The sequence below is a fragment of the Spermophilus citellus genome, assembly GCF_964194105.1.
Source record: "Spermophilus citellus genome assembly, chromosome: 1".
NCBI lineage: Eukaryota > Metazoa > Chordata > Mammalia > Rodentia > Sciuridae > Spermophilus > Spermophilus citellus.
Window position 1 is genome coordinate 93,020,612 of NC_138182.1, and position 72,089 is coordinate 93,092,700.

The 72,089-nt window shown below is 38.2% G+C and overlaps 1 protein-coding gene and 1 pseudogene across 2 annotated transcripts; one reads left to right on the plus strand and one right to left on the minus strand.

Moving 5' to 3' along the window:
* The first annotated feature begins 27,506 nt into the window (after positions 1-27,506).
* On the plus strand, positions 27,507-28,414 carry LOC308652784 (olfactory receptor 14C36-like; annotated as a pseudogene). Its single transcript has one exon. The product of its transcript is annotated as an olfactory receptor 14C36-like (transcript).
* A 26,764-nt stretch (positions 28,415-55,178) lies between these two features.
* Positions 55,179-56,165, minus strand: LOC308644640 (olfactory receptor 2H1-like; the record flags this gene model as incomplete). The annotated part of the gene is made up of 1 exon (XM_081286048.1): positions 55,179-56,165. Exon 1 carries the CDS (start codon positions 56,136-56,138, stop codon positions 55,179-55,181), a length of 960 nt encoding a protein of 319 aa, XP_081142174.1. The 5' UTR covers positions 56,139-56,165.
* Between the last annotated feature and the right edge of the window lie 15,924 nt (positions 56,166-72,089).

The window sequence follows — 72,089 nt, forward strand, 5'->3', positions numbered from 1 at the left end:
ACACAAAAATTTATTCATCCATAAAGAAGCATGAAATTATGTCATTAGGAAAATGAATGGAGCTTAAGAAGATTAGATTAAGTAAACTAAGACAAACTCAAAAAATCAAGGGCGATATATTTTCTCTCAGATGTGAAAGCTGGAAAGGACAAAAAGGTGTGTGGGGGTGGATCTCATGAAAATCAAAGGGAGATCAGTAGAGTAGAGGAAAAGGTGCAGTGGAGGAAGGAGGAGAGGGAAAGGGGAAAATTGGGGTATGCTATCGACCAAATTATATTGTTGTAGATACATATGAATCTGTGACCATTTATCCCATCATATACCACTGTAATGCAACCATGAAAAATAGGAAACAAAACAGTCCTTAGGTAGTGAAGACTTGGATGATTCCATCATCTGAGCAGCGCCGTCTGATGAGACTGAGGCAGTCCTATAGGACGAGATTACTTCATGTGAGATCAGGTTTTTATAAAACAGCCAGCTCAGTTCCATCCTGCCCTCATGCCTCCTGGCTCACACAGTGCCCCTTCCTGACCAATTCTCTTTGTGGTTCTTCATTGTTTTGGCATATCCAGTGTGGTACCATGATGTTTGGACCATGATATCTGGACTTCCCAGCCACCAAAATGGTGAGTCAGTTAATTTTTTTTTCCTTTAGACATTACTCAAAGCTATGTGTTCTCTTACAGCAATACAAGCACCAAGAAAACTCTCCTTTAAACAAAATTATGAGAAGTCGACAAGATCATGGGCTATGAAGTCAGAAACAATCAATCCACATGGAAATATTGAAAATCTATAGATTGACCAAAATAGCCTTTTGAAAACTATGGACACTCTTCAATGACCCATATTAACCCAGTGGATGTACAATAACCAAAAACACACATTAAGTAAGTTGGGAATTTTGTGGAGACTTTTCTTTTTCTTTTTTTTTTAAACTTTATCACACATATATACATCATGACATAGACAAGAAGAGGTAGTCCAATTCTCAGTTTCCCCCCTTGGAAGGAAAGGGACAGAATTTGATGCATTCTGTCACGTTTGTGGAATATCACAGGAGTTACTTCTATATCACTTGGCTCACAGGTCAAATAGTAATAGTGGCAAAGTTGGCTGCCAAAATGAGAAACCTCCAATTGCTGAGGCAGGTACCATGGGAATAAAAGATAAAAGACCAGCAGATATATCAGGGCAAGAGATTTTAGGCCAAGGAACATAAAAGAACAATCAGTTAATGAGAAGAAGAAGAGATAAGAATCTCAGGAAAATGAAGACATTTAAAGCATCCATGAACTTGGGAGGATTGTGGGGAGACACTTGAACAGGGAAGGGAAGACACATGCTGAGAAAAGATGCCCTCAGGGAGCCTTCAATCAAGCAGGTTTCTAGCACACACAGAGCCAGGCTTCAATGACAGGTGATGTCTTATAGCTGATGTCTTATATAAAGCCCATTTGTCAACAAAAGATCACAAGACACACAAAGAAACAGGGAAATGTGTCCCATTAAAAAAACAAAATTAATCTACAAATACTAATATAAAGACACTAACTTCAAATTTAATAGACAAAGACTAAATATCCATTGCTTTAAATAATTCAAAAAGATAAGGGAAAATACTAAGACAGCATGAAAGCAAAAAAGAAAAATATACATGAAAAAAATGAGAGTACAAATAAAATTGAGGAAGTTATAAAGTAAAGGAAATGAAAAAAATTCTGAACTAAGAAATGAATTGAAATGTAAAAAATATGAACTAAGAAATAAATTGAAAAGTGTAGTTAAAGTTTCAATGTGAAATTCAAACACATAGGAAGAAGAATCAAGAAATTGGAAGACAGTTAAATTGAAATTATCAAGTCTAACAAATAAAAAGAAAAGAAAAAGAAAACAGAAAACATTCTTAGAAACTTACAGGATAGTTCAAGATATAGAGAAAGAAGTTAAGACTTTCTTTTAAAAAATACAAAATTTACCTCTTTAAAGATATGAAATGCACATCCAAGACATTCATGTACTCCAATAAATCCAGAGATTAAGACCAAGAGTCATAAGTATCAAAGTGTCTACAGACAAAGGCAAAAAGAATATTGAAAGGCATAAGAGAAAAGCAGCTCATCACACAAAACTAATCCTCTATAATATTACTGATCAGTCTCTCAGTAGAAACTTTGCACACCGAAGACCACTGGTTTGATGTATTTAACACAGGAAAATAAAACCCATCAGTTGAGAATTCCCTATATGACAAAACTATTGTGTATCTCCTTAAAATAAGAGAGAAATATTGATACTCTAGGAAAAAAGAAAAGCAATCAACTTAATTAGTACTATACACATCCCACAAGATATGGTTAAAATAAAAATAAAATGACACTAGATAGTAATCTGTAGCCATATAAAAATAAAATTCTCTGGTAAAGGAAAATATAAAAACTATTAATATTGTTATTTCAGTTCATTACTCCATATTTAATTTATCTTAGTGATTAGAACACAAAAGCATCAAAATGATTTTAGGTCTGTTAATTGGTATATAATTTGTGACATCAATAATGTAGTGTATAAGGTCAAAACTAAGAGAGTAGAATTTTGTACATGATCAAAGTTAAGTTGGTATCTGTTTAAAACAGATAGTTACAAACCAAGATAAACTAAGATTGATAGATGTAATTCCCAAAATAACCCTCCTACACACACACAATGTCTATATATATTGTCTCAATACAAATGATAAGTAAATAAAAATATCAGTACAAAAAATAATCAAACAAAAGGACATAAATAAAGAAATGAATAAGAATGAAAAGAGCTCCAAGACATATAGAAAACAATAAATGGCAAAAAGTAGTCCTTCTCATCATTACTGTCATTAATTTTAACTGGATTCAATTCTCTAATCAAATCGCACACATCAGAAAATAGGATTTTAAATATCATACAACCTTGTTCTGTCTCCTAGAGTATTGACTCAGACCATAGTATCCACATAGGCTAAGAACAAAAGGATGAAGAAGGCATAAACAGCAACCCAAAGATTCTAGGGTGCTACAATATAAGAATAAAATTAATTCAAAGTCAAAAACTTTTAAAAATATAGTGACCATAACATAATGAAAAAAGTGTTAACTCACAGGTGGGATTAACAATCAAGACAACATACATACCATATATCAGAGCTTCACAATAAATTGAGAAAGATTAGGCAGGAAGAAAAGAGAGAGACAGCTCTGAAATAATATTCATATACTTCAATATCCAACTGTATTTAACTAGTACCTACAACAGACAGAGAAGCAATAGGAACACAGCAGACTATAACAGCCCCCCAGTCCTACATACCCCACTTAACCCAGTGATGGGGAAGGCATGCACTTGGGTTCAGAATGGATTGCAACTACATAGCAAAGACAGAATGGTAAAATATGGTAAATATGCATATATGTGTAAATTAACATTGTCTCCTAAAAAAATAAGAGGTCAGAGAAGAAGTTGCCATCACTATCAGAAAATCTCCTTATAAAAATGAAAGTAAAAGCACAATACACCAAAATTGAAAGGATGAGAGAAATCACACACAGTGGGAAAGGGAGATTTGTATTTGAAAATACTCTGTTTCAAAAAAGACTTCCCTTCAATCACTTTACTTTACACATTGAAGACATAGAACAAGAGAAACAAATTAGACACGAAGTTAGTAGTAAGTGGAGTAATAGAGATAAAATAAAAGGAAAACAAAATAAAAAATCCACAAGAAAAATCAACAAAACTTAGATTGATTCTTCAAAACAAGAATTTAAAGGAATGACACCAATCTTAGCAAATCAGCAAGACGTTTTCGCAAAAATGATAAAAAATAAAAACATTTAAAAGACCTGGTTTTGGAGCTCAGTGTTAGGGTGACTTGGGTTCAATTCCTAGTACCATTAAAAAGAACATTTATAAAACTCATACAAAAACAAAAGGCAGAATATATATCCTAACTCATTTTTTGAGACTAGTATTACTTCATAGAAAGCCAAAGTCAAATTGAGAAAATGAAACCCAAAACAGAGCCCTGATGAGTATTTTTTAAATCATACACCTTGGTATTTATCCAAAATAACTAAAAGCAGGATACTACAGTGAAACAGGCTCATCAATGTTTACAGCAGAGCAATTCACTCTGGCCAGTCAAGGACTCACCCAGAAGCTGACAAACAGATGAATGGATTAAGAAAATGCAGTACAAACACACAATTGCATTTGACTGGGCATAAAGAGGAAGGAAATCATGGCCCTTTCAGGTGAATGGATGGAACTGGTGAACATCATACTAAATGAAGAAGAAAGACTGAGAAGTCAAGGTTTGAGTTCTTTCCCTCATGTTGGAAGAACAGAATTAGTGAAGAAGTGAGGAATCCAATGACTGTACAAGGAAATCCATGGAGAAAAGGACAGGAGTTGAGGGGAGGGAGGAAGGATGGGAAGAAAGATCCAACTATTGTATGTTCATATGTGAATACATCCTGGTGGATTCCACCTTCAAAACATCAAATGAAAAACAATGAATGGAAGGAATATCAGAAGAGCAGATGAAAGGGAACGTGGGGAGGGAGGAGAGGAGAGGAAAAGAAGACACTAGGTACTGGATTAGAAGAAATTATTTCCCATGCTTGTACGACTGTGCCATTATAAACCCCAATATTATGAATAACTGGACTGTATTAATAAAATATTGAAATATTATATCAAACAGAGTTTAAAAGCACAATGAAAGTTACACAGCATAAATAATTGGTGTTTATCCCTAAATGCAAGAAAGTTTCAATACACACACACACACACACACACACACACATACACACACACATCTATCAATGTCACAAACACGCTAGGAGTCATAAGGGAGAAAAAGCACTCATGGTCCTCTCCACTGGTGGAGAAGCAGCACTCTGTAAAACTCAGTTCATTTTCATGATCAGACAATAAACTGGGAATTGAAGGAAATAGGAATCCACAAACAGAAACAATAGGAATAGAAAAAGAATGTGAATAGTAATAAGAAAACAGTAAGAAGAAAACTACCTCCAAATAGTGAGAGTCTCATAGTAAATACCACAGCAAAGACATGACCAAGTACTGAGTATACTGAGTATCTGAGAGTTTCTTTTAAGAAAAGAATAAGACAAATTTCCTGCTTTCATTATTTTCACTTAATGAAGTACTGTATGTCACAGGCAGAATAATGAATTAAATAAAAACAAATGACATCTGACAATGTAACTGACAGAGTAAAATTATCTTAATTTGCCACCATAACGTGATCTTAAGTGTTTAAAAAAAACAGTTTCCACAACAAACTATAAGAATTACTAAATCAGTGCAGCTAAGATGCAGAATACAAAACCAATAGAAAAAGACATTTATCTCTATAACATAACCATGAGCAATCAGAAGAGATAAACAATTCCATTGGTACTAGCACCCAAAAGAATAAACATAATGTTCTTTTGCTCTGATTTCTTTCCAGTGTGGACATGAGGTTTCTCCTTTGACAGTGACCAGAGGACAAGGTGGGCACTCCCTGGAGGAGCTCTGACTGGGGAACATCAGGTTCAGGTGTGTCAGACGGAGGGCAGAGGAAGAAGTGAACGTCCAGCACATGACACAGAAGAAACGTACTCCTACTCTCATGTCCCAGAGGTGTTAGAGGTGCCAACTGAGAATTGGAAGTGACAGGGACCTGGAGTCAAGTTTTGGGAGAGACACCATGGGATTCTGTCTTTACCAATGTCAATGGGTAATATCCATAAGCTTCCCTGGGGAACAAGCTAATTAAAAAAAAAAAAAAAAAACATGTGAAAGGGGGCATTTGTTCACCTAACTGTGGTGCTGGCCAGTAGGTCAGCAGTTGTAGGGGTGTTGGGTTTGGGCTCAATGTGATGGGAAACCAGCTGCCTCTTCTCCACAGCAACATGAAGAAAGCTTGTTTCACTAAGGACAAAGGCAGGGTGCACCTAGGCTTCAAAGAGTTTTAAAAATTAAAAAATTGCACACCAAGGCAGCAACTGTACTAAGCAAGGGCACAACAATAAAACATTCAGGAATTAACTTGGACAAGGAGGTTACAGGCTCATGTGCAGAAATCTCCATAATGCTACAGAAAGTAGTCACAGTAGACATGGATGAATGGAAATGTATTATTCCACACTCATGTAGTTGAACACTTGAACATTCAGACAACTTTGATAGAAATGTTCAAATCTAGATATTTCTCTAGATGAGATACACAAATTGATCATGACAAGTTCAAATTATAATAAATGCTGAAGAGGATATGGGTAAAGGGAACACTTCACACTGTTGGTGGAACTGTAAATTAGGACAACTACTATGGAAATCTGTATGGAGGTTCCACAAAAGACTGGGCATGGAATCACCATTTGACCCAGGAATACCACTCAGTATTTGCCCTAAAGAATTAAATTAATCAAACTACAGGGATGACTTCAGACCCGTATTTATAGCAGCACAATCCACAACACCCAAACTATGAAACCAAGCTTAGGTGTCCATCCATGGATGAATGGATAAAGAAAATGTGGTGTATGTAAATGATGGAGTTTTAGTCAACCATAAAGAAAAATGAAATTATGTCATGTGCAGGAAAATGGAAAGAACTTGAGATCATTGTGTTGAGGGAAATAAGCCAAATTCAGAGGGTCAAGGGTATGTTTCTCTCTTATTTGGAAGTAGACAAAAAAAGAAAGAAAGAAAATATGAGGGAATCTCCTGAAAATAGAATGAAGATCAGTAGAGTAGAGCCACGATCCATGAGAGGAAGGAGGAGGAAAAGGGAAATACTGAGGAATGAAATTTGCCAACTTATATTGTTATATTGAGTGCATGTGTGAATATGAAACAATGAATTCAAATAGAATGTAAAATTATAATGCACTAATAAAAACATGTAAAAATAAGATTAAATAATATATTATACAGTCAAACTCAATCCCAATTTACAAAATTATATTTAAAATGTTTTATCATGACAAAGATTGATTTATTATTTCAAAACATCAAGTGTTGTTTAAGAAAAGACATATATCATAAGTAAATATATAAGAGGACATTAGGGCTTCACGAGTCTAAAGTTGAAGAAGCATCAAAAACAATAACAGAAGTATGTTTCCCATTTAGAAATATGTGAAAAGACATATGATTTTGTATTAATAGAGTGTGAAATACAGAAGAGTGTTTAAAACATAATTTTGAAAATTTAATTTAAAAAAATTTGATTATACTATACAAGTTCTGAAGTATTCGTATGAGCATTAACAGTGCTTTATGGACAACCAGATTTCCACATGCAGAACAGCATGAATACCTCCCATCACACCCTATATGCATCAGTTCAACTGTATGAAAGACTTAAATGATGGATAGTCTAACACTACCACCACGAATCTCACTCTCACCACTTCTACCACCCAGAGTACGGAAAGTACCAGGAGGAGGTAGCAGGCAAGTAAAAGGGATAAATGTCACCCCAATCAAAAAGGAAGATGTAAAATGATCTCTATTTGCAGATAAAATGAAGTTATATTTAGGACATTTCAAAGTAACACACACAAAAAAACACACACAAAACTGTTAAGACATAAGGTAAAATATCTTAATGCTGATCTTGACAGTGATTATTTTGGATTCCAGTCATGGAATCTTACAGACAGCCAGAACTCAGAAAAAGCACTACCAACACCCTCTGGGCACAGTTAGAGGGCACACAGGACAGAGGCACAATAATGAGCAAAACAAAGCAATAATCATTGGCTGGAATCATGAGGGGAAGTTTGGAATCTGGCAAATGAAATTTTGAAGAATAATCATGGGACTCATTAAGCTAACAATATAGAAGATAACTTCTGGGAGCTCATCAGAGTCCTGTCTTCTGAGCATCCCTCCACACATGAACCCTGATGAGTGTAGCAGACAATGGCCAGGGGCATCTCATGTGAGCCTTGGGTGTCTGATACAAGCAGGGATCTTAGGGAAAACTAAGGAGTCAAAAGGACTGAGAAAATTAGTGCCCAAAAGCATGTTGCAAAAGTAAACTGCCAAGAAAGAAGAGAGAGGACTGAGATGTTTGGCTAATTATGCTGCTAGAGTAGCACTCGGGTCCTAGCATGAACAGGCAGGACTTGCCATGTTTCTGTGAGAGAATAGTGTTTACCTTTCTATCATATTTTCTTCAAATAATGTGAAAATAAAACTTTGATAGTTTATTTTCTTAGAAGGATAACTTTGATTGGCAATTCTTTCCTTTGAAAAATGAGATAGAGAGGTGACTTACTAGATAATTCTAACAAATATTTGAAGAGTTTACAGCAATCTTTCTCAAACTCTTTTGAAGAACTGAAGAGAAGGTAACACTCTCATTTCATTCTGAGAAGCAAATCATCTCCCTGAAACCACAACCAAGGAAATTACAAGAAAAGAAAACAAAAGAGCAATATCCCCAAGTGACTAGTAACTCAAAATCCTGAAGAAGAAAAAAAAACTAGCAGACTGAATTGGGCAGCACATTAAAAAAAGCCATACTCCTGAGCAGATGGGATTTATACACAGCATGCAAGGATGGTTTAACCCATGTCAATCAATGTAATACATCAAATTAACAAAATTAATACAAAAACTATGATCATTAAAATTAATATGTAAACATTTTAAAAAACTGAACAAGATAAAAATGTACATTAAAGTAGGAATATAATACATCAACATAGTAAAAGGCAGGTATAAAAAGCCCACAGATAATACCAAATTCAATGAAGAGACTGAAATCTGTGCATCTAAGATCAGGAATAAGGCAAGGTCCCTTCTCTCAGCACTACTGCTCAACAGAACACTAAGATGTTACATTCTACCCAGAGGACACAGATATGAAAAACAGCAGGAGGCATTCAGATGCCTTAGCACACACTTATCACTTCACATATTTATCATTATTTTGTCTGTGGTGAGAACATTTAGGATCTGCCCTCTTCAACTGTCAAGTACACAGTGACCTGGAGTGCAGTCTTCATGCTGGGCAGTTGCTGACCAGAAGTTACTCACCCCAGCCAACCTCACTCTATTTCTGCCCCCCATACTTATGTGGGCTCAAAATTTTCAGGTATCACATACAAAAAGTTTGATTATGAGTATCATTTTGTACATAGTGAGGCCAGATTTAAAGTTAGGTAGTCAGTGTAGTTAGGTAAATCGGGTCTAATATCGAGTGAAATCTAAAATGGAGGCCATGCTGGGAATGACTCAGGGAAAACACAGGACAACTCATGGAATGTTGAGGAAGTCCCAAAAAGGCCCTAGGCCAAAGTCCACCTCAAAGAAGTGTTAATGAACAGCCCCCAGCAAACTTAAAGATAGCCCATTACAAAGAAGTGTCCCACCCCTCAGGCCTTCCAACCTACATTCCATCCCCAAAACTATAAGAAGGAGAAACAACTGCACTGCCACGGATTCCACCTCTTGGGTCCCCTTCTTCCTCCGGGAGAAGTCTTTTCTGCTGTCCTTTAATAAACTTCTACTTTCTACTCTGACCTTGCCTCGGCGTGCTTCTTTGGTGTTATTCTTCAACTTCGGGGAAGCAAGGACTCGTCACCGGTCAACAGCGGTATCAATAGTACACATATGTATATATATATATGACTTACACATGTAATATGTGTATGTAATAAAAAATAGAAAAAAATCTGAAAATTTGTATGAAACCACAAAAACTTTAAATGTTCACAGCCATGCTGAGAAAGAAAAACAAAGTTGGAGGCATTCCACTTTCTCATTTAACATATTTTTACAAAGCCATTGCAATCTACAGTGTGCACTGGCATAAAACCAGTAACTCAAGCAAATGGAACAGAGTAGACAGGTCAGAAATATTCTAAATGTATGTAATTATGTTGACAAGTTTTCAACAAGGGCATATATATAGGAGATCTAAGCAAATTTTGTAGTTTCATTATACATCTATTAGATAGAAAAAATACCACTCTGAATATTCTTTTTAGAAGTACTCTTTTTGTTTCCTTTTTCCTACACCTCAACCCAGGTGTGTTTCACCACTGAACTACATTCACTGACATCTTAATTTTTTACCTTGAGGCAGGGTCTTGCTCCATTGCCAGGCTGGCCTAGAACTTTTGATCATCCTGCCTTAGGCTCTCAAGTCACTGGGATCACAGGCGTGCACCACCGCACCAGGCCTCAACTATACCCTCAAATAGAGTCAATCAATTCTAACTCCTGACAGTACTACAAAGTCACTGCAAATGCTGGATTAGTAAACACCGCCCCGTTGCTATCATGAGAAATTCAGTTTAGGCCCTGACAGCTTTGATTGCAACTGATCACAGCCTTTTAACCATCCAACTACACACACCCTGTTCTCTGCATGTTTCTGGGAGAGGACCTGCTGTTCAATGCACCTTATCACTGTCAGCACTGTTATGCAGGCCCTCAAAGCTCATCTCATTGTAAGGCACATCAGAACCTAATAGTGCTCAGGGACACTGAACAGCAGCTCAGCACACACGTGCATGGCCTTCTGAACAGCAAAGCACCAAGAGCATAGTAACTAGAGCAGTGAGGCAGGACCTTGACAGAGAGTACACTGGTGTATGAACTGAGAGCCCAAAGAAGAAGAAGAAGACAGAGTCCTGCTCCATCCTTCCTAAACCAGGAGTATGCATTAGTGTAACTCAAACAGTGCACTGTTCTTGTATTTTAGGAGTGGTCCTTAAGGGCTCCAAGTACAGAGTCTGGGGTCACATTTGTGGGAAAATCACAACAAGCAAGCTCACAAACACAGAATCAGAGAAGAAAGTTCAACTGTATGTGGTTTGATATAAAAAAATCTGATAAATAAAATTATGAACCTTTGACAAGAAATTGTCTCAAATGAACAAACAACAAAAATTAGGGAAATTGCTGCATATATCACAAATTTGCCACTAAAAAATTACATTTAATTTTAAAAAATCAGGCATAAGGATTGAAATTTAAAAAGAACTTAAAATATGTTTAGAGGTGACATCATTTTACATGTAGAAAACCCTAAAAATTTACCAAAAAATCAACTAATTCAAAGAAGTTTAAAGATACAAACTCAACACTCAAAATTTTATCATTTGCATTAACAATAACAAATCACAAAAGGAAATTAAAAAGTTATCTCATTAAATTATGTATCAAGAAGGAAAAAGTATATTTAATCAAAATCTTAATGATTCTTATATGAAAGTATAAGAAAAGCATTGTCAAAATAAATTAAAGTTATAAATAAGTAGAATGATGTTTTATCTTGTGGATAAGAAGTATTAATGTTATTAAAATACCTCCAGTTTCTAAAATACTCTATAGATTCAATGAAATCATTATCAATTTTTTTATTCCTATTTTCCTTTCAGATACAAAAAAAGTGTTACAAAATTAATGTAGAATGAAACTGTTCTCCAAAGCTAAAATAGTCTTGAAAAGAAATGAGCAAAATTAAAGTCCTCACACTGAGGTTTCCAAACATACAACAAGGAGATTATTTAAATCAGCACCTGCATCCCTCACACAGTGCAGAGAGCAAAAGGTTGAGTCCTCACCGCAGCCCTTGCACTCTGGGCTGGGAGATTTTCAATGAGGGTGCTGAGATTACTGAACAGGGTGTCAGGCTTCTCCACTGTATGGTACTGGGACCTCCGCAAAAGGGTGACTTGGGCCTCTATAACATCCTGGATCTTAGCTCAAAATGCACACAGGCTTAACTGTGAGGCTTAAATCCATTGAACTCCTACAAGAAGACCTTTGATAAAGCTCCAGGACTCAGGACAGGATCACAGTTTCATGGAATAGAACCTAAATGCAGAGAAAGCAAATGAAAAATATAAATATGAAAAAAAAATATTGTTAAGATTGGAAAGGCAACTTGCCTGTGGGATGGGAAAGAGAAATCTGCATCTGATGGAATTTTTATTCTAGATGTAAGTGACTTTTACACTTCAATCACAATGAGCCTGATTAAAAATGGGCAAGTGATAGATATTTTCTCCAGAGATAAAGCAAAGCACATCCCTGTGTGGGTGAACATGCACATGTGTCAGTGTGAGCGTGCATGGGGATGTCCATCACTGGGACATTTCCCAGCACCACTGCTCCCTCCACATGGTTGCTTATGAAATAGAAACAACCCACCCTACTCTGCAAAGTGTAGAACACATAGCACATGGCAGTTTTATTCACAAAAATACAAAATGAACAGGAAGTTCCTCTCCTCTCAATGACCTCTGCCTTGGTAAATAAAAAGTGTTCGAGTGAGTCAATAACTCTAATTTATTTTCTCAGAAACTTTTTTCTAAAATTATTTAGTGTGAACGTCTAGAGCATTCGGGTCCCTGGGTAAGGGTCGCGAAATAACCGGGACACAGGGGATGCAGAGCCAAGGCAGCAATTGCAACTGCATGCTGAGATTTATTTGCAAGTTCCTTTTATATTCTTCTTCTAACAAAGCAAGCAATTAACATTTTACCCACATTGCCCAAATATCATGCCTCAGCGGGTACACAGAGCTAAATTCAGATTGTTCCTGTTCATTTGATAAGTACCCTCCCAAAGTTCTTTGTAGACATTATCTAATCCCTGAATGTACTGTTCCCAGGTCCAGTATGCAGGAAGCTTCTTCCTCTTGGCCAAACCTTGCAGAACTTGTGACTTGCGATAAGGGGAAGAGAACTTTTCCTCCTCCTAACTGAGGTTTGCCTCAGCTGACCTAAATCACAGCCACAGCTCTTGCAAAAAGTCAGGCCTGAGGGAGCTAAACTCTGCACACTTAAACCCCAACAATTTAGCAATTTACAATTTCCCAGTTTTATGGGATTTTATAAAATTACAATAATAGAATATTTCTATCCCAGCTACTAATGCTATCTTTTGTGAGTTCCAGGCTCCAGGAGGAAAGATTGTGCTATTTACTTCACTGTTCTAACTGGAGCAACTAGAATTGCATATGGCTGAAATACAAACATATCAAATAAAGTAATGAGTGCTTCCTCCCTGCACCCCAGAGCGTGGATTGGGTGCCACCCATTTTTATCATGGTGGACAGAATTCAGGATAGCTACTCACATGTGGGAAGTGAAGCTTCCACAACCTCAGCCCCTCAACTCTTGGGTAGAATGAAACCAGTTGCAGAGGCCCTCCAAATGGAGAGGGAGGAGAGCCAGCCACCTCCATGTGGCATAGTAGTTACAGCTGTGACACTGACATGCATCATGTTTCTTCATTATTTTCCGTTAGATGAAGTAACCATTAGGTAGACAACACCACTTGATTTCAGGTGGTGAGGCATGAACCAGCTAACTCCAGAGTGCCAGGAGCCGTCTGTCTCTTCAGGGGCCTCTCTTCTTCCTGGACATTAGTGCTGCAGAACCTCACAGAAGGAAGGAAATCTGAACAACAATAAGGTAAAATTATGAACCTGATTTTTTTTATGTATTTGAGGATTTAGCATGCGTGGCACCAATTATAATTTTTTTCCAGTACAGTTTTGAAATATCTTCCCAAATTAGCAAACCATTTTTTTAGTTTGTCCTCAAACACAATGAATTTAATTAATTTTTTACTGAGAAACCTGTTTCATATTGACCAAAATGATAAACAGAAGATAGGAGATAGAGAAAATATAAAGCAGCCTGTGTACATTTCTACGTACACCTCCATGTAACTAAATAGGTGTCTCCATCTCCTTCCACATAGCTAGTATACAGGTAACATGCAGATATAGCTCTTTTATCTACATGTGTGCAAACCGCTATGGGCTACCCCACTTAGAAACATGCAAAGTCCATTTTGTTCAAATTGGAGAGTCTTTATTTACCTGGCCAGCCGACAACTGCTCCCTACAGCACCCATAACTGTTTCTCCAAGGAATAGCCCCAAGCCTGAGCATTTCAAGTTCTTTAAAAGCAAAAACTGCCAAAACTACATTTGGATTGATGAATCTGCAAGCAAGCATGTTACAGAAGCTACACTGAGCAGTTAGTGGAACAATGCAATGGGTACATTGGTATTTCCCATGGGACTTTCCAGGTTGGCATAGCAGCAAGCAAGCAGAAGGGAAATGGGTCAAAAATGACCCTAGTTGAGTACAATTTAGAGAATGGTTACTAATGTTTGGACAAACAATCTCTGAGAGGGTACACTGCCCAAGAAAAATGGGAACCAAAGAGAGAACAATTTTAAATTGTGTAAGAATTGCCAATTTATGTTACCAAGCATGCTATGCTAAGCAACTCTTGATAGGTACGAAGGCAGAGTGTTCCCATGGGAGGCACATTTCTTACATGACATGGAGTCTCAGGGTAAAATGGAGTCTGTTTGGTCATTGTCCATATAGCCTGCCCCATGACACAAACAAAAATGTACTGAGCTGTATATTTCCTTTAGCTTATTTATAAGTAAATAGAGAAACTTCTTTGTCATTTGTATTCATTTTAAATAGTTATTACATTACAGTTTCTACATATCCATCAACTTCATTGGAACAATTATATATCTTACTGGATCCTAACATCAAATTCCTCCACTGTAGATTGTTATAAAAATTACTTTCAGATTTCACTACAATAACTGCGATTCAAAGGCCCACTCTAAATACTTGGTGGTTATTATCTAAGTTTCTAAAAGTAGAATTTAAATCAATATTGTGATAACCTACTTACACATGTTGCTTGACTTCTTAAAAATTGTGCCAACTTGTGTTCTAGCTAATATGACATGGATTGTTAATTTCATGATGTCTTAAATCCTCAATAATCTTCGTATTAACTGATTTTCAATTGAAAAGCACATGGTTTTGTTCATTATGAAACAAAAATGTAGAGCAAAATAATGACAAAAATAATAATGTCCCTGTTTTAGTACATCCTAATTCCTGGGCATTCTATATATATGAATCAACTGATTATTTACTAGGACAGACAAGTAAGAATGCTGCTTACTATTAATTTAGTAATAAGATATATAGAATATGCATATTGAGAGTGTGATTCATCCGATTCTCCTACTCTGAAGGCACAGGCATGAACTAAGCAAGCTGAAGAAACAATGTCACCAACAAGCAGAAGCTTATTCCAAGGGCTCCCCCAGACTACCCTATATACTTTCACTCTCATATAACTATTTAATTAGACCAATATATTACATGGTATTTGTACACAGACTTCCCAAACATGGAAATGGAAGTACTGAAAACTCTAGTAACATTCTAATGCAAACTTCTAAGATAATCAAATGGTTCCTTGGGTAGTGCAATGTTCACCTGAACTTTGTGTTATCTTTTTAGCTGTTGTGAGAGATCTCTGGACCCAATGGACTCTGGAGGTTCCTGGTGTTGTCATCTAGGGCTCCTGCATTCACTGGAAGCTCTATGTCAAGTCCTGTTGACCCCATCAAAATTGATAAAGATAAACTGAGACCAGTATAATGTAACAAAGTTTATTGCAGAGAGAAAAAGGTCCTAGCACTGGCCAGTATTCCACACAGAAGGACATTGCTAATGTGCCCCAGGCCTCACAACCAGGAAGACAGAAAATGGCATGCAGGGAATACCCAGTGGATGAAGCCTGACCTTGGCCTCATTTCCTCATCACTGGACAGGCTTCGGCCTAGGATTGGCTGAGGCTCAGTTGCTTAGATATAAGGACACACTGATGGGTCATGTTATACCCTGCTTGGAACCCAGCTAGGTGGTAGTTCACTATGTATGGAGGCTGGTACATGCTTACTCATCATGAACACAGAGGCTTCCCTGATCTCCAGTTCTGCAAGATGGGAGGTATTCCCCTGTGTTACGGCAGGAAGCTGTGAAATTATTGGATCAGGAGAGCTGAGACCTAATCAGACCATCCTAGTTTGAATGGAAAGATATATCTTCCCTGCAGACCCTTCCCCCTCACTCCCTCTGCTATCTGGCTGCCATGAGCTGAGCAGCTTTTATCCACCACACCCTGTGACCATGGCCTAAAGCATAGAACTGGTCCACCATGTACTGAAACTCTAAAACCAGAGACCAAACTGAACATTACCCTCTCTAACTTATTCTTGTTGGGTATTTTGGTCACAGCAATGAAAAACTGACTAACACACCACTTTTTGGTCATCCCCTCAAATAATGACAGATTTAACAAAACTACAGATGCGGACAGTGACAGCACCTACTGCCACCATCACAGGCAAGCTGCCTGATGCCTGTGCAGCTTATGTCACAAAGGCATTCCAATTAGGTGACTGTTATACTCTCTTTTATTATGCTAATCACAATACACCATGACACATGAGAGATAACTGCCTCCAGGTGTTCAACACCTCTGGGTGACTACAACACAACCCAATATCCAGAGAAAAAAGACTGAAAAATACACACTTCCTCATTAAGGGGAGTCTCCACGATGCAAGCCAGTCAATTTTCAAATACCTTTTCATTACAGCCTTTTCCGGTTTCAATGTTAAATTTCTCTAAAAAGGAAGAAAACTGGCATCAAAAATATCATTCCAAAAAGAGAAGAAAAGCAAATCTGCTTCCGCAGCTGGACAGTTGCTTGATGTCAACTGCACTGGCCAACCAGGCCCCTGGAGAACCTCTCAGGTTTAAGGCTCAGAATCTCTCTTCATGCCAATCCACACTCAGTCTTCAGAAATTCATCAGCATTGTCCTGTAAGTGTGCCACAGTTTATGGGCCCAGCAGCTTTGCACCAGGCAGCTGCTCTTGGCTGCCCATCTACCCTCCCCTATTGTAACCTCCATAGCCCAGGGAGGGGCAGCAGCTCTGCAGCCTTTAAACAAAAAACTCAGGAAACTCCATCAGAAGCAAGTGACAGATGTGCACACAGTTTCAGTGATTTATCATTTGACAAAACTCTGAATAAAGACAAGGCAAGCTTCCGGTGGACACTCTCCTCACCTGCAGAAGGCTGCCTGGGTCTGTGGTGTCTCTCATGAGCACTTTTGGTTTTTCTCCTTGTCTTCTCATTGTTGATGTGTTTCTACAGGTAACTCAGAATTTGTTGGTTACAAACACCATCATTGGTCAGTGATCGGGTGGTACTGGCTCTCCATAGTCACGAAGCCATCCTTACCCTGATGTAACTTCATTTACAGTTATAATCAAAATTTGGGAGGACTTTGGGGCTCTGAAAAGAGTGGCGTTTATGATTTGCTCTGCACAATTTCCAGATCTACTGGAGCATTTGTTAGACCAAGTTCAGGAGTCCCATCACCAGGTGGAATAGGGAGGAAGACGCCGCCAGAGCTTTTGGAAAACCTAGATGGGGAGACTTGGTTTCCTTCCCTCCAGGCCATGGCAGTCTAATATGGCCAGGCTGGGGCCACACCCTCACTCCCCCCACCCCAGCACCGCCCATGCCCTTCAGGCCATGCCCACGCCCTTAGTAGGCTGGCCTCTCTGCTGTAGATACAGGGCTAGGATTCAGACCCATCTGAGCCACCTAAAGTTGTGGTTCAGTAGCTACCAAACAGTACTCTACCCAGGTGCAGCCCAATAAGGATTCTTGTGTTGTGAAAGGGAATTTTACAGTTTTTGTCAATGCCTGATCCACAACAGACTTCTGATTATGTAAGTGAGGGATTGACCGATACTGTGAACTCATGCCGAAATGGGATTGCTAGGAAGATAGGGACTGATAGGAACTCACATTATGGGTCAATAGGAGATAAATCTAATACAGAGGAGTTAGGATTAGTAAACCTGAAGGGAGGAATTTGCAAGGGAGGAGTAGCCTGGCTCATTCTGTAAAGCTAGGAGGAGGAGAAGTAGGGAGCTGGATTTTGATTGACACCGAGCTGTGTATCCATTTGTATCTCGTCAGGAAGAGAGAAATGGACTTTAAGCATTTTATCCAAGATAATTTAATATTGAGACTTGTTTCCAGGTCAATAAGGATTGCAAACAATTGAAAGAGTCCCTGGTCATTCTTCAGGTATACTTCCAGGCTCCTGTACTGTTCTCAGGAAGCCCAGGTTTCTCTGCTGTGCTGGAAGATCCATGTGGAGAATGCTGGGTCCTGACAGGGAGGAAATTAGGGGCTGAAAGTGGTTGGGACACTTTAAGTTCACAATGAAGAGATCTTGCTGCCCAGCAATACTCAAAACCCAGTCAAGTATCAGCAAATCTCACTCCACACATGAACTAGGCTCACCACAGCCTCAGAAATGCTTCCTAACATTGAATACAGCGGAAAACAACAACAATGGTCTGGGCACAAAGAAACAGAGAAGAAGCGTAGGTCCAAATCCTGGACATTGACTCCTTCAGCAAAGACAGAGAGAGGTCCCTAGAACCAAAATGATAACTACTCACAAAGGACACACATTTAACAAAGGAAGGAGTCCAAGTCAACTGAAGTGCACATTCCAGACCTTCAAAATCTTGAGGAAACATGCAAGAGAACCTCCTCCCAAACTCACAACACACCAACAAAGGATCCCACAGATAAATGGAATTCCAGAGAAAGATTATAAAAATCTGATTATTAAAATATTCAATAACTTAAAAGAAGATCAAAGTAATTGGGAGGGCACCTATGAGATATAAAAGACCATTTAGGCCTTTAAAGAAGAAGTAGGATTAGTCTTTATCAAATTATTTCATGAAATTGAAGAGTGGGAAAACTCTGATTCCAAAACCAGACAAAGATATTTCAAGGAAGGAAATTTACAGACCAATGTCCCTGATGAACACAGATGCAAAAATTCCTAATCTTTTTCAGAAAACACATTTAAAAATACATGAAGAAGATAATAAACCATGATGAAGTTATTTTATCCCAGGGATACATGGGATAAATAAATAAATAAATAATAAATAATAAATACAAATTAGTAAATGCAATACATCACATAAATAGAATAAATGGATTTAGAGCTATGGTAACAAAAAGGGCATGGTTATGGCACTAAAATAGACATGAAGTCCAATGGAATTGAAAGTAGATACAGAGACAAACCCATGCACAGTCATCTGACTCTTGACAAAGGGACCAAAAATATATGTTGGAGAAATAATCGCTTTGAAAACATGGTGCTGAGAAAACTGAATATCCACATATACAAGAATAAAATTAGGTCCTTATATCCCACCCTGCACAACAGTAAGATCAAAATGGATTGAAGATGTAGAAATCCAGCCAGAAAGGGCAACTTCTAGAAGAAAGCATAGGGTCAGCATGTAGCGGTGCATCCACTGACTTCCTTAGCAAGACCCCTGAAGCTCAAGGAATAAAAACAATGATCAATGAGGTATCATTAAATTAAAAAGCTTCTGCATAGCCAAGGAAATGATAGAGAGGGTGAAGAGAGAACAAATTCAGAATGAGAGAAAATCCGTGTCAGTTATTCTTCTGACAAGAAATTTATATCAAGAATATATAAAGAAGTAAACAATCTGAACACCAAAAAAATCAAATAACCCAATAAAAATTAAAAGAACTAAACAGATATTTATTTTAAAAAGAAATACAAATGGCCACCAAATATATGAAAAAATGTTCAACATCTCTAGCAATCAAGGAAATGCAAGTCAAAATTACATAGAGATTTCATCTCATACTAGTCAGAATGGCAACTGTCAAGAATACAAATAATGAATGTGGGCAGGTATATGGGGAGGAAAGGACCCTAGTAAATTGTTGGTGGGACTGCAAATTAATACAAACATTCTAGGAAGCAGTATGGAAATTCTAGGAATGGGATCATCATATAACTCACCTTTACCATTTCTTGGTATTTATCCAAAAGAACTAAAATCAATGTACTATGGAGATACAGCCATATCAATGTTTATGGAAGCACAGTTCACAATAGGCAGTTATGGGACTAGCTCAGATGGTTGTCAACACATTCATGAATAAAGAAAATGTGATATACGTACACAGTAAATTTTATTCATTCAAAAGGAATAATTAAATTTGGCATTTTCTGGTTAATGGATGAAAGAATATAACACCATGCTAAGTAAAATAACACAGACTCAGAAAGTCAAGGATCAAAAGTTTTCTCTCAAATGCAGAATCTAGAGTAAAGTAAAGGGGAAAATGGAGTTGGATATCATAAAGATATATGGAAGACCAGTGGAATTGAGGAAGGAGATCCAGAGAAAGGGAGAGGGATCAGAAATGGTCATGTGCATGTATAAATATACAACAGTGGATTCCAACTGTATGTGGATCTATAAAGCACTAATTATTAATTTAATATAAACATTGATTAAAAATAAATAAGTATAAGGCAGACCAGTCGAACAGAAGAAGGGGAATCGGGGAGGAAGAAGAGGAGAGAAAGGACAGGAAGCAAGAACTATAATGCACTAAATTAAGTTCAATGTATGTATGATTATGTTACAATGAGTCTTTATGGACAACTATAAACACTAATAAAAGAAAATAAGTAAATAAAATAAAAAGTGTTCCCATAAAGTAATTCTGAGATAAGCAGTTACTACCTTTGGAAATGTAGCGCATCAGATAAATGCTGGGGAAGAGGGGAGAGATGACCCCCTCAAATCTGCAGAAGAGACCTCTGAAAGAAGGGTCTGCCTAGTGAACTTGGCATTGGGGGTTCTGAGCTGGATCTAGCAGTACCAGGATGTGAACTTCTGGTAGGGAACGGTGCCTGTCCAATGTAGGTATCACAGAAGAGTTCAATGAGGCTGGTTCTCAATATGACTTGAGTTAAAGCAGTAGAACCCATGACTCATATTAACCACTGTCCATCACACACAAGGGAAACTATAGGAAGAGAATCTCAAATATACTCACTTCTCAGAAATTAATGGGGAAACATATAGAGGATTGATATTCATTGAATTACAGAAGAGGTTGAGATAGAGGAGAAATTTTTATGCTGGTGAATTTGCCTACATTGGCATTTCTGTTCATTATAATGTACTATCAAAATTCAATTAAGAAAAATCATATTTACATTAGCATCAAAATGATGTATACACTTCACAATACTGTGATCCTGATTAGAATAAGATATATTCCATGTTTGTAGAAATATGTTCTAAATATACTCTACTGAAATGTAAAATGAAAGAAAAATAAACACTTAAAATAAGCAGCAACATTTAACCTAAGAGTGAACTATCTTGGTCCTAAAACTATACAATATTGATGAGTGAAATTGAGAAAGAAAAAATAAATGGACTCAGGCCTCTGGACCAGGTGGTATGAGCTGCTGTGAGCATAGCTTGGCCAGGCACTGAGGGCAAAGGGCCACCCAGGCTTGAGTGGCAGCACCCTTGTCTATTTAGGGACACTGAGCAAGGCAGAGAAAAGTTGTAGACAGAGCAAAAGAGACAGTGGAGGAGATCAGATCCCAGAAGACATGAAACATAGTAGATTGGCTATTCCTGCCTTCATACCCATTGTGAGGACTCCCAGTGTAAGGGGAGTCTCTGAGCAACTATGAAGAGAGAGGTACATCCCCTCAAGGTTTGTGACTGAAGGTGTGGGATACATCAAATAAAAAATAAAAGACAGTAAAATGATATTGACTAGCCATATACTTAGGTCAGTTGGTGAAACTCTTGTAGCTATAGTTGAGAGAAATCAGTGTACTCACATATTGCTGACAAGAACAAAATTAACATAACATGCACAAATCTGTCCACCAAATATTGGCATAAGTGCATCCTGAAAACAACCCACATAAATGCTGCCTGAACTGGGTACTTTGTATGTATTTGGTTTGTGGAAAATATGTGTCATTTTATATATGGTCATAGTCTATTGATTGATCATTCTTCGATACTTGTGAAGTTGTGAAAATTTTTGTTTATGGACTTTTTTCCTAATGTTCAAATTCCTTTTCAAAACTAAAAAGTAAACTAACTTTAAATGAGAGATATTTGAAGACACCAGAAAACATTCCTTTTACTAAGACTATTAATGAAAATGGAACCATAACATAGCAAATCCTATGACATTCATGAAGCACTACTAAGGAAAAGGGTGTAACACTAAATGCCTACATCGAAAAAGCAGAAAGACTAAGAACAGATCCTACAATGACAGTAGAAAAGCAAACACAAACCACACTTAAAATAAGCAGTTGAAAAAGCAATGATAGATATTGGAGAAGAAATAAATTAACACTAAATAACAATACAAAAATATCAATGAAAGCAAAAGTTGTTTATGAAAATACAAACAAAATCAACAGACCTTTAGCTACCCTAACAATAAAAAAGCCAAAGGTAAATAAAATATCAGAGAATAAAAGAAACTTTATAACTGATGTCACAGAAATGCCAAAACCATTAGCAAGTCTTATGAAAAACCACATCTCAACATATTGGAAAATATACAAGAAAGGGATAAATTTGGGACAAATATAACATGCTACATCTGAATTATGAGAAAATATATGACCTGGACATATATAATGACCAAGAAATTTGAATCATTAATAAAATACTTCTAAGTAAAACAAACAAACAAAAACAAAAACATAAAATCCTCCAGCAGCTCATGGCTTCACTACTGTTCTACCAAACATTCAAAGAAAGGTGAGACCACGTCTCCTGAACCCACTCCAGGGAACTGAAGTGAACTTCAACTCCTCAAGTCACATTCCACAAAAAACATCATTTCCCTAGTATAAGATCCAGAAAATTACACACAAAATAAGAGGATTACAGACCCATATCCTTCATCAAGACACATGCAAGCATTCTCAGCAAAACCTAGAAAATGAAATCCAACAGCACATCAAAAAGACAGCACCCTGTGTAAATACGGAATCTATCTCAAAAGACGAGAAGCCCAAAGACAATGACTGGCAATTCCACACTATGATAACAGAACAAAGGACCAACTGCTTATAGAAAGATATATAGGCTTTTTAAGTTGCTGGTATACATATATAAAGGAATAGTATTCATTCTCTAAAAGAATAAACTTGTGACAAATACTACAATGTGGATTAATTTGAAAAACATGTGACTGACCCAAGTCATAAAAAAGAACCCATACTGAATGATTCTACTCAACCAAACATGCAAGACATAAATTTAAACATGGAGATTATACTTAGAGTCTTCAAGTGACTTAAGTAAAGATACATAGGGACAATGGGTAGTGTTTCACTGAAAGTGATAAAAATATCTGGGAAGAAGATATATTTGGAAGTTGCACAATTTTGTAATGTGGTAGATAACACTGAATTGATAACCATGAACTGTTATAAAGGTTAACATAATGTCATGTGAATTTTATCTCAATGATAAGAAATTTTTGCAGCAAAACTGCAGATAGTGTTAGAAGTTTCCCATTTACAGGTTGGTGAGTGAATGAGAGTTGCCCAGCACCCTTAATATTATCTGACACCAAAATACCCCTAATTCACACTGAGATGAAGGAGGGCAAGATGGAAACACACAGTGAGAACCATCAGTCTCTCCTTAGTGTTACTCATTTCTCTACAGATGTCCAGCAAAGGAATTCCACTGCTTCATCCACTGTCCATGCTGGCATGTGGCCAGGTCCTCTCTCCTGGTCTCTCTGCCTGGTGGTGTGCTCAGGCCTCTGGCTGTCTCTGCAGGCTGAGCTCTGGGCTCCCTGGGGTCCTGCTCCCACTGGCCAGGCACCAGGTTCATATAAAGCAGAGGTGACTGAGCCTCCCACATCCCACATAGCACTGTGCTGACTGCACAGATGCACCCTGGTTGCAGACAGATTTGATGGGAAAAACCAAGGAGAGACGCAGTTCTGCTCCCCCCCCCCCCCGAGAACAGGAAACACTCAGGAGGGAGTACTTGGCAGTTAGAGTCCAGGCACTTCTGAGCCTCATTTTTATTCTGCTCAACAAACTGGAGCTTCATCCAGATTGTCAGCCACCCCAGGAAAAAATGGTTAACTGTTCAAAGAATTATAGTAACAATGAAGACTTGTAAACACGATACTATTTTCTGATTTCCAGTGCTTCAGTAGTATTATACCTGGAGCGTGGTGGATATCTGCACAGTGTTTGCAAGTAACATGTGATAATTCTTCATGTTACCTCTTATTGGTTTAAAATTCTTCTATTCAAATAGTTTTTACTTACCACACACGTAGAAAATGCACAAAATTATCTGCACAGTTTTGATGGCTGACAAAGAAATATATTCATATTAAGGCAACAGAAACAAAATGCCAAATACATTGCAGGTGGCAGGGAGGTAGATATGAATTCATTTATATAAATTACATTCATTCATATTTTTCAGTAGCTGTTGAAAATAAAAACATCCAATATGGTATACAATTTTCATAGAAGCATTTTGAATTCATCAACGTCACCTTTTTGTCCTAATCACAAATATGTTTGCATTTTCAATAATTGTTCACATTTTAGACTAAAAGCATATCATGTGTAATGAAGATGTGTGTCTAGTGGTAAAAATATAATAATAGGGTCATGCAGTCTTTAGAAGCACATTAGGGTCAGATGTGCTAAAGTATTCCTCAGCATCCCTCAATGACTGATCAATAACACTAAACCATAATTGCTAATATGTAAAAATGTAATTTAGAAAATAATTAAAACCTGTATTTTACAACATAAACAATCCACTGCATTTTTTAATGCAATCTACTTACTTGATAGTAAAGAACTGTCAGAGAAATACCAAAAGAGAAAACTCCCAGCTTTCTCCACTAACACACGAAAGTATTTGCAGAAGCCCTTCTTCAAATTACTGGCATTAAAAATATGCTAATTTCTCTTTATGATTCTATTCTTGACCTTCTTGTTACCTGAACTTTGTTTTATTTATAACACCAACTTTTGGTGTTTATGGGAATTTTCAATAAGCATTTTCATTAGAGGACAATGTAGTTGTCTACATTGCTAAAATTGTGAGGTCAAATTAGAAAATTTGAAGACTTATTTCTTATTTTTTAAAAAAATCTAGGTGAAGAAACTAATCACATTTTTGAGATCTACAAGAATACTTGGAGGACCCCAGGAAATCAGGTAGTGGTCCTATATTTATTTTGTCATATCCATAATCTGAAGTTTCCTGTGAGACTGATCCATGAAAAAAGTAAGTCAAATATAGATGAGAATTTTTCAAGAAGTAGTTAAACACATAAGCAATGAAGGACAACAATTAAATTCATATGATTCAAACTGCTTACTGGACAATTTACTAAGTTTAATTGGAAAACTAAAAATAGTACATGGTTTAGTATAAAAAGTGGAAACAAAAAAATGTCTCTGTAGTTCTGTGCCAACTTCCAGATCCTGTGTACATATATGTTTATCTTATATTTGACACAAATGTCTAGGGGTGGTAAGCAAGGACTCCTGTAGTGCCTGGAAGTCAGTATAAAAAGTTGAAAACCTGCAAAGTTTTTAAAATGCATTTGTCTCATCACCCATCACCTTCTGAATTTGTCATGTGCATTTATATTTTTACATAATGTATTATTGTATTATTTCTCTCATGGTAATCAATTTACTTGAAAATATCAATATTTTTCTTCTTTCCAAAACGTAACCATCAGTAATCGTTGTAGCCATACTTGTTTCATCGTTATGCTTGTTGAGCAATTACTGCTATAAAGTGGAAATGTACACATTTGCAAGTGCACAGGGCACCTGCGCTTGCATGACCTCCCACCATCCTGCACTGTGTGTGCTATAGCAGTGTAGAAGGGGCAGAGCATGCGTGAGAGCTCTTCATCTGTAAGTCAGCAGCATAAAGAAATCCAGTTGAGGGGAGTGATCAGTCAACAAAGCCACCAGGCATTAGTTCCATACCACTGTGAAGGAAGTCATGCAGTTGATACTAAAAAGATGAACAATACAAGGTCCCAAATCAAGGAATTTGCACCAGTGATCTGAGTGTTGAATACATGCTGATTTAATCAAAGGCAATATAATATGTCTATTTCTAACACTACACAGAAGGGGGAAAAGTTTAAGATTGTAAAGCAGTTTCCAGAGGAAAAGTTTCATTTGAGCCTTCTTTAAAGCCCAATACACATTAATGGAGAAAATTATATCACTAGGTCACAGTTAGGAAAGGCTTGTGTCAGCAAGTTCCAGAGTATTCTATAAACAAGGGGGTCATTCGGGAGTGAGCCTCAGGTTTGTATCAGGGAAGAATTGGGGATGGGGCAAGACAGTGTTCAGGTAGACAGAGTAGGACCCCTTGAACTTCACCCTCACTGTGAAATTAACACCAACCTACCTGTGTCTGGCTACCCACCCCTGACCCAGGGGAACACACATTTCCAGAGGAACCCAGGGAGGCTCACCAGGAAGATCACTTTTCTAAGGGTAAGTGTGGTTAACCTAGAAGGTGCTGAGAAGGACCAGGTTTGCAGAGGGCAGAGGAAATGACAATATGGGTGATTCTGGATTGAGTCACCTATGGGTGGTCTAACCTGCTGTAGAAGTATTGTAACCATGGGAAAAATATTCTTTTAGCACATACATTCAGTATCTTTTTGTATAATTATGATGCCATTAAAAAGAAAGAAAAATAATGGAAGGTTCCACAAGGAAAATATAAATTATTGTCTAGACAAAGGGAACTTCAACTTCATGGTGGTGAACACAGAGAGAGAACATTTAAAGGTACAAAGTAGAAGTTGAGGAGAGTGTCAGCTGCTCGGGGCCTGAGGCTCTGAAGACCTTACCCTGATAACCTGGAGAGGAATAGAGAGCCCAGCAGGAGCAGGGACAGGCTGGTTGAGGGTGTGTGTCCAGGAGACAGCACCACCCCCATCCTGGGGAGCACCAGGGAGAGTGAGAGACTTCAGCAGAGTTAAGGGGCACTCAGGTCACCTCAGTTTTCCACAACACTGGGCCTGTGATGCTGGAATGGAAAAATTTGAACTATTGAGATGGTTTTCTCATGAGTCAAATGTTTTCATGTTCATAGTGATCAGTACTCCAACATGATATATATAGATCTTTACATAAAAATGTAAAAAATATTACAATTTGCTTTATAATTTGAGTTATTAGGTGTGGAGGTAATGGCAAAATAATATTGAATTGTATTTATGGAGGAGGATGAAGGTAAGTAAACTACAGAGCATTAAACAATGAACTGTCACACAGGTGGGTATGCAGGTGAGGAGTTGGGCAACCCTGGAAGTGCTCTGCATGGAGTCTCAGGAGGTCAGGGGAGGTCTGATGGGGAGCTGAGGACAAGCCCTGAAGGTCAAACTCAGATGTTGGGCTGCAGACCTCCAAACCAGCACTGGGGGGTGTACTCTGATCAGAAATGATTAAACATATCAGAAAACCAAGAATACCTTCCTCTGCAGGCAAAGTGTCTACAAAATATAAGAAAACTATTTGGACATGAATGTGTGAACTAATTGTATTAATGATGTTTTTTACTTCCTCTTTTTAACTCTTCATCTTCTCAAATAACCAGAATTTCAAGTAAATGGCCAATGTCACCATGGTAACTGAATTTCTCCTCCTGGGCTCTCCTGATGGCTGGAATCTGAGTTTCCTCTATTCCACAGCATTCCCAATGACCTACCTGGGTACCTTGTTAGGGAACCTTCTCATTGTTACAGTCACGACTGCTAACCAGCACCTGTACAAACCCATGTACTTCTTCCTCAGGAACCTGTCCATCTTAGACATGTGCTTCATTTCTGTCACTGTCCTCAATACCTGTGTCAAATCTCTTACTGGCAACAGGGTCATTTCAGTAGCTGATTGTGCAATACATATCTTCTTGGTCATTTTTTGTGCATATGTGGAGATGCTATTTCTCACAATCATGGCCTGGGACCGCTATGTGGCCATCTGCCAGCCCCTCCAGTACCTCTTCATTATGAACCCCAGATTTGTGTCTGCATGACCCTGGCTTCCCTGCTCAGTGGTCTGCTGTATGCAGGTGTGCACACTGGGAACACATTACAGCTGTCCTTCAGCCAGTAAAACGTGGTCCATCAGTTCTTCTGTGATGTCCCCTCTCTGCTGAGGCTCTCCTGCTCTGACACCACCAGCAACATGGTCCTTCTTCTTGTCTCTATTATAATCATTGGTGGTGGCTGCTTGGCTATAATAATAATGTCATATATTCACATATTTGCTGCTGTGCTGAAATTTCCCACCAGAGCCCCAGGGAAGGCCTTCTCCACCTGCACCCCTCACATCCTTGTTGTGTCAGTCTTCCTCAGTTCCATCACAAGTTTGTACCTGAGACCATCAGCAACCTCTGACACCCTCCAGGATATGGTTCTCTCTGCCTTTTACACCATGGTTCCTCCCTTCCTGAATCCTCTCATCTACAGTCTCAGGAACAAGCAGGTAAAGGAAGCTGTGAGGAGAGTAATGTAAAGACAGTTGTTTTCAGAGAAATGATAAAATTGCATTTCAGGATTGTCCTCATTTCCCTGTTTGTGGTTCTTAGATAAAGCTCTTCACATCTGAGATTTCCATCTAACCCTGCCTACACTGGGATCACATCATTAGGAGATGATTTATTTTATTTTATAAGATATCTTTTTTGTGATTTACCATATTTTTCCATGGACACATCATAAAATTTGTAATTTTATCATTGTATACATTTTTATTTTTAATTATTTGTTCTAATTAGTTACACATGACAGCAGAACGCATTTTAACTCATTATTCTAAATGGAGTATAATTTCTTATTTCTCTGGTGGTACATGATACAGAGTTTTACGGTTTGTGCAACCATAAGTGTATGTACACAGGTTAATAATGACTGCCTCATTTTGACAGCCTTCTCCCCCACATCCTTCCTTCCCCTCACTCCCTTTTGCACAATCTAAAGTTCCTCCATGCTTCCCTATGTTCCCCCAGTTAATGGATCAAAACTGCATATCAAATGAAACAGTTTGCCTTTGGTGTTTGGGGATTGGCTAATTTCACTTAGCAGGATATTCTCCAACACCATCTGTTACCCAAAAATGCCATAATTTTATATTTTTAAGGCTGAGTAATACTCCATTGTGTACATATACTACATTTTCTTTATCCATTCATTTGTTGAAGGGCACCTAATTTGGGTCTAGGGTTTAGGATTGTGACTTGAGCTGCTATAAACATTGATGTGGCTGTGTCATATAGTATGCTGTATTTAAGTTCTTTGGGTATAAAACAAGAAGTGAGATAGCTGGGTTATATATGGTGGTTCCATTCCAAGTTTTCTAAGAAATATCCATACTGCTTTCCAGAGTGGTTGCACCAATTTTTGGTCCCACCAGCAATGTATGAGTGTACCTTTTCCCCCACATCCTAACCAACAGGTAATGTTGCTTTTATTGTTGATAATTTCCATTCTTACTGGAGTGAGATGAAATATCAGAGTAGTTTTGGTTTGCATTTCTCTAATTGCTAGAGATGTTGAAAACTTTTTCATATATTTGTTGATCAACAGTATATCCTCCTCTGTGAAGTGTCTGTTCAGTTTCTAACAGATTGGTTATTTGTTTCTTTGGTGTTAAGTTTTTTGGATATATTTCTTTCATGTACATGTGGTAAAGACTTTCTCCTATTCTGTAGGCTCTCTCTTTATGTTCTTGATTTTTTCCTTTGTTGTGAAGAAGTTTTTTAGTTGATATCATCCCACTTATTGATCTTTGATTTTATTTTTTGTGCTGTACAAATCTTTTTAAGGAAATATGTCCTAAGCCAACATGATGAAGATGTGGTTCTACTTTTTATTCTAGTAGGCACAATGTCTTGGGTCTAATGCCTAGGTCTTTGATCCATTTTAAGTTGAGTTTTGTGCAGGGTGAGAGATAGGGATTTAGTTTCATTTTGCTACATATGGATTTCCAGTTTTTCCAGCTCTATTTGTTAAAGAAGCTATTTTTTCTTTGATGTATTTTTGGCACCATTGTTTAGTATGTGATAACTGTTTTTATGTGGGTTTGTCTCTATGTCTTGTATTCTGTACCATTGGTCTACAAGTGTATTTTCGTGCAAAAACCATGCCATTTTTGTTACTATGACTCTGTAGTATAGTTTAAATTTCTATATTGTGATGCTTCCTGCTTTACTCTTTTTGCTAAGGATTGCTTTCGCTATTCTGGATCTCTTATTTTTCCAAATGCATTTCAAAATTACTTTTTTCTATTTCTATGAAGAATGACAGTGGGATTTGATAGGAATTGCATTAAATGTGTATAATGATTTTGGTAGCATGGTCATTTTGACAACATTAATTCTGCCTATCCAAGATCATGGGAGGTTTTCCATTTTCTAAGGACATCTTCAAATTCCTTCTTTGTATTGTTGTTTTCATTGTAGAGGTCTTTTTACTTCTTTTGTTACATTGGTTCCTACTTATTTTTATCAATGCATAATTTAGTGAATAAATATAGTTCAACATATTTGCTAAAATTCTTTGAGGTTATATATATATAAAACCTCAAAGAATTTTAGGATATATATATATATATATATATAAGATTCATCCAATATGTCCTCTTACCTATATGAAGAGCATCTAGTTTGGTTCTATAGTTTAGCTATTGTGACTTGAGCTCCTATAAACATTGATGTGATCAAATACTGTGACAGAGAAAATTTTACCAATTTAATCTAGAGATAACTTACACTCCATAATCTATTCTTACTCAGAGCCAGTGTCAAATATGCAAGAACTGTGATATATAATTTTGTCAATTAATTATTTGAAAATATACAAAAATCAAATCCTAAAGAAGTTGTGACCAAAAATCCAGAGAGAAGCACAATAATATCCCTCTCCATCTAGAACATGAAAAAAAGAGAAGAGTTTCTTTTTCCAAGAAGTAAATGGGGGGGGGCATTTTTACCACCCCTTGTGTCCTGACAATAAACCCAACTTCTGGGGAAGAAACCCCACCTTCCTTAGCTGTTCATGAGTGACCCAGTGTCAGGAACCAAACCCCAAGGCTGAAATGCAGGTCATCTTTTGGACTGTTTTCCTCCCACACTGTAATTGTCTGGCCTCAGTGTCTGATGATGTGAACACTTAAAATCATCTCACTTTACTGAACTTTTAAACATCTATCTGTACTTGTTTCCTAAAACCTTGTGGCAGTTTATTTTTTTCCTGAACAGCGATTGAATCCAGGGGAGCATCCCCAGACTTTTATGTGTTTAATATAAAAACAGGGTCTTAGTAAGTTGTTTACTGTCTCACTAAGTTGCTGATGCCAGCTTGGAAACTCTTATTCTCCTGCCTTAGCTCCTGATGCACTGGAATTGCAGGGGTGTGCCACTTCCCCAGTCTTGTGGCAATCTTTCATCATCTCACAAACGTTATTTCTCTCCAAACATTCTAGTGTCCTCATTGACATATGCTTTGCCAACTATGAATTATAAATGACATATGATCATATCAAGTTACCTAGGAATACTTATATAACAAAAAGAGAAAATATATATATATAATATGAAAATATTACATCAAATTCTAACTTTTGAGAAACAATTTTATTCAACAGTACACTAATAGGAAAAAAACCAATGTAATTATTACCTAGGTAAATTTAAAAGCCTGAACATATTTGATTGATTAGTAAAGGCATTTCTTAAAGTTTGCAGATAGGGGAATGCTTGGGAACCAGTGAGCAGCCCAGCACTGGATGCTACAGGAAGCCTTGACTTGCTTAACAGGATCCAAACAGAACACAAGCTCCATCCACACACTGTGTCTATAGTTTCTGGTTCTCACTGCTCCAGTGTTCCCTGCTAGAGCAGAAAGACCTTCAAAGAATCCCAGATGAATTCTGCAAACTCCATATTTACATGCATTTCCTCCAGAAATATAGCTTATTGAACATCTATGGGTGACTTGTATCAACAATTTTTGAGTTAAGTTAGGTGGGTAAAGATCATACTTATTATGAATTAAGAATGAAATTAAATTGCAAAACCATCCCTAATGATATGTATCTATCTTGACGAAGACTTTGGATGTTTACCTTATGTTATAAGATATTTTATATTGAAAGAATTGGTGATGAAGGAAAGCAAAAAAGAAAATATTGATATAAGAACTTCATGATATTTCACAGCTTGTGTCAAATTACACAAAAACACTATTGGTATGTGGGTATAATATGATATTTCTTCAGAATTTAGAAAAACTTTACTTTGTGTGCTAGTTTAGTACAAAGAAACACATTTTTATAGTAAGATAAATTGTGTGGTAATATCTATTGTAAAGAGAGCCACCAACAAGACATTATGGTAACATAATCTACTGAGTGCTTTCAGGTAATATTCATGACTGACAATATTATGCCATAACCATTACATTTTTTCATGTTTTAAATAGCCTTTCCAATATTCATATCAATACCAGAGACATTTAGCATTGTAAGAAAGCAGTTGCTTATTTTAGTAGAGTTAAAATCCATATTTGATAAGATTTTTAACATGATCATTGAGATAATGGCCAAGGAAGGTGTGGTGGTAAAGACATTGCAGTCCCTTAAGAGATGTCAAGTATTTCAAACTGACACTATATAGAAGAGGCTGAGGACATGTAAGGAATTTGCAAGACCACCACTGTTGTACACTCATGGATGTAGAAGACAAATTCCCTTCCAAATTTTCTTGGGGCCACCCCACTAGCACAGGGGCCCAGAAAGTGAGTTTTCCCTGCTCAGCAAGGAAGACATTCAGAAATCATCACAGCAGTAATTTCAGGAACCCAACTGAAGCACAAGCTGACAACAGACTTTGCCACTATTTACACTGTGCTGGCTCTGCAGGAATGCAGGGTGCTCAAGTTAAGGGGTCAGGCTGCCTTTCACCACCATCTCAAAAAAAGGCTTCATATGCCAATCAAACTGTAGCAGGGTCTGAGGCCCTGCAGGCTTCCCCTGAGCAGGTGATAGGTGAAGCTCTGAAGGTGAAGCCAAAGTTTGAATGGGATTTCCAGAAATTAGAGGTTACCAAAAGCATGAACTGAAGGCCAAGAAAAGCTGCTGGCTACAGAGATAGCTAAAGGAAAAGAGAGCATTTGCCTGTGCTCTGCAAATGGCAAAGCCAAAGAGCAGGAATACCTAAGCACTTTGGAAATATATTTTTGTACTCAAGGGTCTTATATGCTACATGAGGAATTATAGGTGGAGTTGAGGGACATATTTGTTCAACAGGGTTTTGCATTTCCTCACCCCTAATCCATTCTTTATGTGCCCTTATTACTGCCTTTTGCTATTGGAAGATTTACTCTCTGCTAGTGAATACTGGATGCTTGTAACTTCTTTTGATGTTTTATGTGGGTTCACAGCCAATAGTTCACCTACAGTTTCAGGAAAGATTTTGGACTTTCACTTTGGGGCACTGCTGGAATTATTAAGATTGTGAAACACTTGTATATGGACTAAATTAATTTTGCATTGTGAAATTGACATGGGTTTTGAGGGGCCAGCAGTAAATGTTATGAATGGGATGTGAGGTGTCTCCCAGTAGTTCCTCTGTTGAAGCAGAAGTTTCTGTCATTTGTCTCTGTGTCTTCTATTCTGTACCATTGGTCTACATGTCTCCTTTGGTGCCACAACCAGGACATTTTTGTTACTATAGCGCTGTAGTACAGTTTAAGGTCTGATATTGTGATGTTTCCTGCTTCACTCTTCTTGCTAAGAATTGCTTTGGCTATTCTGAGCCTTTTATTTTTTTCCAAATAAATTTTTTGATTGCTTTTTCTAGTTCTATGAAGAATGTCATTGGGATTTTAATTGGAATAGCATTAAATCTGTTTAATGCTTCTGGTAGTACAGCCATTTTCACAATATTAGTGGAATCATCCTATGACCCAGCTATCCCATCCCATTATTTATGCAAAAGAACTAAAATCAGTAACTACAGTAATACAGCCATATCAAAGTTTATGGAAGCACAATTCACTATATCCAGTTATGAAACTAGTCCAGATGCTGGTAAACAGATGAATGAATAAGGAAAATGTGATATATCTTCACAGTAAAGTTTTATTCATTTAAAAGAAATAATTAAATTGTGACATTTTCTGGTTAATGGGTGGAGGAAAAAAAATGCTAAGTGAAATAAGACAGACTCAGAAATTCAAGGGTCAAATGATTTCTTTCATATGCAGAATCTAGAGGAAAGTAAGGAGGCAAGTTGGGTTGGATATTATAAAGACATAGGAAAGATATGTGGAATAGAAGAAGAAAATCCAGAGAAAGGGAGAAGGGATAGGAAAGGGTCATGAGTGTGTGAAAATGTACTACTGTGGATTCCACCTCTATGTGCATCTATAAAATTCCAATAAAAATAAATAAACAGAGACTGGGGTGGGGGCTCAGTGGTAAAGTGTTCACCTAGCACGTGTGAGACCCTGGGTTTGATCCTTAGCACCACATAAAAATAAATAAATGCAATAAAGGAGCCGCAGTCTGGCTGGGCAAAATTCCGGGGGGGGGGGGGGTGATAAGCAACTTGTGAAGGTTGAAACAGTGGGAGCCACTTTATTGTAGGACAGCAGAGGTATTTAAACCTAACTCATTATACACAACTTGTTTCAATTAACATCATCTAGATACATCAATTAGTCATTAAGGAATCCTCATTATCTTAATAATTACACACAGCTTAACTTAATTAACATCATCTAGATACAGCAGTCAGTCATTAAGAAATCTCCATCATCTTAATGGCTTGCTGGTGTTACTTCTCAAACCATGCCCCCTGGCAAAGTGCCAGAAACCATCTTGACTTGTCTGTGGCCCTCAACATAAAGGTATTGTGTGCAACTACAATGAAAACATAAATTTTAAAAATAAATAAATAAACAGATGAGGATACTGTAGACTAGTAGAATAGAACAGGAGAATCGGGAGAATGAGGAAGGGAAAGAGGGAATCCAAGACTATAATAGAATAAATTAAATTCCATGTGTGTATAATTATACTAAAGTGAATCTTTATGTACAATTAAAAATAACAAAAAAGGCAAAATAAGTAAAAAGAGTTCCATAAATAAATTCAGAGATAAGCAGTTACTACCATTGGAAATGTAGCACATCAGGTAAATGCTGGGGACCAGGGGAGACATGACCCCTCAAAGCTGTAGAAGAGACCTCTGACAGGAGGGTCTGCTAGTGACCTTGGTATTGGGGGTTCTGAGCTGGACCTTGGTATTGGGGGTTCTGAGCTGGATCTCGCAGTGTGAGGATGTGGACTTCTGGTAGGGAACTGTGCCTGGCCAACACAAGCATCCCTGAAGCCTTCAAAGCAGCTGGTTCTGAATATGACCTGTGATAAAACAGAAGGACCCAGTGACTGGTATTAACTATTGCTTATTACACACAGGGGAAACTGTAAAAAAAAGAATGTATAATATTACCAATTCTCAGAAATTAATGAGGAACAACTATAGAGGGTTTATATGCATTGAACTACAGAAGAGGTTGAGATTGAGAAGAAATTTTTATTTTGATAAATTTGTCACCAGTGGCTTTTCTGTTCATTTTAATGTACTACCAAAAAATCAATCAAGAAAAACCATCATATTTACAGTAACATCAACTTATGTATATGCTTCAAAAGACTGGGACTCTCATTAGAATAAGATGTATTCCATGTTTGTATAAATCTGTCAAAATACACTGTACTGTCATTGATAATTAAAAAATAACAAATTTTTAAAAAATATAAACTAATTAGACTGAATTTAACCTAAGAAGTGAATAATCTGTACACTTAAAATTACAAAATATTGATGAGTGAAATTAAGACAGAAAAAATAAATGGACTCAGCCCTCTGGACCTGAGTGCACACAGCTGGACCAGGCACTGAGGGCAAAGGGCCACCCAGCTGGAGTTGCAGCTCCCCTGGTGTGTTTGGGGACACTAAGCCAGGCAGAGAAAAGATGTGGAAAGAGCAAAAGAGATACTGGAGGAGATCAGAGCCCAGAAGACATGATACATGGTAACTTGAATTTTCCTACCTTCATACCAACTGTAAGGGGAGCCTCTGAACCAATGTGAGGAGAAAGGAATGTCCTCTCAAGTGTGTGATTGAAAGTGTGGGTTGTTTTAAAATGGATAAATCAAATTTTAAAAGAGAATAAATGATATTGATTAGCCTTCAACTTCAGGTCAGTTGTTGGAACTCTTGTAGCTACAGCTGAGAAAAATCAGTGTACTCACATACTGCTGACAAGAACAACAGTTAGTCCAACATCATATGCACAAACTTGTCCATCAAATATTGGCAAAAGTGCATCCCAAGATCAACCCACCTTGGTGCTGCCTGTTGAGAGCCACAGCCGAGTTGGGATAACGCATGGCATTTTTGCCAGAAGTAGTGGTTGAGAGATGGCGCCAGCGAGCCATTAAGAGAATGACTTTTGAGTTCTCGCGGAGTTCCCGTGGAGTTCCAGTTGAGCCTTGCGGGGATGCCTGAAGAGTTTGCATTGGTTGGGGAAGTGCCGGAGGAGGGATTTTCCAGTTGGTATTCCCTGGAGGAGCCGCATGGCATTCGGGGAAGTTCCCAGAGAGCGTGTGTGGAGTGTGCTGGTGGAGTTCAGAAACAAAGTTTGTTACTGCTTGAGTGGCTTGTGATTTATGCCCAGCAAGACTGCTGCATTTACCTTATCACTTACCCTCAGGTGAACACCAATTCTCTCTCCTTCCCTCAGGGATGAGCAATTTACCTTATCACTTACCCTCAGGTGAACCTCAGGTGATAAGGTAAATTGCTCGTCCCTGAGGGAAGGCAAGAGAATTGGTTACCATTTCAAAAAACAATGTGTTCTTGTTTTGATTTGTTTTGTTTTTGTTTCAAGCTTCCTATCCCTAGAACTTTCTCAGGAAAACTGGGAAAAATGGTTGGCTCCAGGTTTGAAGTTGTTTGCCCCTGAGGAAGAGATAGAAATATACACAAATGCACATGTCAAGAAAATAGGAAAATTGATACAATGATTTTTTGTTCCATTTTTGTCTCATTCTGTTTCAGTTTTGTTTTGTGTTATCTTGTTGGGTTGTGTTATCTTTAAAGCAGATTAGAAATCAGTAAAAAACAAACCAAAAGAGTGTTAAGTAAATTGTTAGAGGTTCAGATCATGGAGAAAGACATTTTAGATCAAGTAAAAGAGAAGGTCTCTCGAGCTAGTGAGACAGAGGAAGAAAATTTAAAGGAGGAAGAACTATCAGGGAAACAGTTACAACAGGAGGCTGCTACTAACACATTTCTATCACCAGAGTGTGTAAGTGTCCAACCAACCGCTCCACCTATAGAGACAAAATATCCTATGGGGCTCTCAAACCCTGTAGTTGATAGATGGGATCTTGAGACAGGACCTCAAAAATTAGCATGCCCTGTACTTGAGCAGGCAGGAGGGCAGTGAATTCACCGTGCTTTAGATTTCAAAACAGTGAAGAAGTTAAAGGAGGCTGTAACAACCTATGGTCCCCAAGAACCCTTCATTGTAAGCATGGTTGAATCCATTATCAACTTGGACATGACTCCAGAAGACTGGGCTAGCATGTGTAAATCTGTGCTAAATGGAGGACAATATTTGTTATGGAAGGTTGCCAATGAGGAATTTTGCACAGAGATGGCTAGGAGAAATGCAGCAGCCAGTTACCCTCAAAGAAATCTAGATATGATGTTAGGAAAAAGACCTTATGAGGGTCAACGGCAACAAATTGAATATGATCCTACTATATATTCACAAATTGCTGCAGATGCAGTTAGGGCATGGAAGACTTTACAAGGACATGGAGATTTACAAGGTCAATTATCTAAGATAATACAAGGAGCTAATGAAACTTACACTGAATTTGTTGATAGGCTTATTCAAACAGCTACCAGAGTTTTGGGGGACACAGAACAAACAATGCCATTAATTAAACAGCTAGCCTTTGAGCAAGCAAACAGATTGTGCAAGGAGGCCATTAGACCATGGAAACATGGAGATTTAAATACATATATTAAATTATGTAGAGACATTAATGAACAAGGGCAAGTCTTGGCAGCTGCAGTACAACAGGCTTTAGATGTCAGGCCAAAAACATGCTACAATTGTGAACAAACAGGACATTTTAAAAGGAATTGCCCCATAGGAGGAGGGTTTAACAAAGGTAGGTGTCAAAGGAGTAGAATACCGGGTATTTGCCCATGATGCAGTAGAGGGAGATTGGGCTAATGAATGCCATTCTCAAACCACCATAGAGGGTACTCCATTATCAAAAAACAGACAAGAACCAGGTGTTTACCCATGATATCATGGAGAAAAGCATTGGGCTCCATTGCCAAAAACGTACAGGGGGGCCCAATGCTCTGGGGCCCAAGACCACGAATATACGGGGCACTGGAGGAACACAGCGACACGATCAGGGTAGTGCCCAGGACACATTGTCCATTAGATTTCTCATCAGACAAACCAGAGGGAGTGCAGGATTGGACATCTGCTCCTCCGCCAGAGCAGTACTAACTCCAGAGATGGGAGTTCAAATCATTCCCACAGGGGTAAAAGGACCTCTTTCCAAAGGAAGAGTAGGCTTATTATTGGGATGCAGTTCTTCCACTCTAAAAGGACTTATGATAAGTCCTGGGGTAATTGATCCCGATTATGAAGGTGAAATAAAAATTATAGCCAGTTCTCCAAGGGGTATATCAGTAATTTCACCAGGAGATAGAATAGCACAGTTATTAATAATATCAAGCCTGTATGATAAATTTTCCAGCCATACTATAGAGAGAGGTTCCAGGGAATTAGGCTCCACAGGTGTAAATTTAGCTATGCTGTCTTTAAATATAGATTCTCACCGAATGCTAAAACTAAATATTCAAGGACATGAATTTAATGGGCTACTGGACACAGGTGCAGACCTTAGCATCATATCTCATCAAGAATGGCCAAAACATTGGCTGTTACAACAAGCCACTCAAACGTTTCAAGGCCTAGGAGTGACGACTAATCCCCATAGAAGTGCAATGGTATTAGATTGGAAGGATCCTGAAGGATGTGAGGGAACTATACAGCCATATGTATTGGATCATCTTCCTATAAATTTTTGGGGATGAGATGTCCTAGATCAATTAGGTTTGACATTAACAAGTAACATCAATCCAAATGTGCCCACTATTAGAGCTAGACAAGGTTTTAGGAAAGGAAAAAGATTAGGAGAACAAGAACAAGGTAGAGTAGCACCAATTCAAATAGATCAAGGAATAAATAGACATGGATTGGGTTTTCAGAAGGGGTCACTGAGACAATAAAAATTACTTGGAAATCAGAAAGAGCAAGTATGGGTTTCTCAGTGGCCCCTGACTAAAGAAAAGATACAAGCAGCCCATGACCTGGTCAAACAACAATTAGCAGGGACATATACAACCTTCTGTATCTCCCCATAATACTCCCATTTTTGTCATTAAAAAGAAATCTGGTAAATGGAGATTATTGCAAGATTTAAGAGCCATTAATAATGAGATGGTTATTATGGGACCTGCTCAATCGGGGATTCCCCAATTATCTGCTTTGCCAAAAACCTGGTATGTTTTAGCTATCGATATTAAAGATTGTTTTTTTTTTTTTCAATTCCAATTCATCCTGACAACAGTCCACATTTTGCATCTACTATCCCTGCACTGAATCATGAAGGTCCTGATCAGAGATATGAATGGAAAGTACTCCCTCAAGGGATGGCTAACAGCCCAACTATGTGTCAAATTTATGTTAACAAAGCAATCCAGACACTTAATAATCAAAATCCTGAACTACAAATATTTCATTATGTGGATGATGTACTATTAGCACATAAAGATAAAAACACATTGCTAGAATGTTATGCCACACTTACAAACTTATTAAAAAATTATAATCTAGAGATAGCAATAGATAAAGTACAATTAAATTTTCCAATTAATTATTTAGGAGTTATATTATCCTCAACCATGTTCCATCCACCAAAAATTCAAATACAAGTAGATCAACTCAAATCACTTAACGACTTTCAAAAGTTATTAGGAGAAATAAATTGGATAAGGCCTTATCTAAGCATACCAAGAGGAGAGTTGAGACCTTTATTTGATATCCTAAAAGGTCCATCAGATCCAAATTCACCCCGAATGTTAATGCCTGAAGCAAGAAAGGCATTAAAAATCACTGAAACACATATGGAAAATATGCATTTGGATAGAATTGATATAAGTTTGCCTTTATTATTTATTGTTCTACCAACAAAAAATATTCCTACAGGAGTATTTTCGCAAGAAGGTCCATTATTGTGGATACATTTATCTTATTCTCCTAACACTATTCTTACTAGGTATCCTGAGGCTGTAGGACAATTAATACTCAAAGGAATAAAAGCAGCAAAGGGAGTGTTTGGAATTTCTCCCAATAAAATTATTATTCCATATACTATGGATCAAATTGATGAGTTAGCTAATGAGTTACATACTTGGGCAATAATCATGTGCAAATCTAATGTTTCATTTGATAACCACTTACCATCTAATCCTTTATTGTCTTTTTGGTCTTCACATCCTGTAGTTTTTCCAAAACTGACAAGAAAAACACCTATCATGAATGCTCCAAATACATTCACTGATGAGTCAAATAATGGTACAGCAACAGTAGTTACCCCTGATCAAACTTTTACATTTTTAGTACCCAAACAATGAGCACAAAATGTAGAGATTAATGCAGTACTACAAGCTTTTGTGATGTTTAAATATTCTGTATTTGATTTATTTTCTGATAGTCAGTTCATGCTATAGTATCCCTTGAGGATGCTGGTAGGATTTCCCCTTCCTCTACTGTTTTCTCTTTGCTTTCCACTATACAAAGTCTAATCAGACATAAAAGATCCATTCTTTATTGTACATATCAGAGCACATACAGGATTGCCTGGAGCCCTTAGTTTGGGCAATGATTTAGCAGATAAAACTACACATGACATACATATTTTCTCTACACTAGAAGAAGCTACAATTTTTCATAAAAAGTTCCATGTCAATGCTAATACTTTACAAAGGCATTTTAAAATAACTAAGAAATAAGCTAGACAAATAATAAAACAATTTCAAAACTGTGTGACCTTTTTACCACAAGTTAATCTTGGAGTCAATCCTAGAGGATTGATATCTGACCATATTTGTCAGATGGACGTCACACACTTGTCAGAATTTGGAAAATTAAAATATTTGCATGTTACAGTTGATACTTCTTCCAGATTTTTGATGGGCTCCCTTCATGATGGAGAAAAAAACTAAAGATATTATAGCTCATTGCTTACAAAATTTTGCCACTGTGGGAGTTCCAAAACAGTTAAAAACAGATAATGCCCCTATCTATACCTCTACCTCTTTTAAACAATTTTGCTCATCATTTGGCATTACTCATATAACAGGAATTCCATACAATCCACAGGGACAAGGCATAGTTGAAAGAGCTCATCAAACTATTAAAATGTACTTTTTAAAGCAAAAAGAGGGAATTGGAAAGGGGTATATATCCCTCAAAGATAAACTTAAAATAACGCTTTTTACTCTAAACTTTTTAAATTTGGATTCATCAGGGCTTAGTAGTGCAGAAAGACATATGTATCCAAAAAATGTACATAAGCCTAAGATACTTTGGAAGGATATTTTAACAGGACAGTGGAAAGGTCCTAACCCAGTGATTGGCTGGAGTCAGGGTTCTGTTTGTGTGTTTCCACAGGGAAAACAGCAGCCAATTTGGATTCCAGAGAGACTAACCAAAGCGATTTCTACAGACCAAAAAGAAGATGATTTGACTCAAATCCATAACAGCTGATATCCAGAGCTCCAGTTTGGCTATTCTTACATCTGCAACAGTGGTTCTCCCACACCTGGAGGCTAATGAATAATGAACACCATTAAAGCCTATTTCAAATGTAAAAAACCTTGGGGCTTGCTTGTGGGAATACCTTCAGACCCATTATGCAAGTTACAGGAAAAAGGATGGGATATCCAAAAAAGAGTCAAACCCAGGTGGTAACCAGGATGTCTTTTTTTCAATATCTATTTTATTGCCTTTTCCCACATCATAAAGTTTTATTTTGTTTTTTGAGCTCATACAGACCTGGGTTAATGTTTTTCTGATCAGCTCTATTTTTTTGACTGTGGAGTTTTTAAACATTGCAATGGAGATTTCACCTGTGAAAAGCTACAAGGCCTTTACTATTATGTTATGTATTGTATGTATTGTATTATGTGTGCACACTTCTGTTTTGTATTGTATGTCTGTATGTGCGTATGTCCATATATCATATATGAGAAGTGCTCATGATAAAATGGATCCAAATATTTTTTTATTCACATGATTTAAATGGTTTAATTTAAATTGGGTAAACAGCTGTTGAGGATTGTTTTCATATGTGAACAAAAAAGGAGGTTAACAGATCTGTTTGTTTACTTTCACTTTTCCATTTCATTATATTTAATAATTCTGTTCAGGATAATGTAAATTGTTCAGAAAATTGTTTTCTTAGTACCTGTTGGAATGTTACATAATTTTTTTTCGCCATCATTGCCAGAATTTCTATCTTCATCCCAGTGCCAGTGAAGACAATGATAAAACCAAACTACAGCTTCTTCTATAGCTGTCACAGTAAACTGTATAAACTGATGCATCAATGAATAATAACTCAACAAATAATGCTAAATCAAGGAGTCAATTTACTTTGGGAGGAAATGGACATATTGATAGATTCCTCTTCTTTGAACTGCTTGCAGAACTTGCCTGGACTATGTATCACTTGTATGCATTGTGAACTATCTGTTGGTGCAGCAAATTGTGGTAGTGCTGGCGTATCTTTGCAGATGGTGTCATCGGTGATAAAATTTTCCCAAAAAGAGCCATCATTTGGCTTAGTGTCCTGGCATTTTGTATTCTCCTCCCTTCTGCTAGTGATGGTCTAAAATTTGGGAGCCAACAGAGGTGAGGCAAAGAACCCCACCCCCCCACTGGCACAAAGGCCAAATTTGGGGGCCAACAGAGGTGAGGCAAAGAACCTCACCAAACCACTGGTGCATAGGCCTATCCACAAGTATGGTTGTATGTTGGACCAGTAGTCAGTGACAAGTAATATCCAATTGCAGTGGTACCAACCTAAGACAGAAGCCTGACGCCTTGAGGTCAGCTCATCTGATGACAGGTAAGGACCATATGTAGTACTGGACAGCCTAATAGTGAGTGAAGATCACACACTGAATGATCTACTTATACAACATCTCCAGTACATAAATTCAAATATGGAGAATATACTTAGTGGCTTCAAGTGACAGTAAGTAAAGATAAGTTGGGACAATAGATAGATGTTTTATTAAGACTGAAACAAATACTTGGGAATAAAATGTAGTTGGATATTGTGCAATTGCATATTTTTGTACGTAACACTGAATTGATAATTACAAATTGTTACAAAGGCTAAATTCATGACATGTGCCTTTAGTCTCCATGACAAGAAACTTTGTAGCTAAACAACAGATAGTGTTAGATTTTTCCCACTTACAGGTTGGGGAGTGAGTGAGAGTTGCCCACCACCCTGATGTTAACTGATCCCCATAAACACCCCTAACTCACACTGAGGTCAAGGAGGGCAGAGATGAAAACACACAGGGAAACATCAGTCTCTCCTCATTGTTACTCATTCCTCAATAACGACTTAGAGTGAGTCCAGCAGAGGAGTTTCTAAGTGTCATGCACTGTCCATGCTGGTACATGGCCAGGTCCTCTCTCCTGGGCTCAGGAGGGCTGCTGCCTGGTGGTGTGCTCAGGCTTCCTGCTGTCTCTGCAGGCTGAGCTCTGGGCTCCCTGGGGCCCTGTTCCCACTGGCCAGGCACCAGGTTCACATAAAGCAGAGGTGACCGAGCTCCCCACATCCTACATACCATGTGCTGACTACCCAGATGCACCCTGACTGCAGACAGAGTAGATGGGAGAAGCCAAGGAGAGACTCAGTTCTGCCCCCTTGTGGAGAACAGGATACACTCAGGAGTGAATTCTTGGCATTATACTCCAAAGGCATCTGAGCCTCATCTTTATCCTGCTCAGCAATCTGCAATCTCATCCAGATTATCATCTAGCCCAGAAATTTAATTCTGCAAAGAATAACTGGCAAACAGAAGTCTTGTAAACACTGTAGTTTTTGCGATGATTTCTATTCTTCACTGATAGTGTACCTGGAGTGTGGTGGAGATTTGCACAGTGTTTGCAAGTCCTGCATGTGATAGTTCTTCATGCTGCCTCTTGTGGGTTAAGATCCTTCTTTTCAATTCACTTTTACTTACCACACACACAAATGCACAAACTTATCTGCACAGATTTGAGAGATGAAAGAGAAATATATCCAGATTAGGCAACAGGTACCAAGTACCAAATACATTGCAGGTGACATGGAGGTAGATGAATGAATTCATTTATACAAATTACATACTTACATATTTTTCAGTAGCTGTTGGAAATAAAAACATCTATTATTGTATACAATTTTCATTGAAACATTTTTAATTTATCAACCTTACCTTTTTGTCCTGATTACAAATCCGTTCTCCTTTTCAATAATTTTCACACTTTATACTAAAGGTATATCAGATGTGATGAGGATGTGTGTCCATTGGTAGAAATATAAAAAAGACAGTTGTGCAGTCTTTGAAAGTACATTAAGAAGGTCAGGACATAATAAAGTACTCCTCAGCATTCCTCTGTGGCTGATTAATAGCAGTAAGCCATAATTACTAATATTGAAAGATATAACTTAGAAAATAATGAATTCCTGTATCTTACAACTCAAGAAATCTTTGCATATTTACATGCAATCTGTGTGCCATACCTTTCCTCATGTTAAGGACTATCAAGAGAATTACTGAAAGGGAAAGCTCCCAGCTGTCCATACTTTAGGAGAAAAGCATTTGGAGCCATCCATCTTACACTTCTGGCTTTAAACCCATGCTAACTTCTCCTCCTACTTCTGTTCCTGACACTCATGCTACCTGACATTTGCTTTATTTATGTCCCCATATTTTGGATTTTATTAGGAAATTTTTAATAATCATTTCACCCCTTAAAGGAGGATGTAGTTCTGAACACGCTAAAATTATTGAGGTCAAGGTAAACAAACTAAAGTTTAATTCTAATTTTTCCTACTGTTTTAGTAGGAAAAAAACTAGAAACAAAGAAAATGTCTGCAGTTCTACATGAGCCTCCAGATCCCAAACACATATTCAATTGTCCATCTCATATTTGCCACAAATGTCTAGAGGTTTTTACCAAGGACTGCTGGAGAGTCCAGAAGTCAGTATAGAAGGGTGAAAACCTGCAAGGTTTTTAATGTGGATTTATTTCATCACCCAACATCTTCTGAACTTGTCATATGTATTTACTTTCTTACACTCTGTATCATTGTATTATTTTTTCATCTTAATCAAATTATATAAAAATACCAATACTTTTCTTCTTTCCAAAACCTCAGCATCTGAAACACCTGTAGTCATATTTGTATCATTGGTAAACATCTATTGACAAATTTCTGCTTTAAAGACATCTTACCTTGGAAGTACACAAGCCCCTGGGCTTGCATGACCTAACATTAGCATGCACTGTGTGTGCTACAGCCATGTAGAAGGGACAGAGCCTGTTTGGGAGCTCTTCATCTGTAAATCAGTAGAATACAGAAAGCTAGTGCAGGTGAGTAGTTAATCAACAAAGGCACCAGACATTAGTTCACTTACCACTGTGTAGGAAGTCACGAACTTGCTATAAAAGGAGAAAAACATGAATGATACAATATCCAAATCAAGGAATTTGTACCAACAATTTTATTATTGATTACATAGTGATTTAGTAAAAAAAAAAAATAGTATAACACTGATTTCTAACAGTACACAAAAGTGGAAAAATTTGAAATTCTACAGAGTTCCCAGAAAAATTATTTTTATCTGAGCCTCCTGTGTAGCCCGATACACAGTAATGGAGAAAATTAAATCAGCATGTCAAGTAGAAAAGGGACTCTGTCTCAAAGTCCAAGGAGCATGCTGTGAACAAGGATATCACTTAAGTGTTAACTTCAGGTTTGTATCCGGGAGGAACTGGGATGGGGAGAAACAGAAAGCAGGTAGACTGAGTGGGACTACTGGAAAATTCATGCCCATTGTGAAATAAACACAAACCTACCTGATTCTGACCACCATCCCTGACACTGGAGGACACAAAATTTCCAGTGTAGCCTAGGCAGCCTCAGTAGGAAGGTCATTTTTCTAAGGGTGAGTGTGGTTAACCTGACAAGGTTCTGAGGGGGACCCGGTTTTCAGAGATCAGAGGAAATGACTGTGTAGGTGACTCAATATTAAACTGGTCTGAGCTACTGCAGAAGTGTTTTAAGCATGAGCAAAACCTTCCCTTCGGGAACACAGTATCATTTTGTACACTTATGATGAGAAGAAAGGAATATAATGGTAGGTGTCAAGAAGAAGTAAGCGAATTATTGTCAACTTCATGGTGTTGAAAACAGAGTAAAAACATATTGAGGTAAAAAGTAAACATTTAGGAGAATGTTAGCTGGGCTGGAATGAATCTAGAGGCTTTAAAGACTTCACATGAATCTTTTGGAAAGAAAAAGAAAACCCCAGTGGGAGCTGGGAGGGGTCCAGGTCTGAAGGCATGTGGCCTGGAGACAGGACCATCCCCTTCCTAGGGCAGCAGCAGGGTGAATGGGGAACAGCAGGAGAGTCTATGTGGTGTCAGGTCACCTCAGTTCTCCACAAACTGGTCCTGTGAGCCTGGAATGGAAAAGTTTGAATTCTACATGGTTTCCCATGAGTGAAATTTTTTCATGTTCATGGTGTTAAGCACTTCAAGATTATAAACATATTCCAACATAGAAATGTTAAAAAAATAATTATAATGTGAATTATTATTCATGATTTAAACTGTTAAGTGTTGATACAATGGCAAAATAATATTGAAATTGTATTTATGGAAGAGGACAAAAGTAACTTATTAATTAGCTAAAGAGAGAATTAAAGAACACACTGTCACACAGTTGGTCACAGAGGAGAGGAGGTGGGCAACCCTGGAAGTGCTCTGCATGGGAGTCTCAGGAAGTCAGAGGAGGCCTGATGGGGAGATGAGGACAAGCCCTACAGGTCAGGCCCAGACCCTGGGCTGCAGATCTCCACACCTGCACTGGGAGATGCACTCTGATCAGAAATGAGTAAAGATATCAAAAAAACAAGAGTAAGCTTTCCTCTGCAGGGAAGCAATGGCCAAATACAAGAAAACACCATGAACAGGAGTATGTAATGTAATTCTATTGATTACATTTCTGCTTCTCAGCTCTTATCTCTTTACCTTCCTAGACAACCAGAATTTCACAGCAATGCCAAACTGATACAGTTACTACATAATTACATGGAGTATAAAGTGTTCACCAGAGATGTGAAATATGGCAAAACATATGATAACCAGTTATTCACAGTACAATAGAGAATGAAAAAAATATGTCCACAAGTAGATGTGTTGATTAAAATATTTCTGGCATATGCATATAATGGTGTGTCATTCATCCTTAAGGAATGAACAAATGGTATATGCTATAAGGTGGATGAATCTCAATGATGTTAGGCTAACTTCAGTCAGAATACAGACCATACACTGCTTGATTTTATTTTTATAAAATTTCACAAATATGTACATTCAAAGATACAGAATATCTGTAGTGTTTTGTAGTGACTGATATTAGGGATAATATGGGCAATGTGTAAAATGGATTAGGGGGTTAATTTAAAGTAAAAAAATGTAGGGGAGTGAGTGAGAGTTGCTCACCACCCTCAGTGTTAACTGAACGCCATAAACACCCCTCACTCACACTGAGGTGAAGGAGGGCAGAGATGAAAACACACAGTGAGCATCACCAGTTTCTCCTCAGTGTTACTGGATTCTCAATAACGACTTAGGGCGATGCCCAGCAGAGGAGTTCCCATGTGTCATCCACTGTCCATGCTGGCAAGTGACCAGCTCCTCTAAACTAGGCTCTGGAGATGCTGCTGTCTGGTGATGTGCTCAGGCCTCCTGCTGTCTCTGAAGGCTGAGCTCTGGGCTCCAGGGACCCTACTTCCACTGGCCAGGCACCAGGTTCACATAAAGCAGTGGTGACTGAGCTCCCCACATCCCACATGTCATTGTGCTGATTGCACAGATTCACCATGGCTGCACACACATTGGATGGGAAAAGCCAAGGACAGATGGGGTTCTCTTCACAAACAGAGAATAAGAAACACTCAGGAGGGAGTACTTGGCAGAGTAGAGTCCAAATACATCCAAAGCCTCATTTTTATTCTACTCAGCAAATTGCAATCCCATCCTTCATTTATAACTAGTCCAGGGAGTGAAGTGTTAATTATGCAAAAGTAACAGGCACAGAGAAGTCTTGTGAAAACTGTAGTATTTGCCATGATTTCTAGTGCTTCAATAGTAATATGCATGGAGTGTGTGAGAGGTCTGCACAGTGTTTGCAAGTACTGCATGTGATAGTTCTTCATCCTGCCTCTTATGGGTTTGAAATTATTTTTTTTTCAAATTAATTTTTCTTACTAAAAACTTGTCATATATATTTACATTTTATGTATTTTATTATTGTATTTGTCTTCTAATTGTAATAAAATTATTTTAAAATTATATTATTTTACAAAACCTGAAGATCTGAAATACTTATGGCTCTATTTGTATCCTCAGTAATACTTGTTGAGCAAGCACTGCTCTAAATAGACTTACATTGCAACTGCACAGGGGCCCAAGGCTTGCATGACCTCATGGTAGCCTACTCTGTATGCTACAAAAGTGCAGAAGGGGCAGAACGTGCTTAGTAGCTCTTCATCTGTAAATCAGTAGAAAGAAGAAGCCAATCTGGGTGAGTTGTCAACAATGCCACAAGGCATTATTAGTTCATTAACCACTGTGCAGTTTAAGGTCTGGAATAGTAATGCCACCAGCTTCACTTGTTAAAAATTGGTTTGACTATTCTGGGTGTCTTATTTTTCCAAATGAATTTCATGACTGCCTTTTCTATTTCTAAGAGGAAACTCATTGGTATTTTGATTGGGATTGCATTGAATCTGTATACTGCTTTTGGTAGTATGGTCATTTTGACAATATTAATTCTGCCTACCTAAGAACAAGGAAGAGTTTTCCATATTCTAAGGTCTTCTTCAAATTCTTTCTTTAATGTTCTGTAGTTTTTACTGTACAGATGTTTCACCTCTTTCATTAAGTAGATTCTCAAGTATTTTATTTTATTATTTTTTGAAGCTATCATAAATGGGGTGGTTTTCCTAGTTTCTCTTTCTGAGGATTTGTCACTGATCTACAGAATGTCTTTGATTTATGAGTGTTGATTTTATATCCTGCTACTTTACTGAATTTATTTATTAGTTTTAGAAAATTTCTGGTGGAATTTTTTGGGTCTTCTAGGTATAGAATCATATATCATTGGCAAATAGAGCTAGTTTGAGTTCTTCTTTTCCTATCTGTATGGCTTCATTTCTTTTGTCTGTCTAATTGCTCTGACTAGATTTTCAAGAACTATGTTGGATACAAGTGGTGAAAGAGGGCATCCCTGTCTTGTTCCAGTTTTTAGAGGAAGTGCTTTCAATTTTTCTCCATTTAGAATGATGTTGGCTTGGAGCTTAACATAGATAGGTTTTACAATGCTGAGATATGTTCCTGTTATCCCTAGTTTTTCTAGTGTTTTGAACATGAAGGGGTGCTGTACATTGTTAAATGCTTCCTCTGTATCAATTGAGATGATCACATGATTTTTATCTTTGAGTCTATTGATGTGATGATTATATTTATTGATTTCCATATGTCAAACCAACCTTGCATCCTTGGGATGAACCCTATTTGATCTTGGTGTACTATCTTTTTAATAGTTTTTGTATTCAACTTGCCAGAATTTTATTGAGAATTTTTGCATATATATTCATTAGTGATATTTATCTGAAGTTTTCTTTTTTTGTTATATCTTTGTCTGGTTTTGGAATCCGGGTGATATCAGCATCATAGAATGAGTTTGGAAGTGTTCCCGTTTTTCTATTTCATTAAATACTTTGAGGAGTATTGGTGTTAGTTCTTCTTTAAAGGTCTTGTAGAACTCAGCTGTGTGTCCATCTAGTCCTGGGCTTTTCTTGGTTGGTAGGCTTCTGATGGTGTCCTCTATTTCCTTGCTTAAAATTGATCTGTTTAAATTGTGTATATCATCCTGACTTAGTTTGGGCATATCATAAGCCTCTAGAAATTTGTCAATGCCTTCAATATTTTCTATTTTATTGGAGTACAAATTTTCAAAATAATTTCTAATTATCTTCTATAGTTCTGTAGTGTCTGTCCTGATATTTTCTTTTTCATCACATATTTTAATGATTTGAGTTCTCTCTCTCCTCTTTTTCAGCATTGCTAAGGGTCTGTCAATTTTATTATTTTTTCAAAGAACCAATTTTGGTTTTATCAATTTTTTCAACTGTTTAAATTTCATTGATTTTAGCTATGATTTTAATTATTTACCATCTTCTACTGCTTTGGAGGGGATGATTTGTTCTTCTTTTTCTAGGGCTTTGAGATGTAATGTTAAGTCATTTATTTGTTGACTTTTTCTTATTTGAAGGAATAAACTCCATGCAATGAACTTTCCTCTTAGATCTGCCTTCATAGTGTCCCAGAGATTTCTATATATTGTATCAGTGCTCTCATTTACCCCTAAGAATTTTTTAATCTCCTCCTTAATATCTTTTGCAACTCATTGTTAATTCAATAGCATATTATTTAGTTTCCAAGTGATGAAATAGCTTTTATTTTATATTTTGTTATTGATTTCTAATTTTATTCTGTTATGATCTGATATAATTCAGGGCAGTATCTCTACTTTTTTGTATTTGCTAAGAGTTGCTCTGTGGCATAATATATAATCTATTTTAGAGAAGGACCTATGTGATTCTGAGAAGAAAGTGTATTTGCTCCTTGATGAATAATATACTCTATATATGTCAATTATGTCTAAGTTATTGATTATATTATTGAATTCTATAGTTTCTTTGTTCAGCTTTTGTTTGAAAGATCTATCCAGTGGTGAAAGAGATGTGTTAGAGTCTCCCAGTATTATTGTGTTGTGGTCTATTTGACTCTTGAACTTGAGAAGAGTTTGATTGATAAACACAAATGCTCCATTTTGGGGGGCATATATATTTATAATTGTTATGTCTTTTTGATGTATGTTTCCCTTAAGCAGTATGAAATGACCATCTTTATTCCTTTTGATTAACTTTGGCTTGAAGTTATTTTGTTTGAGACAAGGATGGAAATTGCTGCTTGTTTATACAGACCATGTGAATAATATATTTTATCCCAACTTTTCATTTTCAGTCTGTGGATGTATTTTCCTATGAGATGACTCTCTTGAAGGAAGCATATTATTGGGTCTTTTTTAATCCAATCTACCAGTCTAAGACTTTTGATTGGTGAGCTTAGGCCATTAATATTCAGAGTTATTATTTAGACATGATTTGTATTTCTGATTATTCTTATTTATTTAACATGACTTGGTTTCTCCTTTGGTTGGTGTTTCCTTTAATATAGTTCTTCCCTTTGCAGATTTTTATTGTTGTTTTTTATTTCCTACTTGTAGAATATTCTGCCAAGAATTTTCTATAGTGCAGGCTTTCTTGGTGTAAATTCTTTTAGCTTTTGTTTATCATGGAAAGTTTCTATTTTGTCATCAAATGTGAAGCTTAATTTTGCTGGCTATAAGATTCTTGATTGGCATCCATTATCTTTTAGAACTTGGTATGTGTTGTTCCAGGATCTCTGCCCACTCCAGCACTCTGTGGCCCAGCAACCCGGAAAGAGGCACCCCATGCTAGGTTTCGTTTTTACCAAAGCGAGGCTCCACAGCCCTACATCAGGGTACATTTAGGATTTAGGGTGCCATCACCATGAAACTGGGATATCACTGCTTCTATCAAGGGACAGCAATAAGGACCTGGTAAGATATCACCAAGGTCCCTGTGGTCCTGGCTGCACCAGAGTTATCTCTACTAGGGTTGGTAGCAGTTATCCTGTTGCTGAGGTGACAGGGAGTCTTGCATGGGTTTCCCTATCTCTTGTTTCTCCTTCTAACAACAAACTTCTTATGATTACCCTCTCATTAGTCATATAATCTAATACCTCCATACTCTCACATCCTACCTCATAAACATCTCAGCCAAACCCCCAGGCCCCCCTTCTACAATTAGAAACTGCAAACCATTACATAAACCTATTGACTATATGGTATAAGATAACCAAACTCATTTATGATTATAGTGACAAAAGTGTAAATGTAAAAATGGAAGCTAACTGATCTATGGCTGCAAATTGGGTACATTCAGTGCTGTAATATTGATATCCCCCTTAAAGGTGAGGTATTGGTAACCTATAGAGACATTATAAGACAATAGGGCAGAAGCTGTAATACATCAGATCTATGCTGCAAGAGAGTAAGTCACATAGACATCATGAAAACACAAGGGAGGAAAGTGCCCCAACAAACCAAGATACTACAACAATAGAATCAATAGATAGCAACATAGATGATGTATCAGAGAAGGGGTTTGGAATATACATAACTAAAATGATCTGGGAATTAAAGAACAACTTAAGTGAGCAGTTACAGGCAAAAATCGATCACTCCAACAAAGAGATAAGAGAGCAAATACATGCAACCATCAATCACACCAACAAAGAGATAAGAGAGCAAATACAGGTAGCAAGAGATTACTTCAAGAAAGAGATAGAGATTCTGAAAAACAAACAAACAAACAGAAAGTTTTGAAATGAAAGCAACAATAAGCCAAATAAAAAACACAATAGAGAGCATCAACAACAGACTAGATCACTTGGAAGAAAGAACCTCAGAAAATTTAAAAAAAAAATACAATCTTGAAAAATTGGCCTCACAGTGAAGATGGTAAAAAAAACCATGAACAGAATACTCAAGAATTATGAGATACCATCAAAAGACCAAATTTAATATTTATTGAGATAGAGGAATGTTCAGAGATTCAAATCAAAGGAATGCACAATCTCTTCAATTAAATAACAGCAGAAAATTTCCCAAGCATAAAAATGAATTGGAAAATCAAATACAAGAGGCCAAATGTACAAAATTACAATATATCTACACCAAGAAACATTACAATGAAAATGCCCAGCCTACAGAATAAGGATAGAATTTTAAAGGCCACAAGAGAAAAAAAAATCAAATTACATATAAGGAAGACCAATTCAGATCACAGCAGATTTTTCAACCCAGATCCTCAAAGGCAGGATATCCTGGAACAACATATTATCAGTTTTTAACTTGATTTAGTTTCTCCTTTGATTGGCTTTTTCATTAATGTAGTTCTGCCCTATGCTGGTTTTCACTTTTTTTTATTTCATCCTCATGGAATATTTTGCTGAGAATGTTCTGTAGTGCAGGCTTTCTAGTTGTGTATTATTTTAACTTTTGTTTATCATGGGCAGTTTTTATTTTATCTTCACATCTGAAGCTTAATTGTTTTGGATATAAGATTCTTGCTGACATCCATTTTCTTTTGGAGTTGGTATATGTTGTTCCAGGAGCTCCTAGCATTGAGGGTGTGGGTTGAGAAATCAAATGAGATCCAAAATAGTTTCCCCACAGGTAATCTCATAATTTTCTCTTGCAGCTATTAAAATTTTATCCTAATTCTCTATGTTAGGCATTTGTGCATTCATGTGGTTCTGTTGTAATTTTGTTCATTTGGGGATCCTGAAAGACTCTTGTATTTTACTTTCCATTTCATTTCTCAGTTTGAGGAAATTTTCTGTGTTATTTCACTGAAAAGATCATGCATTCCTTTGACTTGTATATCTGTGCCTTCTTCTATACTGATAAATCTTACATTTTGTTTTTTCATATTGTCCCATAATTTTTGGAATTTCGGTTTGTGGTTTCTTACCATCATCTCTTTGTGGTCAACTTTATTTTCAAGTGCCGCAGTCTGGCTGGACACAAAATAACTGAGCCGCCATGAGGCACTTGTAGGTTCAAAACAGGAACTTTTTTATTGCCCAAACGACCATGAACGCCACCCACAGGGTCCTTCCAGGAATACCACCAACCGGAAATCCCTCCTCCAGAACTTCTCCAACCAATGTGAACTCCCCAGGCATCCCTGCAAGAACTCCAAAGCAGCAGGTGCCAGAGGCAAACAGCAGGGGTCTAATATACAATTGAATACACAGCTTAACATAACCATCATCATCTCAATGGCTCGCTGGCATCACCTCTCAACCACTCCCTTCTGGCAAAAATGCCATGCATCAATCCAAATCGGCTGTGGCTCTCAGCATTCAAGATTATAGAATTTCTTTCTTTTTTTTTTTTTTTTTGAAATTTTTAACATTTATTTTTTAGTTTTCGGCAGACACAACATCTTTGTTTGTATGTGGTGCTGAGGATAGAACCCGGGCCAGGCGAGCGCGCTACTGCTTTAGCCATGTCTTCAGCCCGAGAGATTATAGAATTTCTGTTTGATTTCATTTCATAATCTGTCTTTATTGAAGTTATATTTTACCTCCTGAAATTTGCCTCTGATTTCACTCTTTCCATCATACTTTATGTGACAGATCAGCTTAACTACACACATTCTGAACTTCTCTGATATTTCTTCCACTGTTTCATCAATGGATTCTGTTTTTCTAGCATCTTTCATTCTCTGGGGCACTTTGTTCCCTTGTTTTTTCATGTTGTTCATGGGGCTTCTCATACTGTGGTTCTGAGGCAGCACAGTTTCTACCCTATAGACTTATATTGCCCCCTAAAGACTTCAGTATCTCACCTTTAAGAAGGAGATCAATATTAACAGCACCCAATGCAAACAATATATAGCCTTAAACTTAATAGCTCTTACTAAACGTCCACAGTTTTGTCACAATAAACAGAAATGGTGTGATCAATTGTAGTTTAACATATAAATAGTATGTTTGCAAAAGGGTTTATACCTCTTTTGCAGAGAGATTCCGTTTAGGAGACTGTGTGCATGTCATTAATAAGCTTCCTTTTTGATTCAAATCCTCCACTATTTGCTTTTCCTTGGGCTCAACCACTTTCCCAGCTGTCTCAGACATGCGTCCTGTACCTCTTGGTTCCTCAGGGTGTAGATGAGAGGGTTCAACAAGGGTGTGACCACAGTGTAGAAGAAGGTGAAAAACTTGCCATTCTTTGAAGCAAAGTTGCTCTTAGGGTCAGTGTACACCATGGCCACTGTCCCATAAAACATGAAGACCACGAGAAGGTGGGAGGAGCAGGTGGAAATGGCTTTCTTCCTTCCTTCCTCTGACTTCATGCACCTCACAGCCTGAGCTATGCAGCCATAGGAAGCCAGGATCAGCCCCACAGGGACCATGGTGAAGATGACAGCTGTGATGGTCATCTGCCACTCATTGGCAGTGGTGTCTCCACAGGCAAGGCGCATGAGGACAGGCACCTCACACAGAAAGCCATCCAGGAGGTGATGGGGACAGAAGGGCAACTGGAAGGTGGTGGAAGATTGGAACAGAGACACTATCAGACCAGACAGCCAGGCTAGGAAAACCAGCTTCCAACAGAGTGAACCGTGCATGAGGACAGTGTAGCGCAGGGGCTGGCAGACAGCAATGTAGCGGTCAAAGGCCATCTCCACCAGCAGCACGCCTTCTGTGGCTCCAACACAGAGGAACACACTCAGCTGGATGACACACCCTGTGTAGGTGATGCTCTTGTCTGTCCCCCACAGGAGGGACAACATCTGGGGCACAGAGGCTGTGGTTAAGCAGAGATCCAAGAAGGAAAGATTGCCAAGAAAGAAGTACATGGGGGTGTGGAGATGGGGGTCCATGCAGGATAGCAGGACGATGCTGGAGTTGCTGAGGATGGTCATGGTGAACAAGAGGATCACAACCCAGAAGAGCATCCTTTCCAGCTGAGGCCACTCAGAGATCCCGAGCAGGACAAAGCCGACAGGGAAGCTCTGGTTGGTCCTCCCTGTGGTTTTTGGCATCAGGGCTTGAACATAATGGTAAGCAAGATTTTGTGTATAAAATTTGGAGAAAGACTCTACTGCCATTTATTTGGAGAGGATAATTGGATGCAATGATTTTCTTATAAATGTCTGTTTAAGCCAAGGTGGTTTTGCAACACCTCTTGTAACTGTTCTGTAAAATCTGCAGCCCCTGCATTCTTAGATGAAAACCTTACATGGTCACCTTAGAATACTTACATGCTCCTTCCAGATTTTACACTTACCCATGTTTATACATGGAATTAAAAGTGGAAAAAGTTTAACTTTCATTTATCTATGTTTTCCTCCCAAAGAAGTAGATATTATTTAGCATTATTTGGTGATATTAATAGAAATGCATGGGCTATAGATTATCCCAGAACCAATAGTCCTGTGCCCCGAGTGTAGTCTTCAGTACCATTCTCTGAGTGATTGAAGCAGTACCTGGGCATAGAAGAGATACCAATGTTTAAGGAGTGTAAAGTGGGTTGGGCACCACTTCCTTGGCCTTAAGTAACGTAAATTAAAGAACCAAGCATAGCAACCCCATCACTGTTCTTACCTGATGAATGGCTACAACAACCATGGCCATAGAGGATTCTGTTCCAGAAGAAAGGGGGTGACAGGGTCCTTCCAGAAACAAGAGCTGACATTCCCAGAACTGGTGAAACTGAAATCACTGTAACTGCTGCTTGATTCTACTCTATATATGTCCATCATCGTAATCCTCAAAAACCAACTAGGAATAAAGTATAAATATCAAGAAATTACCATTCCTTAAAAATAGAGATAGACCAGGTGCAGGGACACATGCCTATAATCCCAGATCTCAGGTGAGTTCAAATCCAGCCTCGGCTAATTCTTGAGGGTTAAGCAACTCAGTGAGTCCCTGTCTCCAAATAAAAAATAAAAAAGGGCTAGGTATGTGGCTCAGTGGTTAAGTGCCCTTGGGTACAATCCCCAGTACCAAAACAGAGAGAGAGAGAGAGAAATATGAATGGGGAGAGGGGGATAGAAAGAGGGGGGGCACCAAGTGAGATGTTTATGAAATTGGTATTATTTAAACATTTTCTACTTGGCAAGGTGGAAAAGGTTTGGCAGAAGCACTGGTTAAATAAACTAACTGGGACACAGAACTTAGCACCAGAATACTGATTTTTTTTTTTGTCTTCCCAGAAATGTAGAAATCTTCCAAAGAAATCAGGAACGTGAGAGGCAGAGACATAAAACTTGTGCTAGGTGAAAGGGAATTGGAGTTGTTCATTTGGAAATTAGCCTTTGAATGTGGCCAAATAGTGTAAAATCTTATGGAACATTCTAGAAACCTATCACTGTTCTTCAGTAATTGATTCTCATGAGCCAGGTGCTTTGCTCTGATGGGTGGACATACTGCGAACAAGAGATGAAATTCTTGCTTTGGTGCAGCTCAGAAGTCCATGGAGAAAGTAAGTACATTGATGAACAAATAAATCATAAGCATCCCATTTTTTGAAACAATGCGTTCTACAAAAGCAAACAAGGCTGGCTGTCATAACTGCAGAAGGCGGTGAAGGGGGCTAGAAGCAGAGATGGCTGCTGCCATAAGGACTGGAAGCCAAGCACTGAGCAGGGCACAGCCTGAGAGCCCAGCAGGGAGGGCAAGGGGGCAGGAGCAGAGGCCCCAGGCCCGCAGCTGAACTCGCCCCTCTCCTGGGGCGCCCACCATATCCCAGGACTGACCTGCACTGTGTTGTGTTAGGAGTTCCCCCTCCTCCAGGTGCCCCATCCCCCGAGTCTCAAGTGACCACTTACTTATGCTGACTCTGGCACTGGACTCTGGCACTGGACTAGAGCTTGCAGGTTATGTGCTGGGATTTGACTTTTGAAACGACTCCAACAGGTTCTGCTTCTTCATACAAAAGGAAAAAGTAAGTTGAGGTCAGTGATATTATGTGTTTACTTTTTAAAAAATTGTATTGAATTATATTCGTAAAAGATTATATGCTTTCTTTATAAATGAATTTTGTGAAGACTATAAATAAAGATACATTAAAAGAAGCAATAAAATCAACTGTAATCCCACTGTAACTTCAATAAAATATTTACTATAGAGGTTTGATTTCTTATTTTCATAATACATTTTATTAGATGTGATGTGTAAATACACGGCACTGTTTTTCATAAAGGATGCCAGATATGGATTAGAATCCCAAGTCCAGGAGCATTACAGTTGTGCATGCAGCCTCACGTCTTTAAACACCTTCATAAGTGTCAATCCTTGAGTGTGATTCAGAGCTTCATACTACTTGACCTTAGTGCCAGACTTTGTGTAATGATTTTAATCCTATTTTGGAAGTATTTTCTATTCATGTTTTTCTTATCTAAACACTGAGAAAAATGTCTGTGTAAATAATTCCTCCATTCTTGCCAGGAGTGCATTTTTCATGAGAGCAACCCATCTCTTTCCAAACTCTATAATGACAGAGGGATGGGGGATGCCCTCCCCCTGCCCCACATGCAGGGCTGATTTTTACCTAACTCATCACACCACCAATAAATAACCTCTGTATCTCTTCTCTGTAATTCAGAACTAAGATGGTAAGGCCCTAGTGGGCATGTGATTTACATTTTCATTACAAATCTGGGAATTTAGTGGGAATTCTTCCTCACTAAAAGAAAATATTTATGATTCTATTTAAGTTTATGTAGTTTATTTTTCTAAAGAGTACATAAGTTAATAGTACTCATTCCCTGATAATAGGAATTAACCTTTGAGCTTATACATATATTTAAATATGCTTTAGCTTATTTGATATTTTAGCCTTCATGCTTAGCCTTGGGTTATTATATGAACAACACAAATCCCCAATTAAAAGCATTTAATATTGTTTACCATCCTTTCTTCTTCTATGTGATTTTTTTCTTTCTTCATTTTTATTGCTATTTCATTCATTGCCTTTTTTTATACTTTAGGTAAATTTTTACCAAGATATTTGTGTCCTTGTTTACTAATATCATTTTTTGCACCTAAAGTTTACATCAATTGGATTTTGAAATGTTGAAAATGAAATGTAAATGCAATTCCTAACTTATTAAGTGTTCAGAGTACTTCACTGAGACCCCTCTTTCTTCTCACTGAAACAATGGCCATTTTGCACTGGTATTTTCCAAAAGCCACCATTGTCCAGGTTGAGGCCTCAAACTACCTCATCTGCTGAGGGAGAATCTGCCCTGATCCTGCCTCCCTCTGGAATTGTCAGATTTGGGCTCAAAAACACCTCAGCTGTTACATCAAGTTATCTTACATAAAGAAACATGTGCATTTCAATTCTAACTAGCTATAGTTTTACTACGACTGACTGTGATTCTTACGAGCACATGTAAAGTGAAGAAATGTGTGATGGTTAATCACTAGGCTTGCTTGACAGTGATGCTTCACTAAATAATCCTCCACCTCACTTCACACCTCTAAATATGAGGTGTTTTAAGTTCACTTAAGTGGTGTGGGAAATAAAAATATGGTAAGAGATTTCTGCAACAGTAGTGAAAACAGGTGTGTGTGAGTGTGTGTGTGTGTGTGTGTGTGCTGTAGCATGAAAAGTCTACAACACAAACATGATATTCTTGAGGTTGATAATTTGTGTGTTTTTAATATATTCTGCTCCACAGTTGCACATAGCTTCAATCCCCTTGAAGTCTGAGACCTGTTATGCCTTCTGAGCCTTTTCTAGTTTTATTTATTCTATTTTCATATCTACTTTCTATCTCACAAAATCAGCAGCTTACCAGTGAGGAAGCACGTCAGCAACAGAGCTGGGCAAAGCAGTGTCCAGGCCCGGCATCACCTGCAGACCTACCTGTCTTGGGACTTGTCTCAGCCCTGAGTATCTCTGTATTTAAATACAAGGAGGGCACAGACAACAGCAGCTGGGAGGAAAAAGGGCAACAAATTTTTTTTCCATAAAGCAAGAAAGTGATTACAAGAAACTGTCTCTAGGGCATTGTTCCTCACAGTAATTAGTGGCCAGTCCCAACATGTGGCAAAGTTGAAAGAACAAAAACAAAATAAAATGAATTAAATGTTTCCCTTGTCTTCAGTGAATAAATTCCCTACTTCTTTAACTGTTATCACTTGACTGCTTAAATCCATTGCCATGAACACTGATCAATTGGTTTAGTGATTATATCTTCTAAAGGTTGCAAGAGGGCATGGTTTATTACTCATGACATCAGGTTCACTGAGTGCCTGCTGCAACCCACCCTGCAATAGCTGTGAAGACAGAACAGAGACAGGAGAAAGCCAAAAAAGGCCAAACAGCTCTGTTGCCTGTCTGACCTCAATTTCAAGTATTATTCCAAAACTAAAAACAGAGATATTGGACAATTCAAAGAAAAGTTACATCAGACAGAAACACATTTTAATATGAGGGTTGGGATGCCTAATGACAAAGTAGAAGATGAAGACAAAGAGGTTCATCCCAGACAACATAAGCAGACAGTTAAATTTATTTTTAGATATCTTTTGAAGCCATTAAAATATATTGACTTCTTGATTTGTTTTGTAGCAATTTTGCTATTACTCTGTAGAGATGATACTTGTTTTGTGTATTTATTTTGTATCCTATTACTTCTTGAATTTGTTTATTATTTCTAACAGTTTTTGGTGGAGTCTATCAATTATCCTGGGAATCATCCATCACATAGCAGGTGTGGGAGGCACAAACTCATCTCAAAAAATATTCTGAACATACACCTTGATGGCTCGGAATAAAAACATTCTTCTTTTAAGTGTAAGATACTTCAGTGTAGGAAACATCATAATCAAATGTAAAAAAGTTGAAGGAAATGTGAGAAGAAAGTCAACAACAGCATGATTGTGGGAGACCAACCTTGCATGTGACTGAGTCACTTTTTGGCTGAGTGATTGAGGCTTTTGACAGCAACCATACCAGACAGCCCCTCCCTTCTTGGGTTCCAGGGACATTCTCTTGCTACAGCCCCATTGGGTGGAGCTATGCTAACCTGTTCCTTTGTAATATAACCCCTTGCCCTGTTTAGGATAGAGTGTTCCATGGAAATGCCTTTGTGTGTCCCCTTATCTTACTGTGCCCTTGGGTGTGGCCTACCAGGTGTCAGTCAACCTGCTGACAGTGGACATCATGAAGCTAGACTCAGCCCTCTGAAACCTGACCCCTTGCCTCATTTGAATAGTTTCTTCTCAATAAAAGTGGTCAGAGCATTCTCTCTCTCTCTCTCTCTCTCTCTCTCTCTCCTTCTGAGGACCCTTAAAGTCAGAGGAGCTGTCACACAACCCCAATGAAAAAGGTATCTGTGTCTCTTGTGTGGTTATTTTGAACAGTCCAGTTAGCCCAGTTCCCCTGGAGTGACCCATGAGTGTTTTAGTCATGAACAAAACCCAGCAATTGGCATCCCTGGGTGGACAAAAAGATCTAAGTTCTTAAGCCCCCAGGGAAAAAGCCTCATATGATAGAAAATTACAATCAGAATTGATGATAAAAATAATTTTCTTTAAAGAAAAATGTAATATTAGGTGATGCTATTGTGAAATAGAACTCAAATATTATGTATGAGGTATCTAAGGAGAAATATGAAACAAAAATTGAAGCTAACATTGTAAGTCAGCAAACTTGGGGTTTCAAATAAAACAGAAAAAATAAAATTATGTCAAGAATAACTTAAATGTAGAAACTGCTGCAGATGTTTAATAATTTGAAAAAGACTACTTAAAATCTTGAGTAAAATAAGACAAAATTCAAAATATTAAAAGAGAAATAATTAATTTGGAAGTCCAAATATAAGATGAAATATAATTAATAAATTTGAAAATATAAATGAATAGAAAGAGAAATTCAAACAAAAGTATTATTCAAAATTCTAAACCACATTGCTTGCCACAGGATACACCGACAGGCCTCAGTTTGTGAGCTCACATTAGAGTTCTTTGTAGTAAACCATGCCAAACTGAATGAAATTCTTACTGAATCTTGGTTTAGATTTCATTGAGATTTGGCACATTTAGAAGATGTCTATCACTCTTTGGCTTTGGATCCTGCCAGAGGTCCTGGGGCACAAGAACAGCACCCCTAGGTGCTATGGACATACTGCCACTGGTATTCTTGAGACAGGGTCTTGCTAAGTTGTTCAGGTCCATGCTGGGTTGCACAGATTTGCCATGAAATTGTGATCCTCCTGCCTCAGCCTCACACTGAAATTACAGGCATGTGCCAACCTTGCCAGCCTTTCCCCCATTTTCAAGTGGAACAGTCTCAGGAACAAGCAGATAAAGGATGCTGTGGGGACAGTAATGCAATGAGAGTAGTTCTCAGGGAAATTATAAAGCTGCCTGTCAGAATTTGCCTAACTTTACTGTTAAGATTTATGATTAGATGAAGGTCTTCAAATCTGGGCTTTACAAGTTACACTCCCTACCCTGGTATCACTTAATTAAGACCCATGAAAGTTTTAATATAATAATTTTGTGATTTACACTATTATTTCTATTCATCCTTCACAAAATGACATTAGGTTGAACTGTAGAAAAAGAGAAAGCAGTAACATATTTAAGACTTACTCCATATATGAGACTACCTGCTGAGCTATGAAACAACGTCCACATTTTGGCAGTAATACATTTTATCCCAGGCACAAATATAAATAATAAAGACCATTCTGAGTAAAAGGTGTTTTTTTTTTTTTCTGTGTCCCTCTGCATGTGTATAAATTCAAATGTAAACTCTTGGGAGTGCAGCCAGGAGGTCTCTCAAGGACTCAGAAACTTGACACAAAAACCACTGACCATGCCTGCGGTGCATGGTGGACATGACTCTGAGCATGCTCAGGGAGGTGCATGGAGCAATGGGCTGCTGTTGGCTGCCAGGATCAGTATGGCTCCAGCCTCTGCTGAGAAAGCCCTGTTTTCACACTGTGCTTGCTGTAGATTAGAGACTTAATGCATCCCTCTAAAGAAAAAGCCCACAGGACAACTGGATTTGCTTCAGCCCTGAGCACAGGCCTCCCACCTCCACAGAGGTCATTGTGCCTAGGAGGGGCAGGCCCCCACCTCACTTGCCCCACCCTGGAGAATGTTTGATGAATGTTGTGTTCATGAGGAGTCTGCATCTGCCTCTGCCCTGAACAATGCTGCTGGCCTCTCTGAGGTCCTGAGGGATGGGAGGAAAGACAATTCCAATAGTCCAGGGACAGTCCAAGGCCAAGATGGACAGGATTCCATGGCAGGTGATAGTGCTCCTCTCCCTCCATGGCCTGCAGGGAAGTCAGCACTGTGACCCCTGGACCCCTCTGGGGCTCCAAAAAGCAGATTCCTCTTCTTCATTATTCTTAACTTTCTTTCCTGATTTCTTGATCATTCCTTCTCATAAATCTAAAAACAGAGGAGTCCTTTTTATCTTGGATCCCTCACTTGTGGAACACTGCTGATGGATTGAAGAGAAGGTGTCCATCCACATCATTCTTTCTCCATTAAACTTGTTTCTAGGCATCTGACTTAGTATTCTTTTATAATGCTTTTTGCATTTTGTACTTTCTTCCTAGACATAGGGAAGGTTATACTAGAGATGATAGTTAACCTGTGAAAGCTAGACTGATCACCAGTACACCTGAGATTGGTCTTATTTTAGAAACTACATTGTTCTGATGACCAACGCCAGGTCCTGCTCACTATGTCTCACATGAAATGTCCATAAAGGAGTGGAGGCTGCTGGCCTTGGCCCAGGGTCTGCTGAAGATCATGAATGAGACAAGGAGACAATGCTCACGGGTCATTCTGTGACAGTCCTTCATTAGGCTTCCCTCTGTGGCTCATCATTATCAGTGTTCCTTCCCTGTGCTGGGCTCTGGGCCTTAGTTTGGTCGGTACCAATACGAGTACAAAAGGTTAAAGATTCCTTTGTAACTTTTGAATTTTCAGGAATGTAGGATCACCCTTTAGCTATACAATGGTGACCAAGTCAAATACTGAATCCTGTTCCTGGACATTTTCCTTCCTTTCATTGTCTATGGGACTCAAAGTCAAATAAGGTGTATAGACATAATAAGTAATGTTGTCTCTACTGCAGATGAAGTCACTTACATTGTACTCTTTTCCTAGCCTTGGAGCCCCCTGGGACCGTGCAGTAACATGCCTGCTTATTGGGTCTTTCAATCTCACAGACCTAGTGGCTTAAACACCAAGGTGGCCATCATTCCTATGGCTATAGATACAAGGTATTTGTTCTCTCTTTTTCTGGATCAACACAGATTTATTTTCTTCCTTATTTTTCCTTTAGGACAGGTACAAGGTGGGGGATGAGTAGTTAAAGACAATATGGAAAATGGCAGCACAATGTGGGGTCAAATGCATGGAGTTCTGCATACATGGCATACGTTAAAGGCATCTGTGTGGCAAACCATCCCCCATGCTAGGCTTGTGAGCAGCAAACCTCTTAACCCATAGGCACAGACCTGGCCATGAGGCCCTGTGTTGCAGTCTCTATTCTTACTCCAAGGCCTGTTCCTCAATTGGTCACTGCAAGGACAGTTGGCCAAAAATTGTATTGGTGGTGGCATGTAATCTGCTTGGCTACTGCCTGAGTATATATACATGGTAACTGCAAATAAAATCAGACCTGCTTCCTGCTTGGTCTCTGGAGGTCTTCAATAGTCACTCCATAGCCACATTCTCCGCTACACTGTTCTGTGGACCTCCTCACTGGAGAAGAGAGCGACCACAAAGTACAAGAAAAGAAGATTACAGAATAATTGCTTTGATCAGAATATAGACTAACATTCTCAATAAAACCTAGCAAAAAAGTCCAGCAACACATCAGATGGATTATAGACCACATTCATGTGTACTTTCTCCCAGGATGCAAAGAAGCCCCTATAGAAGATCACCATCAAATCCCACATTGTGTTAAAAGAGCGAAGGGAAAAACATCTATCAGTGGACATAGATTTTTTTAAATGCTGGTGTATATATATAATGGACTCTTATCCATTGACTTAAAGAAATGAAATAGTGGTAAACGCTACAATGTGGAATAATTTTGAAAACACCAAGCAGAGTTAAGACATAAAAGCAACACGTATTGAATTATTCTAGTCAAACAAAAAGTCTAGGACATATAAATTAAAAACTGGAGATTATACACAGTGGTTTCCAGTGACTGTAATTAATGATAAGCAGATATAGCGTATGTAATATATTAGATGGTTCATTTGAAGAAATAGAAATATTTGGTAACAAGATATAGTTGGATGTTGTGCAATTTTGAAATATAGTATATAACACTGAATTGATAACCATGGACTGTTACCAATGTTAACTTTATATCATGTGGATTTCATCTCAAGGATAAGAAATGATGCTGCTGACCTGTAGATACTGTTAGAGGTTTCCCACTTACAGGTGGGTGAGTGAGAGAGAGTTGCCCACCACCCTTATTGTTAACTGATCCCTTGTAAACACCCCACACTCACACTGAGGTGAAGGAGGGCAGAGACTGTGGGGAGCCATTCTGACACGTGATTGGGTGACTCCCGTTAAGGGCCTGAGGCACTCTGGCTGTGTCGGAGTTATCCCGACCCTTTCCTGATGAGAGAGCCCATCCGTGTGGGGGTGTGCGTAACCACTGACCCTGGAGACCCAATCACTGACCCTGACCTTGGAGTACAGCCCCCCCTCAACCTTCATTGGATGGAATTCTCCCCTGAATCTCTTGTTTCCCCCAAATAAAAGGCTGATCCCCGGCGTGTTCGCTCTCTCTCTCTCCTGCTAGCCCAGAGTAATCCTCGCTGCCCTGCTGAGCGGCTGGAGGCAGGGAAACAGGGAGACCGAGCCGTCTCGGACCTAGCATTAAAATAAGGTACTGTCTGTGTGTTTTATTTTGATCTCTTCTAACTAACTGAATGCCAGAACCTCATTAATGAAACCACTGCGCAGGACGCGTGGTAGAATTGGCGCCCAACGTGGGGCATTCTGAATTAGTTAGATTGAGTGGGAGCGCGCGCTAAAAAGATAAGGAAATAGAAATAAAGAAATAAAGAGGAAATAAGGAAGATAAAGAAATAAGAGAAAGGAAGAAGTGACATTTGGGTCACAAAAGTAATAAAGAGAATAAAGAAAATAAGAAATAAGAGAAAGGAAGAAGTGACAATTGAGTCACAAAAGTACCAGGAACTATTGAAGGAAAGAGACGTTAATTTACTTAAAATGGGAAATTCTACTTCTTCGGATAAGGAAATGTATCTAACTATTTTAGACAGTATAATTAATCAGAAAGGAAAACAGATAAAGAAAACTCAGTTATTGCAATTCTTAAAGATTGTAGGTGAATATTGTCCTTGGTTTTGTGACCAAGAGTCTCCAAATTTACTTACTTGGGAGAAATTAGGAAGAAAGTTACAGAGAGTTTGTCTTTCTACTGAAATACCTGGAGGCATAGAGAATATACAGAAAACTTGGACGGCCCTAGAAATTTGTCTCTTTGAATACATGGACCAGAGTCCGTGGCCACCAGAAGAGCTTCTGAGAGGTATTCAAAGAGCCATTAGGTCTATTCAAATGGAAAATCAGCCTGAGGCTAAGTTAATTTCCTTTCCTTTGAGCCGTTTTAAAACAAAAGCGCTAGGAGCTAAAACAAAGGTTAGAAATGTGCAAGCTAGCCCGCAGACAGATTATACAGAACAGCATGATAAAGAAGAAGCATCTCTAATCTTGGAGAGCCCTCCAGAAGTGGTAACCAATCTTCCTGGAGAGGAAAATACAAAGGAAACTCCTAGCGGGGCTCAGGTTTCTTCTCAGCCACGTGAGTTAGAAACCCAAATTCCAAATGGCGATAGTACAGAGTCTGATAGCAGCTCGCAGTCTGAGGAAGAAGAATTAGACATAGAAACTCAGGACTTAGAGAGAAATTTTAATAGATTGCATTTAGCACCACCTGCCCAAGCCTTTAAAATTCAGCCGATACCTGCTAGAAGAACCAAATTTAACAGGTGTGCTGAATTAAAGATGACTTTTCTTACCCCAGTTCAGCAAGGTATTAAGAAGGCTCAAGAAATGGGGGAGGATACTACTGGTTTTCACCTCTTTCCAGTTTTTGAGCAAACTGATGAGCAAAATCAGAGAGTTAGAATTCATGCTGTAATTCCATTTAAAACTATCAAGGAATTAAAAAATGCATGTGAAACGTACGGCCCAAATTCGCCTTTTGTTCAGAGTCTGATAGAAAATATCTGCTCACAACCCCTTCCTCCTAGTGACTGGGTTTTTTTAGCCAGATCTTGTTTGAGCGGGGGAAATTACTTACTTTGGAAAACTTACTGGACTGATTTTTGTAATGAACAGGCAGAAAGAAACAGAAGACAGGGCATAGAAACGCCAGTAGCGATGTTTTTAGGGACTGAAGATTTTGCTGATTTAGAAAGACAGTTAAATTATGATTTTGTAGTGTACAATCAAATAACTGATTGTGCAAAACGTGCCTGGAGGCAAATTGTCCCCAAGGACCAGTCCAATTTAGTTCTTACCAAAATCAGACAAGGTGCCAGTGAGACTTATTCAGATTTCGTAGCCCGACTATATCAGGCTGCGAACAGGTCCATCGGAGACCCAGGAGCTAGCGAATTTATTGTTAGACAATTGGCTTTTGAGAACGCAAACAAAATTTGCCAAGATGTTCTCCGCCCCCATCGTAAGAAAGGAACAATTTCTGAGTATATTCGCTTGTGTTCTGACTTAGATTCCACTCAGTTGCAAACGGTAGCCTTAGCAACAGTATTAAAGGAAACTTTGGGGCCACAAAATTCAGTTCAGAAGTCCCGCAGCAAGTGTTACGTTTGCGGAAAACCCGGTCATTTCGCCTACGAATGTCGCCAACGCAAATTTAGGTTTAGGGCTCCATCTACTGGCGATAATAGATATTGCAGGACTCGGCGCCACGTGGTTGATTCGGGTGGCGCGGATGAGCCCGCCTTCTCGCCACAAGTATTTCCTCCTAGCGAGGGGACAAAAAACTTCCGTTCGGCCCCTCCCCGGGCCCAGAAACAATATGGGGAGACGTCGCACAGTGTGACGTCACTAGCGGCGCCGACCAGGACAGTCCGCGATTTTTACCGGAGCAGAGACATGGATCACAGACAGTTTTCTTAGGACCTTCAGAGACAGTTGAATTAGATCCTGAAACGGGACCAACACAAATCCCTACTGGGATTTTCGGGCCACTTCCTGAAAATACTGTAGGTTTAATTTTGGGGCGTAATAATTTAAAGGGAGCTATTGAAGTAATACCTGGTGTGATAGATTCAGAATTTAAAGGGCAATTATATGTTACTGTAAGATCCAATTATGCCCTAAGACTCACCCCAAAGGATATTTTTGCTCAATTAATATTATTGCCTTGTGTCTCAGAAAGGCACCTGCCGGCAGATTCAGTTTCTAAACCGCCGGACAGAGTATATTGGTTCCAGTTAGTGCGACAAGAACGCCCTTTATTAAAACTTAGAATTAATAATAAAAATTTCCTAGGAATAATTGACACAGGGGCTGATAGTTCAATATTGTCCAGCCGATTTTGGCCCAGGACATGGCCTCTACATACAGCCTCAGCTAATCTAGAAGGAATAAAAAAAATTTCACAGCCTGCTCAAAGTGCCAACTATCTCCGTTGGGAAGATTCTGATGGGAACAGTGGAATATTTAAGCCTTATGTGTTAGAGTCTTTACCAGCTAATCTATGGGGAAGAGATATACTAGCCAAAATGGGACTGCTACTAGTCACCCCAAATTCTATAAGGTCAGTTAAAGAAATTAATCAGAGGTATTTTCCTGGAGATGATAGGAAAAACTTTCAGAAAAAATATCTGTTTACAAGCCAGTCTCCACGACAAGAATTAGTAAATACTTCAGGTCAAAATTTTTATTAGGGACACTGAGTACTTCCCCGATCCTTAAAACAGCTAAAAAAAATTACGTGGCTCACAGAAGAGCCTATTTGGATTTCTCAGTGGCCCATCTCAGGGGAAAAACTTAAAATAATTCATAGATTAGTTGAAGAACAACTTCAAACTGGTCATATTGAACCAACACTTAGCCCTTGGAATACACCTATTTTTGTTATTAAAAAAAAGTCAGGAAATTGGAGATTATTACAGGATTTAAGGGCAATAAACCAGGCAATTCGGCCTATGGGATCATTACAGCCAGGACTTCCCTCCCCCACAGCCATTCCTTTAGATTACAGCTTGATGGTAATAGATTTAAAAGACTGTTTTTTCTCTATAAGGTTACATCCTGAAGATTGTGAAAAATTTGCTTTCACTGTCCCAGCAGTTAATTTTAAGGAACCTGTTAAAAGATACTGCTGGAAAGTCCTTCCTCAGGGAATGCGTAATAGCCCTACCCTGTGTCAAAAATATGTTGATCAGGCAATAGATCCCATTAGAAATAGCTTCCCTGATGCATACATTATTCATTTTATGGATGATATATTATTGGCCCATGCTAATTCAGAAGTACTTTCAGAAATTTTTACTCAGAGACCTCACTTACAACTATGGGTTTAAGTGTAGCTCCTCAAAAAATTCAAAAGGTATCTCCTTTTCAATATCTAGGTCAGATAATTCAAGGGAGTACAATCCGTCCTCAAAATCTTCAGATAAGAGTTAAGGAGTTACGTACCCTTAATGATTTTCAAAAACTATTAGGAGATATTAACTGGCTAAGACCATCCTTAAAGTTAACTACTTCTGAGTTAAGTCCTTTATTTCAGATATTACAAGGAAATCCTTCTCCAACCTCTCCACGTCAACTAACTTTGGAGGCCAAAGCAGCCTTAAGGAAAGTGGAAATTGCAATTAAAAATGCACAGCTTACTAGAATAGATCCTAAAGAAATACTGTATTTATTAATATTTCCAACTGAACATACCCCAACAGGAGCCATATGGCAAAAATTAGGAGTTATTGAATGGATTTACTTATCTCATTCCCCTCAAAAGACATTAACTCCCTTTCATGATTCTACAGCTCAATTAGTGATTAAGGGTAGAACTAGGATTTTACAATTAATTGGATCTGAGCCTGATATCATAATTATTCCATTTTCTGTTCAACAGACTAATTGGCTTTTCCAAACTTCTAGTTCATGGCAGATAGCTTTTGCAGATTTCCCTGGCCAGATAGATAGCCATTATCCTCGTGATAAGATTGTACAATTTGCATCATTAACATCACTTATTTTTCCAAAGATTGTACTTTCCCATCCAATAGAGGGAGCTTTATCGGTGTTCACAGATGGTTCCAGCTCTGGTAAGGCAGGTTTCTTCAGCCGTGTTCATACAGAGGTAATACAAACTTCTTATACTTCAGCTCAAAGGGCAGAACTTCAAGCCCTGATTTTAGCCTTAGATTATTTTTCAAATGAGCCTATTAATATCTATTCTGACAGCTTATATGCAGTCAGAGTTACCAAAAATATTGAAACCTCAGTTATTGGGTTTACTTCATCACAGGAGTTATTTGAATTATTTCATAATTTACAAAAGACAGTGCTAATGAGGAAGTACCCATATTTTATTGGACATATCCGAGCACATTCTAGCCTCCCTGGACCTTTGGTTGCAGGTAATGATAATATTGATAAATTAGTAGCTTTTTGTCAACAGATGTCTTCATATGACTGTGCCCTAGCTTCCCATTCCTTGCATCATCAAAATGCTTCTAGCTTACGTAAAAAATTTAGTATTACCAGAGAACAGGCTCGTCAGATTGTAAGCCAATGCCCTAAGTGTGTTATTTACACTCCATCTCTGCCATCAGGGGTAAATCCCCGTGGTTTAAAACCAAATCAAATATGGCAAATGGATGTAACTCATATTCCTCAATTTGGTAAGCAATGTTATGTGCATGTCATAGTGGACACTTATTCTAGATTTATTTTTGCCACAGCACGTACTAAGGAAAATACTCAACATGTAATTTCTCATTGCTTAGCAGCTTTTTCTGTTTTAGGGTGTCCTATGCAGATTAAAACAGATAATGCTCCAGCTTATGTAAGCTCTGCTTTTCAACAATTTTGCCAAGAGTTTCAAATTAATCATAAAACAGGAATTCCTTATAACCCCCAAGGTCAAGCCATTGTAGAACGAGCTCATTTATCTATTAAACTTCAATTACAAAAATTAAAAAGGGGGAATAAGATAATGACTCCCCAGAATAGCCTTAATCATGCCTTATTTGTTTTAAATTTTTTAAACTGTGACACAGAAGGTCACACTGCTGCTGAGAGACAAATGTCTCCCTCAGTGACAGGCCCTTTAGGCAGAGTTCTGTGGAAAGATTTACAGACTGGTCAGTGGAAGGGCCCAGATCCGTTAATATCATGGGGCCGAGGGCATGCTTGTATTTTTCCAGAAGGTGCTTTTCGTCCTATCTGGGTGCCTGAACGTGCTATCAGACATGGAGGAGATAGAACCCAGACTCAAGCGACTGAGGATAGACACGGAGGAGCCACAACCCAGAAGGAGGAGATATCGGAAAAAGATGAAGAAAGACCAGATTGAACCAGCCGAGAAGCTGATTTCGTGGAAAGATGTGAAGAAATTGACAACCCAGGCTTCCCAAATACTTCGACGCCTAGGAAAGAACAGGACACCAGTCTTGATGGTAGCGACAGTAATTGCCCTACTGGGCTGTCAGGTAAAAGGGAATCAAGTAGACACTTATTGGACTTATTTCCCAGATCCACCCCTGGTACACCCAGCTGTGTGGACTGGAGAATCTATTCCAGTATTTACTAATGACTCATTCATGATGGGAGGATTTACAGATGCTCATATTACTCCCAATCATGTGACTAGATTTAATTATTCTGGCTACAGTGCCCAATTACCTTTATGTTGGTCACGTGATAAACATGCTGGCTGTCTGAAAGTATCATTTGAAGAAAAGACAGCG